Source organism: Perca fluviatilis, chromosome 19 (genome assembly GCF_010015445.1).
Source record: "Perca fluviatilis chromosome 19, GENO_Pfluv_1.0, whole genome shotgun sequence".
Lineage (NCBI taxonomy): Eukaryota > Metazoa > Chordata > Actinopteri > Perciformes > Percidae > Perca > Perca fluviatilis.
Genome location: NC_053130.1, coordinates 7,621,863 through 7,692,541, shown reverse-complemented (window position 1 = coordinate 7,692,541; position 70,679 = coordinate 7,621,863). Strand labels below are relative to the sequence as shown.

The 70,679-nt window shown below is 40.7% G+C and overlaps 1 protein-coding gene across 1 annotated transcript; it reads left to right on the top strand.

Moving 5' to 3' along the window:
• Window positions 1-10,831: 10,831 nt before the first annotated feature.
• On the top strand, window positions 10,832-22,213 carry LOC120548003. The gene is made up of 3 exons (XM_039783879.1): window positions 10,832-10,902; window positions 21,234-21,270; window positions 21,403-22,213. Exon 3 carries the CDS (start codon window positions 21,428-21,430, stop codon window positions 22,178-22,180), a length of 753 nt encoding a protein of 250 aa, XP_039639813.1. The 5' UTR covers window positions 10,832-10,902; window positions 21,234-21,270; window positions 21,403-21,427; the 3' UTR covers window positions 22,181-22,213.
• Window positions 22,214-70,679: the final 48,466 nt, after the last annotated feature.

Below are 70,679 nucleotides of genomic sequence, written 5' to 3'. Positions count from 1 at the left end.
GCCGGCTGCCAGAAAACTGCATTCACCGCATTTAACTGAACTTCCTTCAAATCGGGTCCTCTTTCGAGAACTAGAGCTCAGAAAATGTTACGTTAACGAGGGTAAAAAGAAAATGAGTTGCTGATTATGATTATGAATCGGAGTCTGTCGTTAGTGACAATAGGTGTTTTGACTGGACGTATTTTTTTTGGACAGTTAGCTATTTCAGACTGTCCTCTGAGTAAAACGATAGCATCACTGGTTTCAGCTACTTCCCCAAAACGACTCATGTTAACGTTGAAGTGACCAAGCCCTCTAGTGGCCGTAGTAATTATGACGATCATTTTAGAGTGACCATGATGATAAAGGTTCCCTAACCCTAACAAAGTATTTGTTAGTTGTTGATATTAGGCATTTTCCAAACTATCGGTATCAGCATTCATAATGACCGATAAATGAATATTAAAAAAATTATAACACCCTTCAACCATATTCTGAGTGTTGGCGTTGCATAGTTTGTCCACCAGAGGGCGCTCTACAACTGGTGGTTGGCTGGTGTTTAACCCTTTAAGTTTCATATCTTAAGTTTGTATTCATATACATTTTATTTATCAGAACTTTAACATATTTTGATGTTCCTCTGTACTGTTGTGACAATAACACAAACAATTTTATTTTTAAACTGCATTATCATATTATTTTGAGGACTCATAAATAACTACAAATAACTAATGTTACGGAAGTCTGTTTATGTTTTGTTAAAAAGTATATCCGTCGATATATCGGAATCTCGGATTTTTTAATCACCAAATATTTGTATCGATATCGGCCTTAAAAATCCTTTATCGGTCGGGCTGTAGTTCAAACCCAAACCCCAATGTTTCCAGAAAACTTGAGTACTTCTTTTAACCCCACGCAGGATCCCATCCTAAAACTAACCAAGCCTTAACCATACAGTGGTCACACAATGAAACTCTCGTCCTGCCAATAAGGGCATCAGATCTGACAATGCTTGTATGTGTAGTTCTATAGGGCATGCACATTACAATACATTACATTACATTACATGTCATTTAGCTGACGCTTTTATCCAAAGCGACTTATTGCTGTTTATGTCAGAGGTGGGTTAAGTGTCTTGCTCAGGGACACATTGGTTGATGAAATCTCCCACACCATAGGCGAGTGTCATATCCACTGCCCACCACAAACAACATATTTTTTGTCATTTAATTTGGAGGACTATTTCTTTATAATGAACAGCTGGGGCCAGTTTGGAAACTGTGAACTAAACCCACACTTGGACATTCTGGTGATATACTAGATATAATAGTTTATGAATCATACAGTTTTGCCTCCTATAGAACTCTTGCTGTGGCACAAACTGCAGCTCACTGTACCACACTGAGTAATTTCAGGAAACTTAAGAAAAGAGCATTGTCTGATGTCCATTTTGGATGGCTCAAAGCTCAAGGCAGTCCTTTTTGAAAATGTCTGTATTTTGATAATGGTGGAGGTTTGAAAAGCTGCGCTCATTTGCAAGTGGGACAGCAGGGGCTTTCATTCAATGGGGAATGGTAGATGATAATACACATTTCATTATAGCATTCAGAAGGCTTTTATTACTTTGGATGCAAAATGACATAATTAGATTAAGATAAAGGGCAGGTTGTCAAATGTAATTAAGCGGGTGTTTTTGGCCATAATGAATGCACATGTAAACAACTGCAGCCTCTTTTTGCTCACAGTCACTTCATTTCAGGCTGTCTGGTATGGAGATAGACAAAAAAATTAGTTTCTAAATTAGTCAGTCTTTGCATGTGTTAAAATCCTTAATGCACATTGACTTCTAGTCCACAACCCAATCTCCTCATGTCTTTTTGTTTTATATTATGTGCCGAAGCAAGGGGCAGCGAGGCAATGCTAAGAACTTAAAGTGATGGTTTGGTATTTGCACCCTTACCATGATCTCGAAGCCAAACACCCCCGAAGCTTTTTCACTTCTGTCGAACATTGGGTTAGCAGGTTTAGGTTATGGCGTTATCAGCTGAATATATAGAGGGGCTAAGGACCCATGTTAGGTCTCTCAGTAGTTACCCCACTAATAATGCCTGAAATGATATAAGCGTCCAAACGTTACAGTATACAAATAGGTTATGCTCTCATAAAACGATGGATTGGAAGTTTGTGTACACCAGAAGTTTATGAACACTTGCCTGCTGGCTTCTGCTCTTCGCTGCTGCTGCTGCTACCTGCAGTAGCTTAGGCGTCGTTATTAAACATCGAAAGAGATGCAACAAAAATACTTATTAATTTAATGATTAAATAAGGTAATGTCTCCAAACTTACCTCAATTATTAATTGTCTCCTGCTAGTTATACTACAGCACTTACTTTAAAAAAAAAAGTTAAATTAAAAAATATTTTTGTTGCATCTCTTTTCGGTGTTGTAATTTGTAGACGGCCCTAAGCACTCGTCTCACAGCAGCAACAACAACAGCAGAGAGCAGAAGCCAGCAGGCAAGTGTTATTTACATAAACTTCTGGTGTACTTACAAACTTTCCAATCCATCGTTTTATGAGTGCATAACCTATTTGTACTACTTGTAGACGTTTGGTATCATTTCGGGCATTATTAGTGGGGTAACTTACGAGATACATCACTGGATCCATTAGCCCCTGCGCTAAGCTATTCAGCTGATAACGCTACTCTACGCTAACTCTCCCAATGTTCGACCCAGGTGAAAAAAGCTTCTGGGGGGGTGTTTGGCTCGATGTCATGGTGCAAAGGACCCTAGGGTGAATTACTCCGAACCATCACTTTAAAGAGGAATTCATTTTTGTCCTCCTCTTTAAAGACTGAAGAGTTTCATGTTTTGTTTTTTTAAAGCTTGTATGCATTCTCAACTTTCTTGCTGGTGCTAAATGAGGATGAAACCGTTCCACCAACTTTCACCCCAGAAAACACGAGTCCTTCACTTTTTAAACCTTGATTATTTTTTTTTTTTCTGGGAAGGTGGGGGACAATTTCTTTTTAGATAAAAAGAAAAAAAAAAGAATATATATATATATATATATATATATATATATATATATATATATATATATATATATAAATATATATATATATATATATCTCAAAAACATTGATGAAACTTCTTTCTTCTTTCTTTAAAATTGGAATGGAAAATGGAATGGAAGTAATAATAATTTGGAAGATGATAGCTATACTTTGGGTGCTTAGAGTACATCACAGCAATGCTGAGAACTCCTTTTTGTGCGTAATTACTTACCACTGCAAATTGTGCATCTCCATTGGAGCAGTTTGGGTAAAGAAAATAATCACATCGACTGGACCATAATAGACGGTCAGTTTGGTGTCTCAGCAGGTGGCCCACTATTGGGAGAGGTTGGTAAAGCCCAGTTTAATAGCGGCCCAAATGTCCACCTTGGACACCTTGATTCTAAATAAAAAGGTCGTTTTTTTGATACAGTAAGCTTTATAGTTTTGTCAGTGTGAGCAGTAATACACCAAAATACACCGAGATAATTTGGGGGAATGCTGTCTAGCATGCGTTTACGATTAATTAAGCAGATCATTTTTGCTGTTACTTTGGTGTAGGGTTTTCAATAAGTATATGGTATGACAGATCATTTAATTCATAGATTCATGCAATGTGACTTTAAACTCTTTAACTTCCATGGCTATTTTCATCACAGACCTTATTTTGTATCAGTCAGACTTATAGATTTTGATCAAAATCCTCTAATTTTCAAGACGAGGCTTCTCCCTGTCAAGACAGGTTTATAAAAAAGATGTGGAGTCATTTCTCTCTCATACAGTTTTAATGCTGCCTTCACTGTGGCATTTGTGCCTGTTTGCTCTTTGCTAACTGGCTAGCTGTCAGCCTGTGCTCCAGAGTAAAGCAATGCAAAATATAAAGTGATGGCTGTCATGGCTAAACTGAAAATGAAACACAGGCATGACTTGTTAGAGTATCATTATATGAAAAAAACGGCGGACAATGTTACCAAACCACTACCTATTTCCGTCTCACAGCTGGCACGGCGTTTACATTAACATATGTCATGAAGAGCACTTGAAACTGAAACATTGCACCTTAGGGAGTGTGGTTGCCACAATGAGAGCCTGCAGTCTAATGTTGTAAACATTCAGCTGAGACAGCAGCTCTGAAGTTGAAAGATGATTCTGTTTTTGAACACACTGATCCACAAACCCCCAAACAGTAAGGGAATATTCGACGTGAGCTGGGCCACCCGCAGGATGCACACACACACACACACACACACACACACACACGCACACACAACCCTGTACTTGTACGGACACTCGCACATATTGAAAACAACAGAAACACAAGCTAAAAATCAATTCAAACTTTTGCAAGAGCCTGCAAAACAAATGTTGAGGAAACGGCAGAATGAGAGAGATCTTTTCTCTTCTTTGCCTTCCTGATGTCACTGCGAAGTTATAAAGTATTAACACCTCTAACTGCAGTCACTCAGGCGAGGCTGCATACTGCACTATTCTAGACGACTGCTTGTGTGTCTGTTGGTGTGTGCGTAAGTCTGATTCAGTCATGACTAAGGATATTTAAGCCACAGTTTGGCTGTTACCATCTTATGTTACGGATGATAGGACATGAGTGAAAGAAGCACACACTGCTTACTTACAAAAATATGCTGGACTGACCTGAGTGTTATTTACATTCTGATGCTGTAAATGGTTTGGTTTTCAACCTAATAGCCTCTGTAAACGTACTGAAACAGGCATATATTAGGTTTAAGAACAGGTTCAGTGTCGATCTTTGTAATCTATCAAACTGGAAAATGTTGGTCCCTGATTAGATTCCAATTAACGGATTAGCTACATGCTTTGTTCCCTTTTTTATGTTCTGGGTAAAAATGACATTTCGATACATTGGTTCAGTTTTACTTTCTTGGCATTAAAGCCTCTAGCCAAGAAGGAAAAAGAATAATGTGAAAGGCAATATCTTGCTTGGTGGCTTGTAAAAAGAAACAAAACATTTCTGCAACTTGAGTTTCACTGAAAAAATTATAATTTCATCATAAATTTGAGAAAACTGTTGCACACAAAATGAGTGATGGCAAAACAACACAAAGGTTGTTATTGGTTACAAAAGGCACAGAGGCTTTCCGTTGGAAAATGCAAGACAAACACAATGATCTTTTTTGACAAAGGTTTATTCATTGTTGTAGAAGACATTTGGATGAAAGCTTCCAGATGTAGTTTGATTTGATAAAAAAAAACATAACGAAGAAACCGACAAGAATCTTGTAGCAATGTGATAGCTTCTCAGCAGATAGATTTCTCAGCGGCATCTTTGCATTTTATTGCCGTCATGATCTTCCACCAACATACTGCCAATTCACTTTAAACAAAAAACACACACTATCTCTGTCTTCATTCTCATGTTTTGGTTATGTGTGGCGAGGCTGCCGGAGTGATTACACAGGGATTATGGACTGGGCTTTTAAGGGCAAGGTTATTTGTTTTAGCTTGAGCCTGAAGGATACCAGGGGCTTTAAGGGGATGAAAAGAATGGGGCATATGTTTTTTTTAATTTTTTTTTATTCCTTTAATAAGGAATAAATAAGGTCTTATGCTCCCCTCTTTTCTTTCATTCCTTCCTTTCTTCCTTCTGTTATATTTCACATTTGACCACTCTTACCATTTCTATGTATTAACCCTCTCTCCTCTCGTTTCTTTTTCCCTCTCCCAGCCCCCTTGTCCCCGCTGTGTTCACTTAATGGAGAGCTGCAGTGACCAATCAGTGGCCTGGGATTATCACACAGTCTGCAATAATTGAATTTGGGCTGGTCGGCACGGTAACTGAGCTGGGGAAATTGAGGGAGATGGGACCGTCTTAGAGGGACCGAGAAGTGGAGAAGGATGCAGTGTCCTAGACAGAGAAACGTAGGAAGATAGAGGAATAGGGAACGCTACAAAAATTAGACACGAATCAGTGACAGAGAGAACGAGGGGAGGAAAGAGATCCATCCCTCTGTCCATCCTTCCATTTTCTATATCTGTTTATTTCTATTCAGGTTCATAGCGATGCTGAAGAAATAGTCTGAGCAGATACAAGCGAGGATGGAGAGATGGAAATTAAGCTTTGTTCTTTAGGGTTATTGAGAGGGAAAGCAAATCACAGAGTGACACAGTGTGACAGAGAGAAGAAGAGATTGAGAGATTTAGTGAGGCAAAGATAGAAAAATAAAGAGATCTAGAGATGGAGAGCTGTGGAGAGAGCGAGAGAGAACAGAGAGCGGCCTTGTGTATGAGTTAGCAGTGAGGAGCAGAGCTGCATAGCAATCACTTGTTTGCTATGCTTTAATCAGCCAGACAATGCTAAACATTAGCTCGCCTCCTACATTCTAGACTCATTTAATCAGAGTTGTAACTCTGTGCATTAGCCTCCTCTTTATACATCAGTGTGTGCAGCAGTGCAATGGCAGGAGAAAATAGGCTTTCTATGGAATACATTTGAGAAAGAATGAAAGGGATTGAGCCAGAGAAAGACAGAGAGAAAATTATACTTTTGACCAGCCGACATGTTTATTAAAACGTGTCCACCAATAGAAAATAAAGTTTGGTGGGCGAGGGGGTTGGAAATAAAAATGGTGAGGATATGACATCACCACTCCAATGCAAATTAATTGCTGGTTAAGACATGAAGTAAATCACTTTATTTATAATGCAGATAAAACAGTTGAAAGGCAGCACAAAAGGACAGCATGCAGATACTAAAAAGTGGAAGAAGAAAACACATTACACATTAGAGGACATATAACACTAGGAACTGATGATTATGTCTACTTTTGATCATTTTAAGCTGACATTGAGGCTGCACTAGCAAGCGCACAGCTAGCATACTTTAAGCAAGTTAATCATTTAAACCAACTGGATTTGAATTGGTAAATGCAGAACGTCCTTTGTTGAGGTCACCAGTATGTCTAACATCTTTCTCTCCAACGGAAGCTTTAGAAGGTCGTACTAGTTTGGAGGCGCGGCTCGGCTCACGTGATGCAAACGGCTTGACAGAGTCTGAAAAACACAACTTTGGTTAATATAAATACACGTTAACAGAAACATTGTACATCACCATTTGTTCAGAACTGTGGTGGCCTTTATCAGTATGAAGTAAAGCCCAACTAGAAAGTAGAAAGGAGTGTGCACTCAAAACCTAGTTCAAGTCAGGCCAGGTTCTCAGGAGGTTGGTTCTATACAGCCCTTTGGATCTACACCATGTGTCTAACACTACGTGTAACCAGACTGATCTCATGAAGTGGCGTATGTATGACACGCCAATTCGTGTGCCATTTTGCCGTGTTATCAAGACGCATAATCGCTTTTTTTGCGTGTTTACCAACGCCGGTTGGCCTCCATTGACCTACATTACGTGTGAATTATCGCCCTAGCGAGTAGCATGAAAGGACGGAAGTCCGCGGATGGGTAAAACGCAGGACTTTCACCCAGGAGAGCTGGGATCGCGTCACGCGTGCTACGTTACTAAAGCATTTTTATTTTTTTATTTTATTTATTTTTTTACATGTGTGACGTTCTCGCGATAGCACCACACGTTCTCGCAATAACACGCCATGTGCCGACGCCACGTGGTGTGTATGTTTACGTCCGCCGTACACAGCACAACACGTACACGTGGATAGCTCAAAACGCGTGCAGATAACACGCCGCTTGGCTTTATGAAAGTGGCGTGTATGTTTACGCAAAGTCATGATGCCATGTTGGTGTCACCTACTTGTTTCTGGCTCTTCCCCTGTTGTTTCGCTCCACCCTTTCCATTTCAATCTCCCCTATCTGTTTCTCTTTCCTGTCTTCTTATCTCTGATAGCCCGTTATGGCTGGTTAGACAGTGATGGGAACTAGGCCAATGCTTTCCGATTCAAACAGCAGGAAGCAGCCCTATAATTTACATATGTATTCTAACTCGCACACACACGTACACACAGATCAAAGTATCATACAATGGGAAAGCTTTCAACATTTACCACACATAGCACTTTTGGATGCCCAATTATTCAAAATGACACAATGTTATGCATGTAGAAATAACATTTCTTGCAGGAATGCAAAACTGTTTCACAAGATTTCCTGACCAGCGCCGGCTTTCTTTAAGCTGACATCTGAGAGGGAGAGAAGAGGCATGCACATAATACACACAAACACACACTGCAAGCAGAGCCCACCACGTCATACAAAATGGCATTCTCACACACTCCCCAGACATGGGAGATTAGGCTTCTGCCAAAAATATTGACTATTGGATTTCACAGTATAAGTATCATTCTGTGCATAGCAACTCTTTCTCTGCTTGTCTTATTCTGTCCTTCTCTCAGTCTAACTGTCTTTGGCTTTTCCTTCCCCTCTCACATACACATACACAGCATGCCCTTTACCACTTTCTACTTCAATTCATTCCAATTAGAACATATTGACAGGGGCTTGCTGCTACACACTGCAGTTAAGGAATGCTTTTTTTTTCTTCTTTTTTTTATATAAGTCCCTGCAAAATGATTACTTTTGTTCCTTACTAAAAACCACACTTTACTTTAAGACATCCAAAATGTTTTCATGCTGTTGTGCTTGAGAAAGTGGCAGCCGTGGCCTATTTGCATTTGGTAGTCACAGTCACTGGGGAACCTAAGTATTTGACTCTTTAAACGGCATGCAAGCTGTTCAGTTTACACTTTTCAGTTTCTCCGCAATTGATCCATTACTTTAACAAGGGTTAATTTATTTAAAGGAGACCGGTTTTGTGCAGGTGACTGGCATTTTTCCCAGTGCAAGTCAATAGGGATCCAAAAACACTTTACCAAACTAGATGTAAATGTTTTCCAGATTGATGGAGTCACAGTTGCCTACTCCTAATTCATGCTGAAGTGATCATTCCTGCTGATACTTCTCGTCCTTGGGAAACGACATTAGCCAGTCAACACAAATACCAATCATTTTGTACATTCATTTAACATAACAATGTGTGCATAAAAAATACCTAGATGGAAGCCCCTCAAAAATCTGAAAAGAACGTTTTTAATGGCTGGGGTAGAAAAGTTGGCATGTCAAAAAAGAGAAGATGTGATAAAAGATTTTTTAATAGACCTTGGTGTTGTGCTACTCGCCTCTTTTTCTTCTAGTGCAGACAAAACATTCATGTCACGCTGCCACTTATCGTTACAGGCCTCCACTACACCAGAAAGCCTGATTTGATTCCAGATGGGGAGGGTCACCCCCCCTCCCCCCCCTCCATCACCATAGCAAGGAACAAAAACACCACAGGGTACATGTGGTTCAGGAAGAGACAAATTAATGAATAAAAAAAACCCCACAAATGCCATCTTAGGTGGGAAGCAACAATGAAATGCCATGCTGTATCAGAGTCACTGCTGCTTCATTAATCATGTAAGGTAGTTTATGGAAACACGGATTAGCATTTTTCTTAACTTTACTTTTTTTTTTTTACTTTAACTTAACATGTGTAGTATTTTAATTGAAACATAACTTCTGATTTTGCACTATGCTATGTCACTATCCAGTTGTGTTAACACTGCTTTTAGGGTATCAGTGCTCAGCATGCTGTCCAAGCCAAAACAATGCGATGCTTACTAAGAATGTGCTCTCCTCCAGCCTAAGGTAAGCAAATTTGCTTTTTAAGCATTCAGCTGACACTGTAAATCGCTTCGAGTAAGTGCAAGTCAGTATTTATGAATCCCAGCCATCACAAATAGCCTGAAGACAAAGCGGTTCATGCTTAGACCTAGCCACTCTTTGTGTCTATTTTGACATCATCAATAAATAATAAGGAGCTAAATTCAAACTTCACAGCAGTAGCAGACACTTGTGAGCCAGCTTTGAAATCCAGCAGATGTGCCTTTCAGCCGCCACACACCCTCATGTCTTATATTAAGCTCTCAGTCAATCAATTTAAGGGTGAAAGGTGTGTTTTCGTTTTCAGTAGGGGGGCACACCATTTTGTTTGTGTTGAGATTTCAGATCCCTTTTAAAAACAGCACAGGTAATTAAAGATGTTATCCATTTTCCACCTAAACAATCACATAGGCATCCATGCAACCCTGGTTTGGGGGGATTTAATCACACTCACAATGATGCTGTTATTGTTGCAACGATGAATTGGCAACGCCTAATATTTTTTGAAGTTACTGGGTTGCGTTTAGACTCAAAACGTTTCGGCAGTGCTCTTTCATCTGCACTTTTCTCTTCTTTTTTTATGTGGCAGAATATCCCTTTAAATCAGGTTTTGCTCAGGTTTTCCACTAGGCTGGTTAATGTGTGAAAGCCTTGTGCGTTTTTCTTGTGTTTGTTTGTTTGTGCGTGTTGGTTTGTTGCCTGCTAATGTGTGAAAACCACTTGTTTTCTTTAGCCGTAACCCCTTGCTGAGCACAGGTCAAAAAGGACAAACACCCACACCCACACCCACACTCACACTCTCACACTCATCTGTTTTTCCTGCATCTCTTCTCTCAGCAGGACTCCTCTCTTCATCCATCTCCTGTCATTATCTTATCCCTTACCGATGACTGAGTGGAGCATGCCTGCATGTGTGTGTGAGAGAGTGATAAAGAAAATGAAAGAGTTAACACAGACACTGTGATATCTCTCTCTCTATTCATGTCCATCAGAGCTGTGTGTTCTCCTTTACACCGTCTGCTTCTATTAACATGATAGTCACTTCATCAACACTTAGTTTATAGTATATTTATGCCTTTTCTTCTCATCAAGGCTGTTTGTTTTCCAGGCAGTGGGTAAAGTTGCAATTCTCTATCCTCAGGGCTTCCCAGTGCAACCAAAGCCTTCTCCTGCCAGCCACTAAGCGACTGCACTGGAGCGTTGCCTTGCTCAAAGGTACTTAAAGGGTAATTGTTCACTTTACCCACTCACATTTTCCCAGCCGGGCCCGGGAGTCTAATATTAATGGCCAAGCAGACTAAACTTTTGCTCCTGCTAAAAGTAAAAGATAAGGAATGGAATCTTTCTTTAAATCTGCAATTTGTTTATGGTCTTGGTAAGAAGTGTAGCAGACACTTGTCTCTTTGGTCTAAAGTTCAATTCAAACAGTAGTACACATATTTACACAATTCCTTTACACAAAAAACAATGCAAAAGAACAATTATGAGAATGTTAGAAAGGGTTTCAATACACACAGATTAGTAGCAATGGCATGTCCATCACCATAAGGGCACATTTATCAGTTTACAGAAGGTAAAGTGACCATTTCTTGTACTGTGTAGTGTTAATTTCGTCAGACGAGACGAGACTAAATATGTTGGTCAACGACCTTTTTTTCCATGACTAAGACGAGACGATGACGAGACTGCGCCAATGTCCAAAAACATTAAATACTACACTTGGCAGCAGGTAACGTTAGCCTACCGTTAGCTAGCAGTTGGATTTAACACTGTTACAATGCTGACAGCTAAACGGTGTAAAGGTTTGTCTCTATTTCCAGCACGAGACGTACGACAGTCTGCAGCTGCCGTTGTCTGAAAAACAACACATGTTGCGTTCACTTGAAATACGCCTCGCCAGTTTCGTGCTGCATTTATTTTATTGTAAAATATCCTTTCCTCATGCAGTGGTTGTTTTTGTCGTTTACTGGTGAAATAAGGAAGAGGCTCAATATTTATATAACTTTATAGCATTTATTTATTTTTATAACTATTTGACTGAAATGGTTATCAGAAATAATTTATTTAAAAAAAGACTAAAATGTTTTGACTAAAACTTGACTAAGATACCTTGAGTTCTCTTTTGACTAAAACTAGACTGAAATGACAAGACTTTTAGTCGACTAAAACTTGACTTAACAAATATTTTTGGCACAAGACTAAGACTAAGACCAAATTAAAAATCTGTGACAAAATGAACACTAGTACTGTGGCTGTTCACAATTCTAATGGCTTCTTAAGACTAGACTTCTTTTCATGTGTCTTACATACAGGCGAGCTAAAACACATCCCCCTATGGCAGCAGCTAAAAGTTGTCATACTGTAGAGGGCATGAGTTCTGCTTTAGTGTTTTAGCCAATAATTGTAGAGTCGACATTCCAGAACACCTTGCAGTTACTTTTTGTCCTTTTGACAAGAGGATGTAAACCAGCGTTTGAATGCAAAAGTTAAAAGAAAAGTTTATTTAGTGTGTCTTTTTTAACAGGGCTGGTATAGTATTCTCCAATAACATTAAATGTTCATGACTAAATATGTAATATCAAAGTTAAAAATAATCTTTAGGTATTATTTATTAAGGCGTTAACATTCAAAAACCTTGATTTTGATCAGATTTAATTGACAGATTTAATTCCAAACAAACCATCAACTGTCCGCAAAACGCTCATATTTTGTGGACTAAATTTAACCGTAATGGCCGCCGAAACGACCGGCAGCTCGCTGTGCTTTGTACACGGCTCAAAGTCCCCTATCTTCGAGTAACTGGACCACCAACTACCGCTGATACAACGGAGGTCTGTAGCTGGCGTCACGGACCAGCCGGTGTCATGTGACCAGCCGGCGGTCTCCTAATTTCGTATGATATCATACGTTTTGGTGTGCATACATTTTCGTACAATATCATACGAACCCGTTTACGAGAATGCGTTGTACATTCTAATGCAGATTTTGCTAAAACCTACAGAAATGCAGATATCTATCATGTGGAATGACACAAACTGGGCTAACTTTGGCAGAAAATAGCGTGTTCATGTAGGATCCCGTCACTTCTAGTTGGAAGCTGTTTGAGAACATTGATTTTCAGGGCTTTTAAGCATCTCGGTGTCATACCGAGCTGTGATCCCGTGCTTTATGATTGCAGTCTTGCAGCAGGGGGTAAACCGCTGCCTGTTAGAGATTCCTCCCTCAGCAAATCCATGTTTTGTGCCATGTGTTGTGCACCACAAGCGAGGTCATGCAGGCCACTCTGTCTGTTCGTTTTATTTTCATTGCTGTTCCCACATCATGAGTTCCAATTATGATTACTCACAGCACGGCTCAGTGTGGGCATCCTAACCACTTTACAGGAAGTGTGAAACAGAAGAGAAAGGAAGTGGAAATGGATGTTCTCACGTAGTAGATCATCGCCAGCAGTAAATAATTGCACGATGAAAAAGAAAAGAAAAAGCCAAAAGAAAAAAAGTCGGTGGTGTTGCAGATCTGATCTTCTAAGGAAACTAGAAATTAAACAAACGTGACGTCACGCTAACACAAAAATCACTTCTGGGCAGACAAATGGCCGTTGATGTGATTTGCAGTGATATGTGAAATTCAGCAAATTGTTTATTTCTGTTGTCAGCCCAAACCGTAACGTTGAAAGATATATAGTTAAACACGGTGGTCCTACCTATCTTATGTTTCTGCTGTGCTTATTTCATATACTGTGTTGCTTTGCTAACGTCTTTAATAAACCAAATCTAGCGTTACTGCGAACCGCAGTATCTCACCATTATTCGGACTGACCGCTAGTTTGGGTGGTTTCATCTTCTTTAGTCTGTGGCTCAACAGGTAAATTAGCTCTCCAACCTAACGTTAGTGAAAGTGAGATAGGAAAGCATCAAACATGCATTTTAGATGAATGTGGTGAGAGTAGATCCAGTTGTTCCTTGTCCTCGTTTGCTCAGCGCCGTTAAATTGTTTGTAGTGGACTCAAGGATTTTGACCCTGAAGTAATTATTAACAGACATTGTGATTGGGTCTATACAGTAGATTTGTATTGAGAAGATACTCTATGTATCTACTAGGGCTGCACAATATGTCGTTTTTTTTTGTTTTTTTTAATCGTCCTTGCCATATGAATCTGCGCAGCGAACACATTGTGAAAGGCTGCGACATATCGCGAAAGACACTTTGTTGTATTTAAGCAGAATAATGAAAGCAGCAGAAATGCAGAACTGAGCACACTTTAATATCTGTTTATTTCCAGCAAGTATTATCATTATCGCGATATTCAACGACGTTATTGCAAGTCGCATATTTTCCCCATATCGTGCAGCCCTAGTATCTACTCTAAATACATAACTCGCGATCACTACAAACTTGTGCGTGGGGCAAACTCTGCGTGTGCGTATACAGTAACCCTGTGGATCCGACCCTGTGGTTTAGTTTATTCTTTAATTAGAGAATTGTGTTTTTTTTTTATCCAGAAGGGCTTCTGTGTGGGATGCCATGGCAACACATAAATAATGAGGTGATGAATCAGACGGACACTCTGAGGTTCACAGCTTGAGCAACTAACGGCAAGACACCACCAAATTGACACACACACACACACACGAGCATAAATATAATTATTAAGAACAACAAACAGCAAGACATATCAGGGTCAAAATCAACATTCACTCTCGGAAGGGCAGGAGAGAGACAGAGTGAGGAAGAGAAAAAGACCGAGGCAGAAATATAAGAAAAACAGACTAGGAGGGGTAAAATTAAAGCTGCCCAGTGCTTAAATACATATCGATAATTTTGTTTAAAGGATCGGAATATCATGGATGCGACACTGTTTTTGCATTTGCATATGTGTCTGTGTGTGTGTGTGCACGATTGTGTATGTGCTTGTATGCAATGTGTGTTGTAATTTTAATAGATGTATAATTCAGTGGAGGTAGGTTGTTCGTGTGACTCATGACCATAATCAATCACCACAGCTGCATCCAGGGGAATGATTGCAGGATTAATTTGAATATGTGAATATAACCGAATGTCTTTCAAGTCAGCAAAGAGACAAAGAAGGGGTGGGAGAGGTCTCCTCTAAAAGATTGGTTGCATTTGTTCATGGATCAGAACCCGTATTATGTTAAAGAATAAGAGATGATTGGTGTTGCTCAGATCGTCGACAGCGAATTACATTATTTTTCAGACAGAGAGGTGATTTTTCTCAACGGCTCTTAAACCAGAAAGACTATTTGTAATTGAAGTTTAAAGTCTTTATCATATGCACAACAATTACAGAAAAGCAGTTGCCTGTGATGCAAATCAGAGTTATCTGGCTCCCTCCAACAATCCTTATACATATATGTTAGGGGTGGGGGGAAAAAATCAATACAGCAAGGTAATCACGATATTTTCCGTGGCAATACTGTAATCGATACACAGACGCCAAGTATCGATCTATTATTATATATGTGTCGGTCAGTTTGTCTGCTCGACAATCCCCATTTTGCAGCAATAAAATTGAAGTGAGATGAACCAACAGAGAAATGTATCTTTTTAGATAAAACAGATGTTTACATAGTTTCCTTTTGGGGACATCATTTAAAACTGGGAAAAATTTGAAGTTGGAAAAAAGGTAGTAAATTGCAAATGTTTTAATGTTTAAAATCGCAATGATATCGTATCGTGATGACATCGTATTGTGAGGCCTCTGGTGATTCCCACTCCTAATATATGTGTAAAAAGAATCAAAGTTAAAAATGAGAATCTAATACATAAAATAGTGCAGAAGTTTAATAAATATATATGTAAGGTAGAAAGCTCTTGAGGCAGACAGCTGTACAGCAATTGCAAAATGAATAAAGTGTAATGTAAACAGTAATGTAGATTTATGCATATACCCAGCACATTGAGGGTTATGTTAAGGACAAGATGCTTCTGTTTGCACAGTGTATTTAAGTCAACTGTTCCTAGTTCCAATAAGGCAGCTCCCAATGGAGCACAGTTAATTGCCACTTTAGATGACTCAAATGAGAGTGCAAATTAGATGAAACTGTTCAGCTGACCTCAACTTCAATGAATTTTTGAGGGTCAGTAATCCAAGCTGACGGCATTATGTTAACAGCTTTGAAGAATCTATTAGGTCCCTCGTGGATTCCAGATTTGTCTTCAGGTGATCAGTAACCTATTATGGATTTGCTTTTAATAACAGAGTTTCAACCATGTGCATATTGTTTCTACTCACTTAAGTGGATTGGTGCATTCCCTTTGGGTGACAATTAGCTCACAACAGGCGCTTGTATTCCGAGCTCAGGGGACAATTAGCGAGCAGCGAGTTAGCGATTTGTCATGTTTGCAACACAACAGCACAACACAACCACCCACTGTGGAATTGGTTGAGTTATGAAGCTGCCATGTAGATCCTCATGAGCAGGCACACACTCTATGTCCCTCTCTTTTTCTGACACGCACACAAATAAGTATATGAATAAAAATGGCTAAGTCGGGTGCACGCGCCGGCTACAGGCCACTGATCAGATGACAAGCCAATTCAAAATCATTAGAGCGCTCCTCTGTGCAAAAGTCCAGACCCTCAAGATTGCTTTATTAAATATAAATAGAGAAAGACGTGGGTTGTAGAAATGTGTCAGCTATTTCTATTATTGTATTCCATTAAAATGCATCTTTTTGTCTATTTTCTGTAAGACAGAATATTCCAGCAAAGTGTCAAACTGATTAGCGTTCATTCCTCTCTCTGCAGCCAATGACTGTGAGAAAATGTCAGACTGCCACTGCCGAGGTAAAGTGCCAGAATTGCATGGGTGTCAATTGGAAAATTGAATCCGAAAGTTGATGTCGTTTTCAAGTCTCATGAGGTGTGAGAGAGGTTGTGAAAACATGATGCACATTTACCTAAAGTCAGCGTTTGTCTGATATGCTTTTTTTTTTTTTTTACACGTGTTACTCAAACCACGGCTGTCTGCTTCACAAGCACAGCATGTGTATATGGTGACAGATGGCTAAAGAAATTACCACAGTAAAGTTGTACAATTTACTTTACTAAGGCCCAGTCATCTGGAATGTAGTCTGGATCAACGGAAGTACATTTCCAGGATAAATCCTGACATCTGGAACGTGGATGACGCGCCAGAGGTCCCTCCCCTTCCGCTCTCTGTGAGTTGCTGTTCTCGAAATCCCCTCGCTACGGAAAGCAACAACAAACTTCAAGCTAGCAAGCTACACGCTGAAAATGACATGTTTTGAAGAACATTTTGATCGTGCAGTAAGGCAGACCTGATTGGTTCTTTCAGGGAGTGATTGTAAAGATTTACAAAGAATTTGTTTACGGCATTTCCTCTCTAACCGGGACGTTTTGGAACCGATATGAGAGGATTGCTGTGGACGGAGTACACACGGCGATACACTGGTAAGAGAAAATTACTTTTAACCATGTATCAGCTAAATGAAATAGCTCACATTACTGTATTGTATAAACCGTTAACTTCATTTTTTTAATATTGTATGTGGCGTTTTCTTTTGCGAATGTTCCACCAAAACAAGTTCCTTCCCCAGATTTTTTTGCAGAGCCACCGTCGCTGCGTCCGGAAATGATTGTGACTGGTTTAAGGAAATGCAAACAACCTATTCTATCTTGTCTGGCTACAGCAACATGTATGTGTGGTGTAGCCAGACCTTATTCCACAGCGCTCTGGAGATAGGTCTGGCAATGCGAGACTATCTAGAATTTAACAGTGGGATTCAGTTACCCTTTCAGGCAGGGACGTGCACAGACATTTTGGGCGGCAGGGGCTAAATGCAAATTTAAGCAAAACCTTAAATATATTAACACAACTCTGACTACCTTACCAATTTATCTAAATTCCCTTATGCAATTGTTTAATAGATTTAATAAATACTCAACAAAAATAATCCCTTCACACAGATACTTTTTAGTATTCACCAGGTTAATCACAAACAGCAAAGGAAACTCTGCCACAATGTGCATGTTATCTATGCTACTAGCTTCAAGTATATATTAAAGGGGTGATAGAATGATTATATAGGGTATTTCACATTGTTCCTTATGGTTTCCTAATGGGGTATGTAACATTGGTTGGGCTGAAAATGGCCTGGTTGATATTTTACTGGCCCTTATGCATCCCTGTGTTTTGGCCCTATTTGTAACAAGAGCTTTTCTTCCAAATATGGTATGGTCATGAATATTTAGATGAGCTGCGCTGATGGATTGGGCGACTGCGATTGCACGCGCAGACATTAGAGACGCGCTGATTGGTTGAGCGAATCCCCAATACACATACATTAGAGAAGCGACAGAATCTCATATTCTAGACACTGCAATGTTTCATTACCAAATTCACTTCTGAGACTTTTTTAAGCGAGAAATCAACTATATAAAGCTGAAATATGGGCCGTTTTACAAAAATTGATGGCTAATTGCAAATTTGGTAAGACGTGTCGGACTTTAGGAGCTCCACACAGTCTGATGAGAAAGCGGCAGCCTGCTGGGCTCCATACCCAGCGCAAAGTCACCCTTTGTGGATACTGCATACGGGGCTCCGCGGCCAGCTGCCGGCATAACACAAATATATTTACGGTTTGAATTTCGTCACACCATTTATATAACATCATTCCCCAATGTCTTATAAAGCTAACCGTTGTGTCCGATTTGATTTTAAGGCATTTTTACGGAAGCGAGGCATCTTTGTAGGACGAGCAGCTGCTTGCTATATGTCCCATTCATTACAATGGGGAAATACCGCAGCTAGCTAGCTACACTGTCGCCATAACTAAATTATATTTACAGTTTGAATTTCGTCAAGCCACTTATACAACATCATTCCCCAATGTCTTATAAAGCTAACCGTTGTGTCCGATTTGATTTTAAGGCATTTTTATGAACGCAAGGCGTCTTTGTAGGTGGAGCAGCTGCTTGCTATATGTCCCATTCATTACAATGGGGAAATACCGCAGCTTGCTCACTTTCGCATAACTAAAGTATATTTACAGTTTGAATTTCGTCACGGCATGAATATTACAGGTTACTCAAGGTCTTACAAAGCTTAGCTAACACTTGTCCGATTTCGGATTTCAATTGAATGATGATGACCATATGTAGGCTATTCATTTGAGCCAGAGCAGGCGACAACGTTACGGATGAAGAGAAAGAGAGAGAGAGCGGCAGCGGGCAGAGGAGGGTCTGCTTCAGCCTCCTCTGCCCGCTGCCTCTCGCTCTCCAGCAGCGGCTGAAGGGCCGCGAGGCTCAGGGTATTGGTAGTGCTCCCGTGGGTGCTGTGCTGTGGCTTATCACGGTCGACTGTGCCGGTCATCATCAGACAAACATGCAACTCCACTTCCTCGTCTTTCAAGACAAGCTTTTGTTGTTCGCTTCGGCATGTTTTGGTTTTGCGCTACTAAGGAGAGAAGTAGAAGGAAGGTTCTACGCAGGCGGTGCCTTGGTGGTGTTGTGTGGCAGTGCCACCTAGTCACCTGGAGTGCATACTACTTCGAATTTCACACACTTTTGCGTCACCATATGCACGCAGATTTCTCCTCCATAACGCTCGTCTAAACGCAGAATAAAAAGTGATAACGCAACGCCACTTTTGCGTTTTCTCTTCAGATCGTTTCCGTGTAAACATAGCCTTAGTGTCTTCCTCTGCCGAACAATTAAAGGTACTCTAAGTGATGTCACGCGTTTTTTAGGCTACAATTTTTTGTCACATACAGCAAACATCTCCTCACTATCCGCGAGTTGCCGGTCCCCTAAACACACTGTAAAAAAAAAAAGGCGGTCTCTGTAAACAGCCTAGGGTCCACACACTACAACAAAAACAAAGTGGTCCATGCAAACATACACAAACCATGTTCCAGTGTTCAGCCAATAACGGACAAGAAAGATTTGGGGGGTTAGGTGCGCTGAAGCACAGAAGGGAGGGGACGGGATGAGGAGGAGGGAGGAGCGAGCTAGTCTTCGTTTTGTTTGAAAATACTTTGAACGTCAACAAGAAGTAACGTCACCCAAGATCGCTTAGAGCCCCTTTAAGTAACTTCACTCTCACTGTTTGGCTTTGTGTGTGTGTGTGTGTGTCTGTCTCACTCTCTCTTTCTCTCTCTCTCTCACTCTCTCTCTCTCTCTCTCTCTCTCTCTCTCTCTCTCTCTCTCTCTCCCGTGCCTCCCACTCCCTCCCCGTTTTACTGTCTCCCTCTGTCCAAACATTTAGTAGCCCTTGAATCTCGCTCTTTCTATGTTTGGCTTTATCTCCATCGTTCTCTGGCTGGTGATGGATGGCTCAGGGTGAGGGCCTGCGACTTCAGCTGGATAGAAAACAACTGGCTTCACTCTTTCTCTCAAACACAGACAGACACAGACACACGGACGGATTGGCCCTTGGGTGGTCCTGTGTGTGTGTGTGTGTGTGTGTGTGTGTGTGTGTGTGTGTGTGTGTGTGTGTCTGTGTGTGTGTGTGTGTGGTCAGGCTAGTTATCTGAATGATTGACAGCTGGCATCCAGCTGCCTTACAGTAGATATAAACCACAGACGGAGACAGGGAGCCACACAGACTACTTACTTACTGGCACACCCAACTGTGTTAAGCATCCTGTGTGAGTAACATTAAACATTGTAAGTCGGGACATTGTAGTGCTCCATTTTAAGGAAAATTGAGGGAAGTTGAACTGCAAAATTTATTTTGATAAGATCATTGTGGAACTCTATTCTCTGAAACTTAAAAGGTTCAAATATAAGTAGTGTGACCGTGGTTACTGTCATTTTTAATGAAACCAGCCTTTTTCTGTAATCAATTCCAAAAGGATAAGATTGACTTAATAACAGTTATATTCAGAGTCCTTCTCTTTGTGTGTCTGGCCTCCGTGTGTGTGTGTGTTTGTCTCTGTGTGTGTGTGTGTGTGTGTGTGTGTGTCTGTCTAGGGAGGCGTCAGGTGATTGCAATCAGTGCATACTGTACATTCAGTCAATGCGTTCTATGTCCATGGTCATCATTATGCTGCCTATGTAACCAGGCCATTGGAAGTTCAAGATTGAAGTGTGAAATAGACACGCGCGTGTGCGCGCACACACACACACACACACACACACACACACACACACACACACACACACACACACACACACACACACACACACACACACACACACCTGCTGCAGATACACTCTATGGAATCAATTTAGTCTGACTGCCACTTCTTATAACACATCAGAGCTTTGAGCTGATTGAATCTACAGCAGAACTCTGATCAGCGATTCTTTAAATTCTATTCACATACAAACCCTTCATGCACCCCGATGACTTATGGTACATCTGAAAAAGGCATTATATTTCTGCACAAAGTTAATGTTCTCCATTCTGTATATTGTGTTTGTATTGGCAAGGAAAACCAATATTTTCTTCCACATAGACATACAAGTGTTTTATTATCTGGAGACTAAGTCAAAAAACACTATTTGTTTTATAAAATCTTAAATTATACTGTTAAAATTGGAATTTCACTTTTCTTAGGTCCCCAAAGGCCCATTTTGGACGACAACAATGCCAGGTCATTTAAATACAACTGCACATGCTTTAAAAAACTGTTCCTTTGGATATGGCACATCAATACTCTCCTGAAATCCTTTTTTCAGGAATTGACTTTTAAATTAAAGTTGTTTGCAAATGTGCTCACTATAAGCTTCCTCATCGCCATCGACTGGACAATGAAAATGTCAGTGGATGGTCAAAGGACAGGACTACAGTGGAACCCTTCTGAGCAACTGGAAGATCTCGATCTCGCTGATGACCTGCCTCTGATCTCAGGAACACATACACACATCCAACGCAAGGCCACCAGATCACATGAACACAGTCAACAGATAGGCCTCAGGAGAAACGTTGGGAAGACCAAGGTCATGAGGCTCAACACCAAAACCCACCAACCTATCACAATCGAGGAGCAATCCCTGGAAGATGTGGTCAAGTTTATATATCTGGGAAGCAACATCAGCACAGGTGGAGGAGCTGATAAAGATGTTGAGTTGTGCATCAGCAAAGCAAGACATGCCTTTAAAACACACCGACCTGTATGGCTCTCTTCCCAGCTCTCTAGAAACACCAAAATCAGAATCTTCAATACAAATGTAAAATCTGTCCTTCTATATGGCTGTGAAACCTGGAAAACCACCAAATCAATAATCCATAAACTACAAGTGTTCATAAGCAACTGTCTAAGATACATACTGAGGATTTGGTGGCCCAACAAGATATCAAATGTAGACCTGTGGAGACGCATGAACAAGGAGCAAATCCACATTGAAATCAAATCCAGAAAGTGGGGATGGCTCGGTCACACACTTAGGAGGGATCCGAGGAACATAGCAAGACAAGCTCTGGACTATAATCCCCAAGGCAAGAGGAAGCCACGGAGACCTAAATCCAACTGGAGGCGGTCCACGCTTGATGAACTATCCTAGACGGGGACCTCCTGGCAAGAAGTCAAGACCTTGCAGAGGAGAGTGAGGTGGAGATCCATGGTGGTCGCCCTATGCTCCCAAGGGAGCCAAGAGGACTAAGTAAGTAAGTAATTCACTATAAGCATTCTGTGACATGGCAATGCATTAAAAATGCTTCCTCGTGGATTCTAACAAAAACATAATTCATGTGATGTATGTTTCTCTCCAAATGTATTGGCTGTTCCAAATTTGTAGTATCAACAATGTTTTAAAGCTTTAGTGTGTAACTTTTTCAAATCAACAAAGCATTTATGCCATTTATCTACTATATAGGGCTTTTAAACAGTCATAAAAGCAAACATTAAACATTGCCACATTGAAATACATAAAGCACATAAACATACAAGACGCATCCATCTGTAACACCTCACCTCACCTGAGTGAGATACGGGTTTCTGAATGTCTTCTGCCTTCAGTCTCCGGGTGAGCTGTTAAACATCTGCAGGACTTTTTAAGTCAGTAGCTGAGACGAGGTGGCTAACCGTAGCATGCTGGCTCGTTCTCAATGGGAAAACACTGCTACAACACACACTAGTTCACCATAACCTACAAGAACTACTTACATGTCCCTGTTCTGCAGGTATTCCACGCAAAGTTGGAAGCGCGCTCTCGTTTAGAAGAAGTCTCCCGGCTAATCCTGCCTCGTACTGACTGAAGTTGCAGAAACAAACAGCTAGCTGATGTGATCTTACCTAGCTACTGTGCATGTGCGCCTCCCAACAAAGATGGAACAGAAGTGTGATGCCTCACTCTGTAGCTAAAACAGAGAGCTCAACACACAGGGTGAAAAGAGGAGCTGCAGCAATGTGCAGTACAACAAAAATATGGTGTTTTTTGAAAATGAAACCATGTAAACCTATTCTGGTACAACCTCTAAATACAATTATGAACCTGAAATGAGCATAATATGAGCACTTTAAAAACAGAAAAAGAACCGACTGTAGGAACCCGCCTCAACACAAATCAGGATGGTCCAAGTGACATTTTACAGTAGGTGTTAGAAGCACATTAGTCTGTGACAGATGCAAATTCTGATCTTGCACCAACCCGACCTCCCCACCCTCACTTAGCTTCGCCATATAAATGACACACTAGATCCTGCAGAATCTGCAATGTGAACGTTATTCCTAGGGACACTGGGCTTGAAGGCAACACTGCTCATGTCCAAAAATGACCCGCATGTCATTGCCCATAATTTCCCCTATTACAGTATTATAGTTTCTATGTTAAGCCAGAGTCGTTTGTTCAAGGTGAATTTTACCACTGAGAAATAGTTGTCCTACCAGGTTTCAGAAGGGATTTAGAGCCAAGGAGAAGTTTGGTCTATTCAGTGGTAGCGCTGGATTTACACACATCACTGCGCTGGGAGTAAGGGGCTATTGGGGGATAAGGGGTGAGGAGGAGGGGAGAGGGGTGGAGGTTTTCAAATGTCAAGTCCATGGAGATTAACAAGCTAGTGAGGGAGGACTGAGCTCGATACGACTCTGCTCTCTAACTCTCCTCCCTCTGCCTCCTCCACTCGAACATCCTCTCTTAAGGACACACATGCTGTCTCTTTCCTCCTTTTCACGCTCTAACATCCTCCCTGTCTCTTGCACACGCTCAGAAGCATGCACACATTCTTGTGGCATTCCTTTTCTTTCTTCAACTCACTCTCGCATAGCATATTTTAATATGCATACAGTGCGGGGATTTCGTGAATGAGAAGGGGGGAAAAAAAGTCTGAATACATTTAAGAAAGGGGTTAGTGGTGGGAACAGAAACACGCTGTCTCATTGTTATGCATGAAAAGTCTGGCTGACGAGGGAGGGGTTGGAAAGACAGAAGAGGAATGCACAGCAGAGGCCAGTAGCTGTGGTTTGTTTTATGCAAACTTATAATCGATTGATAGGAATAATCACAAAAACATATGCGAAGGCTCAGGAGAAACAAAGCAGCACCCACGGGAAACTTACGAGCGATGGGAGCAAGAAGTTGGCCTAAAGGATGTTTATTTTTGTCTAAAGCGTTGCTGAGGGAGGAATCAGGAAAGTATAGAGCAGTAGAAGTAATAAAGAAGCTGGATATAATTATTTAATGGAGCAACAATGATAGGTTCCCATCACCCTGAACCTCAATTAGTGCCTCAATGGAGGCTTGATGGGAGTACAGCCGGGAAATAAAATAATTCAGTGTGTGTAGTGTTTAATGATTCTAATCTTCTGATCCAGTCATTGCCTGCATTTGTCATTAAGATTATTTTGAACACGTTTAGTCTTTACAACTGAAATGAGAAAAGTCTGAAAGAAAACCTGTACGAAGACAGAGTGATGTGTCATCCATTTCTGCAATAACTTGTGTCCTTACATGGCTCTTCAATATAGTGTTTTATCATCTGTATTTATTCATTTTGTGCTTTCTGACTGTGAATACTAAAACATATTTGTGTGTCTGTTGAAATTATGTTGAAGTGGTATTTCAGGCCTTTTTTCCCAGCTTTTGCATTAAAATTAGCTTCACAGAAGAACAGGGAGCCAGAAGGGATTATTATAGACAAAGCATGCGTTAGGGCAGCTATATGAGACTAGCAAATGGGAAATACAAGCCAACCTCAGCCAAGAATTCCTTGCCAAAGACTCATCATTCAAAGCCTAAGACATAACCTGGCATTAGGTCCAACATTTGGCAGTCTGTGTACTTAAAAGTTCTCTCTGCCGCTGGGAGAGGCAGCAAATGAGGCTTTTGAAAAGTCGAATGCTCAGATACACTGAGTGAGCAGCCAAGGATGATCAGCGAGGCTGGGAGACACCCTCGCTCCACTCACTCTCGTCGCTGCTTTGTGTCTTAGCTCCTCCCTATGGGAATGCGAGAAAGAGATGGATGGAGTATGGAGGAGAATTTTTGGTGTAAAGCTAGCACCTGGATACTGTCTAGTTGTACTAATAATAACCGTGACTGTGCAGCTGTACAATACAAATCTTTGGATCAACATTTTCCTGAATGAGCCAAGATTCACTTAGAACAGAAACAAAAAAGAAAAGAGAAAAAAAGAAAAAAAAAAAATGAGAAAAAAAGCCTCTTGGCTACTTAAGAAACAGCAGTCCAAGTTGCAAGAGTGTTTTCATGATTCATTCATGATTCAGTTTAAATGCAAATCCAATAAGTATTTTATGAATAAACATGAATAATGTTAGAGCTGTGGAGGGAATTATTATTCCTGTAGTTTCCACAGCAGCTCAGCTGTTCCTTTTGCGGTCCCATCAGATCAGCTGACCAATCAGAAAACCGATTCTGATCAAAGGGGTGTTGCCATCTGGTCAAACTTCCACATTGGATACAGGTTCCTCACTCTACTCACTCCTCGGGAAGCCTCCTCTCTCCTTTCTCATGAACATCCTCGATGATGGCAGAGCTCAATTGATTTCTGGGTCACAGGCTAAAGTGTGGAGGAGAGGAAGCATAATTAGCCGAGCGAAAAGCAGCCCCTGCAGAAGCAGTCAACTAGAAGAAATAAGTTACTTGCGAAGATAACCGTAAAATCCTGTAGAATAGCAAAGAAAAAGACAGCAGTTGCGGATATGCAGCATCCATAACTCATACTGTGGCAGAAGGTAAACTATTTCACATACAGTTCATAGTGATGTAATGTGGCAAGCATTGCTCAAATCATTGCAGAAATTACATGTATATACAACTACTTTGCAACAGTAAATAAGTATTGGAGGAAACATAATGCTGGTCGGTTAAATTTTCTATTCATGAATGTTGTGAATTAACATCTGGTAAGTTGCAAAAATTTTGCTACTGAATGTATTGGTAAAATGTTAATTTACAATATTTATTTTTCTGCCAAAATATCCGATCTTGAAATACATAATCCACTTGTAATGACTGCAGCCTTGTTAAACTTGTGTATAGTTATGTTACCACAAATAACTTAATACTATATACATGTAATTTCTAGGAGACAGGGTTGTCCTGGAATATGAAAACATAAATATGTAGAAACACGTGAGCTTCAGGACTTAGTAACAATTCAGTTTTGCTTCATGTCATTCTAATAAAAGAACATTAATAAAAAAAAAAGTCACCTACTGTGTACAGCCATGATTCCCTAACCTAAAACTGTGATTACATGAAAGCATCTCATTTAAGTGTGAAGATTGATATTGTCGAATTGGGAAGCTACAAAGGGAGTGTGAGCTCATTACTGAATTTCAAGACTGCTTTTAAGTAGTAACATTAGCCAGACAATAAGCCTGACACGTGCTGCATCGCATATCACTCATATAACCAGGACAATTAGTTAATAATTCATACCACGACAATGACTATATGAAAGACGGGAAACGTGTGTGTGTGTGTGTGTGTGTGTGTGTGTGTGTGTGTGTGTGTGTGTGTGTGTGTGTGTGTGTGTGTGTGTGTGTGTGTGTGTGTGTGTGTGTGTGTGTGTGTGTGTGCGCGCGCATTTCAGCAAGAAATATTGTACTTTTTACTGCGCTACATTCATCTGACAGCAGGTAAAAGTTACTTTACAGTTTCAGAGCATTAGTTAGATTATTATTTTTTTAAATTAACCAACATAATAAATGATGTATTACTATAGGTTAAGGTTCCCTGCAGTTCGAACAGTAGTTAAATTTACTCCCACCTTTAGCAGATGCAACATTACATTGATACACATGAATGCATCAGTAGTTGTACTACAGTAATATAATATATATCATTCTGAAATGGGCCATTCTGCATAATGAGATAATAAGTGCTTTTACCTTTGGTTATTTAAGAATTTTTTAATGCAAATACTTCTACCTAAGTAAAGTTTTGAATGCACGACTATTTACTACTTAAGCGAAATAACTGAGATGTTACACTGCTCGGAACAGAATATTGTGTTAACATAAATAAATGTCCTATATTTAGCAATGATGTGTTCACTCATCAGTCTGTTGACAGGTTCAACTTTGGAAAGACGCTGACAATAATCTCAAAAACACAGAGACTAGTCACACACACCAGTCAAACCACATCTGTTATTCCTGTGAATGATTAATCAGTCTTGTTGTACTGTGTGTGTGTGTGTGTGTGTGTGTGTGTGTGTGTGTGTGTGTGTGTGTGTGTGTGTGTGTGTGTGTGTTCCAGCGCTTTTAATTGTGGATTCAGCAGTCCTGCAACATCTGCAGCTGTCTTGCTCTGACTCTGACGCTATATAACTGAGAGACAGACACACGCACACACAGAGACTCTCATTCGTCCAATAAGCATGCACACGCATAAAGGCACGTATGTACACACACACACACACACACACACACACACGTCACTAAGGATGTAAGTGGTGGCTTTTAGAGGCACAAGAGATGTTACACAGATGGGGACATGTAAGGCGGCGTGTGTGAGTGTGTGGCTTTGAAGTAGCCTAGAAATCTAGACGCACCCTAGCGGCAGCAAATGTAATTTGCAGCCAGGGGGTCTAGCAACTCTCCATTGGCTTGTGAGCTGGAAAAACCAAACTCTGGCCGGGCCAATCACATCGTGTATAGAGTCGGTGGGCGGGCTTATGGCTGCTGCTGCTGGGAACAGCTGTCTTTTGAATCGGCTTTGGCCGTGACTCTGGAAGACTTGGAGTTCAGCTTTTCTTTGAGAAAAGAACAAAGAACGGCACTGAAATCATTCTTAAAAAAGGAAGATGTGTTCTGAGATTTTCCGACCGGATACGGCAGAAGTTTAATCTATCAACTAGCTCTGCTACCTTCTTTGTAGCTCTGCCTGGTTGTAGCACTATCCTATTACGTGCAGAGAGAATCTGAAAGACAGCTGTTTATCCCGCCCCTCGGATTGAGCCCTGCCAATGGGGAGTTCCCAGACCCAACATCTTGATGTGGGTCTGGCTTGTCAGGCTAGTTTTGAAGTGAACATTAACTGGAAATTCTAGCTGCTTTGAAGAACACACACACACACACACACACACACACACACAGACACACACACACACACAGACTTCAATGATTCTGGCTATACAAAAACTTGAAGTGCCTCAAGATGCTCACAACCACACCCCGATACAACACACATCGCAGATTTATCTTGTCATTTTTTTTTTTTTTTTTTTTTTTTTTTTTTTTTTTTATCTCACCCACATCTACTCCTGGCACATACTGTACATGTCAGACCTTTATTCTTTTGTGGCCCGCTGTCATGTTAAATGGCTGGTAGCAACAGCGGGTATGTTTAGGCCAAGGCACTGTTTGCCACCAGGCTGCCTGATCGCATTGGAAACCCAGAAATATGACACAAACAGACGTGGTGGCTTTGGAGGTGGAAGAGGAGGTCAGACTGAAACAGACAGCCCTCCTTTCTCTCTCTCTCTCTCTCTCTCTCTCTCTTTTTTTTTTTTTTTTTTCTCTCTCTCTCTCTCTGTGTGTTGTATGAGAGTCATGGTCTCTGTGTATCAATCAAATGGTTAACTAGTACAGAAGGCAGTATGAGTTTATTAGCTCATAAAACTAAAGTGCTGTAAATGTTTGAACTTTCTTTTGTTTTTTTGTCATTAAACCTACTTCACTGGAATGCTTACAGGTATCCTCAGTGTAAATACATGTTCTGCAGTCTAACAGTGCATTTAACCCATTTGTTTGATTGCTGGATACTGTTAGCCCACCTACCCACCTCAGACAATCAGTTTTCACCTATAAGATAAACAAAACCAGTTAAGAGCCGTTACTCTGACTGATTTTTTTTCTTCCAATTCTTCCTTGTGTTTCTTCCTCTTCCTTAAACAACCCAACATACCTTAGACTGCACTACAGCTACAGAATTGTCATTGACAAGATGATTAAGTTATTTATTCATTCATGCATCTCTACACTGATTATCTTATTCAGGTTGCGATTATATCCCAGCATGCACTTGGCAAGAGGTTGAGTACACCCTGAACATGTTGCCAGTTCATCACAGGAACAATGGTTATTTAAAATCTTGCTGCTGTGTTCCATTATTGGCCTAATACTTTTTTTTTCTTTGGTCTCATTAGTTCCTTTTTAGGCCTAATTAATTGAGACTCTACCATAATGTCTGCTGGTAAACATGTGACAATTATACTTCAATTACTAGCCAATGAGGACAATACTCTGCTTTATTTTTGCAAATGAAGCTTGTCTGAATATGGCAGCCTAACTAAAATTCCAACTTTCTTGAATAAAGTAGCACATTTCTGAAGGTTTTCAGGCTTTTCAGTAAAACAACAGCTGTATCTGAGGCAGTATGTTTGTTGTTGGTTGTCTGTGTGAGAACTGGGTTCAACTCTGATCCATTACTTTTTGATTTTACATTTTAAATACAGTTTCTGTTCCCCCACCAACTCCAGCTGATATCTGCGATTTGTTTGGCAGAGGGAGATAGGAAGATTTAAACTTTAGCCTTCAGCGCTTTTTTTTCTTTTCTTCATTGATTCAAATCGAGCATCTAACGAGTACCAAAGTTATCTACTGCACAGGAAGGGATATTAAGCTGACCATCTGCTGATATATTTTACCACTTTCTTACAATATTGTTCATCACTAATAGCCATTATTATAATACGACACACATGATCTTGAAGTTAAAATCCGACTGTATTGTGGGCTGAATTAAGTTCCCACTTTTTTAGTTGGCAGTTTAAAGTTTCTTCCTCTTAAGTATAAATATAGTCTAAATATGTACCTAACAACGTCATTGCAAGTGAAAGTGATGTAAGGAGTCAACTATTTGGTTCAAATCTGAGGCCCAGTGGTTGAGTCATGAGGTTTTACTGTAAAAGCTAGTGGTGTTCACTGGAAGCACAGTCACATTGTGGTGAATGGTTTCATAAGAACATTTTGGTCTTTCGACAACTATTTTGGTGTATCAGCTAAAATGAAATTGAAGTGTCAACTGATGTGTAAGATGTGAAAGGATGTGAATTATAAGCTAAAGTTAAAGTAAAATGGGAAAAATAAGAGGAGACAAAGTCATAAAGAGAGGAGAGGAGGGGAGGTGACAAGTAGAGGGGACAAGTAGGAGAGAAAGCAAAAGAGGAGAAGAGGAGACTCATTGAGATTTCTCTTCTAAAACGTCAGGAGACGTTGCTGAAGATGTAGACATGTTACTTGTGTAGCTACAGTTAAAAATTACAGTTTAAGTCCCCACATTTGTGTTTTGCTCAAATTTGTCGATGCCAAAGTAACATTAAAGGTGCACTATGAGTTCCTGCATGACGTCACTTCTGTTGACGTTCCAAGTAAATACCAAACAAAACAGAGCAAGCTCGCCCCTCCCCTCATGTTTCCGTAAAGCCCGGGACACACAGGACCGATTATCGGCCGTTGGGACAATCTGGCGAGGTCAGTGACTCGAATCTGTTCGGTGTGTCCCGTGCTGTCGTCAGTCTGAGGGGCTGTCGGCGTTCATTTGGGCCGACCTGACATGTTCAGTCGGCGGCAGGGCAGTCGGGACTCACCCGGAAATGGCGAGCGGAATGAGGTGACTAGAGTCTCTCAAAATCTGACGAAAATCATTTAAACTGACCTTTGTTGAGCTGAAATGAAGACAGATTCAGCAACTGCATGGCCTATTTCTCGCTTAAAATGTTTTCAGAAACATGTTTCAGTGAACTATTTTAGTACAATATGAGATCGTATTCTGAACGGCCGCCATGACAGTCTGGCTTTGAATTTCCGGAGAAAACAAACCCATGTGACACGTTTGTCCAATCAGCTGCCGGTTTTCATTTCTTGGGCAACAATACAGAGTAGCGCCGCCTGCTGCTATGGAGACGTATTACGTTTCTCAAGTCGGTGTCGCCTCAGTGTGTCCCGAGGCAGTTTTTTTGGACCTCGGGGACGGGACTGATCATTTCCACTGGCTTTTCTGCCGAGTGTCGGCCGTCTGGTTGGTGTGTAACCACTTTAACTGTCATGACTAACTGCCACTAACCCCCACCCCTTCCCCCAACCATCTTGTCGTTGATTGGCTGGAGTGGTTTGTTGTATTTTGGTGCACAGCCTGTGCCCCTAGTGTTTGTTTGACGTTTACGACCCCTGTGTTGTCTCACGAGACCGGGCTTTTTCACAGGGTATTCAGGGGGCAGGCAGCTAGCAGATCAAGGTGAGATGCCTACGATTTGAGACAAAAATGAAATCGCGCTGAAACAATGCAAGAACTCATAGTGCACCTTTTAAGGTCAATGAGACAGTTAAATGGGCTTTCTTGTTGCTTTGAGGCAGAACATTCAAAACATTGTCATATTTCTTTTATTTATATATCATATTTTTTTTAAATTTCGTGAAAGTGGACAAACTTGTCTACGTTTTGCTGTATGAAATGTATTTGTAAAACACATAAAGCTGCACAATACACACCCATTATAAACTTAGAAAAGGATACACCTGAATACATGTTTATTAATTCAAAGTCCCGTGACCCATTTAAAGTTTAATCAAAGGCTGTAGCTGAAAGTATACAGAGTAGTAGATCTTCAAAGTGGAGTGGGTTTGAAGATTTCTCCAGTTCACTTCCATTATGAAAAAAAACAACTTAATATATTAAAAAGTATAATAGGAAACAATATATAATAGAAGCATAAATATCAATGCTAACATCTTATATTTAGATTTACACTGAATAAACAAATATAAAATAATGCAACTTATATCTCACCATGCCGTACAGGCTTGGGTTCAATTTACTTTTACTTCAGGTTTGTTTTGTAGCAATACATGACATATATATTGATCCCTAATGAAAAAATGCTGTGACCCTGTGCACTTTTTGGAGGAGGAATGTTGTATAATATCGACTTCTCCCTCTCAGCTGAGAATTCATCACATTGTCTCTCCTCAGACATTTGCATCTGCATGATCCAGGCATTACAACTTAAGTTAACCCGTCAGAGAGACTAGGTTGTGTTTCCACTGTTGCGATGACCTGAAATGAGAAGCTGTGGACTACACATAGCATGAACGCTGTACATCTCACAGAGCACATCTGTCACTAACTGCTTACAAATGTGCCCAGGACACAGAAACACCTGTTCACACTGTTCTTGCAAAGTGGCCTACTTATCTCATTACCTGTCTGACTGTGAGGGCTTTACTAACAGCCTGTAGAAGCGTTTTAATTCAGTGCAGCGAACTGACACCAAATTTCAACATCAACATCAAGCTTGTGATGCAACTTTATCTCTCACAGTGTACCAAGGAAAACATTGTTTGCTTTAATAATTAACCACAAATTCTTCTTCAGCCAGAAAGACATCACATACCCTGTTGTTACATTTTCAACTTCATCATTTTATACAATAATGGATTCGTTTTTCTCTCTAAAAGGAATGTGTCGACATTTTCCAAATGTGAATAAATTCAGACCCCCATGAATCATCAGATAAATATCAATTATTTGACCTCACAAAAGCCCTCATTAATGCTCCTTCCCAAAAGCGGTTTATGGCTTTAGGTTGTAAAGAGTTGAGTTTCACTGTATCCCTGATTCTGAATTTGATTTTGTGAAACAAACATACCTCCCAGTGGAGTTATGGTGGATTAGAAATGTTGCATATACTCCATCGACAAGTCAAACTACGGGGGAAAAAATCTTTAAATATACTTAAATATTTATTTGACCAAATACATTCCAGATCAGTGTTTAAAAATGACACAAAAAGGGCAGTAAGGTATACATGCAAATGTATGCCGGCCCACAGGACCACCGCTGGTAGGGAAAGGGGAACATTTTATAGCTTTCTGTTAAGGGAGAGAGATGGTTATTCTACTGCTGCTGCTGAAATCTGCTGAAACATAAAATGATGAAATAAGAAGTGAATACTGAAATATGCTGAGCTAGCCCGGCCAGTGTTTGATCCCTTCCACCACACTGACATCATATTATATCATCAGCAAATCCTTGTATTGGATGAAGTCACGCTAGCTGCAATCATCCCTGGAGTCAATCACTTTCATTTATAATCAATTCAAAATGTAAACAGGAACTCTGCTCGTAGAAAAAACATTTATTCTCGGTCATGTGTTATTAGATTGTGTATAAGTTTATGGTGGAAGTAAGTCCAACTGAAGGAGAATTTCTGGATTTATCATCATGCAATTGCTGCTTAACATCCAAACCAAAAACGACATGCTGTGTTCTTGAGTTTGCACGGCAAATTAAGACACAAGGATATAGTTTTCCACATGTTTTCCATTTGATTATGAGCTATAAATCATCTTTTGCTTTGAGCATAATGGGTTTATTTCTCCAATGTTATTTCTTTGTGTGATTTCGTCCTTAGTAAGTGAACTTCCAGGACGCTACCTGCCCTGCATCCTCGCTGCCCTCTTGTCATGTCAATCAAATGATTTCACATCTTTCTATTTCCCTATTCATAAATCGGAGCAGCTGTTGTGCTTGCCCCGAATAACCCATGCATGACTCCTCCCTAACCAAAACCATACGCACATGCAAACAAAGCCCTCCTAACTGGAAACATAACAGGAGCACCACCAAATGCGCAAGGTTTGCACCCGCAGGGCAAAGAGCAGAGAGGACAATGAGGAACAGACACAGTTATCATCGGTGTGTGTGTGTGTGTGTGTGTGTGTGTGTGTGTGTGTGTGTGTGTGTGCATGACACATCCGCCTCCCTGAGGGCGGCGGTGGCAGAGAGGATAATTTGGCATTCATTAAACCTCCCTCCAGTGACCTCACGACCTCGTTCAAGCTTCCCTGAAAACCGTCCATATCCACCAAATGATGTATGATTACCGTCACCCGTCGTAACCTTGGTCAAAATTTAGTTCACCTGTGCAGAAGGGAAATCAGGCCAGGGATGTGCAGCTGTGGCTGTCTCATTTGGCAGGAGTTACTTGCTCCCTGAAAGCCTGTGATTTCCTAGAAAAGGCCGTCTGAAAAGAGAAAAGAAAGAAAAGAAAAAGTCAGGGGGAAAAAGGAGAGTGAAAGAGAAGGAAGGAAGAAATCCAGACATGAGACAGAGGCTCAGAGGCTGGGTTTACACATGGTGGAGGTTTCTGTTCATAAACCGATAATCTGTGACACTTCCTGTGGCACTGATCCCAGGCATCCAAGGCACTATTATTATTATTATTATTATTATTATTATTATTATTATTATTATACTGTCGAGGTACCAGGCTTTTCTTTGTTTGTCCATAGCAACATAGACGCGTTTTCTGATCTGACGACTCTGTCGGCAGGGCGACATCATTTGTCTGTGCCTTAGGACGTTACAAATCCTACTTTGTTAAAGTGAGGGGACCTTTGTCATCTTAGTTACAATAATAAACCTGTGGTTAAGGTTAGGGAAACATTGTGCTCATGGTTTAAAAAATAAAGTTGACTGTCGGTTTGAAACAGGAAACTTAACCGTGATCTCCTGTGTTAAAGTCCAATATCTTGTCAAAAAATTTCTCAAAACAAAACACTAAAACTGTTTGTTTTGTTAAATTAATAACTTGACGTTTAGCAAACCAGATCTTAATGCACAAGTACATTTTGTGGATAATTACTGAAGTCATTGCAAGTTTCCACTGACTCCATCCAAATAAGGTTGTGCTCTAATTATGAAAAACATGACATTGACATGCTTGTCAACCAGGTTTTCTTCTTCATTTAAAGGGAAACTCAACCATAAAACAGAAAAGCACTGCTCAAATAAGAAAACTGCTGCAGATAGTCTTTTGTTATTCCTGCAACTTAAAGATAGGTCACGGTGAGATTTTTCCAATGCAGCTACTATACCTATCGGAGCTAAAAGATTTTAAATGTCTTTAAAAGTGGCATTCTAATACATTAACTCACAATGTCAAGTTTTGTCAATTATAGGTAACTTCAGTCATAGGCAGCAATGGAAAATGGGCAAAGTGTAGCATATGAAACAGCATTTAAAAAGAGCGTGACTCACGATGGACATATAATCGATGCAACAGAACCATATATTTCCCAAAGCTCCCCCTGAAGCCACAAAATGCCTTACACAACTTTTTTCACATACAGTACAGGCCAAAAGTTTGGACACACCTTCTCATTCAATGTGTTTCTTTATTTTCATGACTATTTACATTGTAGATTCTCACCGAAGGCATCAAAACTATGAATGAACACATATGGAATTATGTACTTAACAAAAAAGTGTGAAATAACTGAAAACATGTCTTATATTTTAGATTCCTCAAAGTAGCCACCCTTTGCTTTTTTGATAGCGCTGCAAACCCTTGGTGTTCTCTCAATGAGCTTCATGAGCTAGTCACCTGAAATGGTTTTCACTTCACAGGTGTGCTTTGTCAGGGTTAATTAGTGGCATTTTTTCCCTTATTAATAAAAAAGCAAAGGGTGGCTACTTTGAAGAATCTAAAATATAAGACATGTTTTCAGTTATTTAACACTTTTTTGTTAAGTACATAATTCCATATGTGTTCATTCATAGTTTTGATACCGTCAGTGAGAATCTACAATGTACATAGTCATGAAACTAAAAGGAAACGCATTTGAATGAGAAGGTGTGTCCAAACTTTTGGCCTGTACTGTATGCATTAGTACTCCTCCACACCTGTTAACACATTTTGATGCGTAAAATCGGTGGAGTTCACCTTTAAAATAACTTTATTCATATCCTCTGGAGAGTGTGGAGAGTCATTAGAGGGGTACTCCAGCAATTTACTATTGCACTTCCATATCCCCACACCTCCAATTTGTAATGCAAAAATATTAACCTTGATAACAGCATCAGGGTTATTTTTTCAAATATTGAACAGCTCCCTTAAGAGCCATGGAAGACATTATACAGCTGTTTTCAGTACTACTACTCATGGCGAATAAACTGAACTTAATGTGTAAAATCAGTGCACTACCCTTTTATGGGTAATGTGAGAGATCACAACGCAGGTTTAGGTTAAGTGTGATTTACAACACAGTGCCAGAGCTTAGACAAGATGTTTGCATACACAGCCTTAAAGTTGTGGTCCGTACGATTTGAGTTAGGTTGTTTCTAGCTGCAGCTTTGGCGGTAAGATGTAATTGCAGGCAGGTGTCGACTATGTGACATCGGTAGATTGGCAGCTCTAGCCTGTGCGATGCTTTCACGTGCTCCAGTCCACACTGATAACAGTTTAGTCTAAGATGAGCTAATACATCCATGAAGATACGGGCTGTGTCGGGACAAGCACAGCCGTGGAGATGATAGCGGCAGGGAGGCAGCGGCTAGCTAAAGTGGCTAATCGTGCTAACACGGTCAACAGTGCTACCGCAGCTAGCGGGATTATTTACCGAGGCTATCGTGGAGGCGCGATGTTTTCCATAGTGAAGCCATCTTGTCTGCATGAGCACTGTTGCCCGTATTAGCATGGTTAGCCACGTAGCGATAGCAATCAATCTAACCAATGTGACACAAACACCCTACTAGCCACTGAGGCAGAATGTGATACAACCTTAGCTGATGAAGTGGAGAGGGAGGAAGAGCGTCCAGCACGCACCACTTTCCCCTTATTCGCCTCACCCGGGGAGGGAAGGGATAAGCATCCCCTCCGACCCGAGTGTGGCGTCTCACTGCTAACCGTATTTGCTGACACAACATGGCTAACGGTGCTAACATCTGAACCAACCTGGGCATCAGAAAGTGCAGGGAAGAAAAACTCTTGAGGCCATACAAAATGTACGCCCTTTATTGATAAAATAAGGGGGTTGTTTGTGTTGCTGCTGCCTTCTCCCGAAGGTTAGCGGCACAAGCCGGCCCGAAGTGGGAGCGGGTGAGCAGGTCTGGGATGGCAAGTTGCAGTTAACCCCGAAGCTGCCGAATCCGCTGGAGGTTGACGTGTGATCTCAGCTGGCATCAGCTCGGTCTTCTTGTGTTTCTTGGTCTTCTGTGGTCTTCTTCCCTATTTACAAATGGTTTATAAATACACTGTCATAACAGATAAAAAAAAATTGCTTAGGCAGGGTTCGGGAAGCACCCAGCCTATCCTTATAGCACTCTAAAGACCAGCATGTATTAGATGTCTCCTCAGAATACATATGACGGGAGTAGACATTTCAGAAATGCTTTTACTAACCTATTTTTCAACCTAAAATTGCAAAAAGAGATGATGTAAAAATATGCGAAACCCTAATTTAGAAGTGACTTATACAGCAGGGAAAGACAATGTCATCCTTTCTTTGACTCCTTAGACTACAGACTAGGTCTACATTTATATTAGTGAGCTTGTTTGGCATAATTCCAACATCCATTTTTCAGTGTCCATGTCCTTCTGGGTAAAGTTTTCTATTCCATGTAATGAAGTTGAAAATGCCCACCATGGGAATGAGGTCAATCTTACATAGCATTCCAGTGTGCACCTTGGATGTGTGATAATTAAATTTTTCACTTAACATACTTAGACACAAGAAAGCCACTGTTTAGATGCACATACATGCAGTACCTTGTATGGCCTGCTACACGTAAACGTCCTGATCTCAGCTGGCATCAGCTCGGTCTTCTTGTGGGTGTGGGAGTTTATTTTTTTGTTTATTTTTATTTGGACTTGAAGTTGAACGGTCTTCTTTCTTTGTCTGTTGGTCCCCCATTGTGAGTCATTAGTAATGAAATGTAGGCGCCCGATAAACGAACCGTTTCTTTGCATCTTTCCTTTTCGGAAGTTCCCAATTTCTGAGTACAGTGGAACGCAACATAATCGGCAGTGACGAGCTCCACCTGGGGCCGAAGGGGGAAACCAACCCATGCTGACTGACGCTCTACTGTGCGCTCTATTTAAATTTAGGGTGGCAAAGTCGCCGCAGACACTCAGATTGTATTGCTTGACAAAGCAGCAAATACAAGCGCTTTCATCAGTGGGTCATATGCTCAATCAACATTGTTTTAACTCACTTATTTAAAGAAAGGCACTTTCTAGACAATCAGCTACATGGAAATCTTACAGACAATAACTTTAACTGCCTGCACAAACAATTTTGTAACGTTTACATTTACACAGCATGTAAAACCGCTAACGTTGCATAGATTGCTGTTTGGATCATCGTTTTCACACAGAGATAGCTGTTAAAATGTTTATTCACAGCAACATGGATAGCCAAACGCAGGGAAAGTGAATGGGACCTTAACCAGAGTGGAAAGTTGCTGCATTGCTTTATACATGCAGTCATAGCCACAAATAGAGTAAAATAATGAGACATAATGAAAACCAGACTCCGATGTAGTTAAAGTCAGACACAGAAAACTCCTTAACCTTTTTGGCTTCATCCAAAATATTTGTACAGTAATGGAGCCTGATTGTGCAGCCCCTCCACTAATTAGACCTGTAACCTTACTGCAGTCATTACAATCAGAAAGCCTCCCACAGAGCAACACACACTCTCTACAGTCTAGACATCCTCTCTCTCAAATACACTTCCTCTGCTTACCTCCATTTCCCTCTTTCTTTCTCTCTCTCTCTCTCTCTCTCTCTCTCTCTCTTTCTGTTTAGCTTCCATGCTTCTTCATTCGCTGTGCATCTCTCACTCCTCTGCCTTCCTTTCTCTCTTTCTCCGGAGCCATCTGTTGTAAATCACCATAATGGTAATGGAGGCTGATGTACACTCCTTAACATACTGAACCCATTGACAATGGCTTTCACTCTTTAATTCACTGGTCCTCATCCAACTGAAATTGCCATTCACTCACTGTTGTGGTGCCACCAGACCAGGTCTCACTGTCTCTGTCACCAAAAAAAGGATTTCACTGCACAACTGTGGTGCTGCGTACAGTGTTTACCTTTGGCTTTACAGTATATTGGCTCTAGACCCAATGACAACTCAAGGGACCACAAGTGGAAGCTGAGAAAAATTACATTTTATGTAAATACAATACAATGTAGGTGGAGCAAGTCACACAAACTAATTAGGGAGCAGTTGTTGTTCAATTCTAAAACTAGTTCCTACACAGTTTTGTTCCCAGAAAAAGTATGTGTCACATAGCTTGGAATATACATGCAGAATTTCAAGTAAATGCAGTATATTTTCAGCTTTAACTAATTGGAAAGTGGTGTAAAGTGGGCGTACAGGCTGGTAAGCTGTGGCTAAGCAATGATTTGAGCAAAAAGCTAAACAACATCGGGCAGTAGCTGACAGCAGTTGAGAGGGTTACCTAGACCCTATTTACAAATGGTTTATAAATACATTGTCTTAATAGATTTAAAAAAAAAAAAATTACATTACTTCAACAATTAAGGCAGGGTTCGGGATGCACCCAGCCTATCCTTATAGCACTCTAAAGACCAGCATGTATTAGATGTCTCCTCAGAATACATATGATGGGAATAGACATTTCAGAAATGCTTTTACTAACCTATTTTTCAACCTAAAATTGCAAAAAGAGAAGATGTAAAAATATGCGAAACCCTAATTCAGAAGTGCCTCATACAGCAGGGAATGACGATGTCATCCTTTCTGGGACTCCTTAGACTACAGACAAGGTCTACATTTATATTAGTGAGCTTGTTTGGCATAATTCCAACATCCATTTTTCAGTGTCCATAGCGTGTACATGTCCTTCTGGGTAAAGTTTTCTATTCCATGTAATGAAGTTGAACATGCCCACCATGGGAATGAGGTCAATCTTACATTGCCTTCCAGTGTGCATCTCGGATGTGTGATAATTCGATTTTTCACTTAACATACTTGGACACAAGAAAGCCACTGTTTAGATGCACATACATGCAGTACCTTGTATGGCCTGCTACATACATACATCTTTAAATAGCTGTGGGACCATAATGACACGATATAAGATCCCCAGGGATATTACGACACATTATGACTACTTGGACCTGTTTATCCACCATGTCACAATGGGGGTAGGTTGATGAAGGTTAAAAACTCCTGCTTCAAAATCATACAAAATATTGAGGGTTTCAGCGAGGCCTGCATTGTCCCCTCCAGTCACTTTCCTAAATCAAAAGTGTTTACCTGAACTGGTTACCTGAGGCATTTGCAGGTGCTTGATGTAACTTGGGACGGTTGTCAAACAATATATTTTTGATGTATTTTGCTTTTGTGTTGCCACTGAAATCTGCAGTATTATACGAAGAGAAGAACTAGATTCATTCCAAGCAAAAGCCCACATTGCAGAAAATACTGTAAATGTATAGGTTTCTCTTCTTGTAATAATTATTAATTTATTGCCCACATCCTGTTGTGGTTTTCGTTAATATTTTACCGTCCCTAAATTGCTTTAATGAATATTAAACAGTGTGTGTTCATTCATATTTAACACTAAATCTAAAAATGATGGTGCGAGCATGAACTGGTTCTTTTAGCTGCCTTTACATATCTGATGAGTTGGCTGGCTGTTGGGTGTCTGATGAGGTCTTCATCCAACCTTTTGTGCAATCTGTGGCAACATTTGGCCAATCTTGGCTTATCCACATGTCTTGTTCAATATCAGCAGAAACAAAAATAAAACAATGATTTAATATAAGTCGGTCTTTAAATTATGGAGCAACATTTTGAGGACGAAGAGTACATGATACAAGCAGTAAAGAGCTTTACATCTGCCAGAAATTTAGTATCTGGGACCATACAAACAGACTAAAACAGAATTAACTTCTATTTTGTATTAAGTTTAAATATTTAAAGTAGAATATAGTGACATTTTTTCAGTCAACATAGGACCTTAAGAACTTTATTAGACAGTATCCTGGTTGAGCGATACAAGGATAATGTGTCTCTAAAATCATCTCTTTAGAACATCACATGACGTATATGATTGACATCTGTCAACAGCCCTGCCAGTAACTCGCACAGTTTTAGCAGGACCAGCTTTAGTGGTGGAGTGCTCTGAAAAGAAAGTGAACTGACCCCAGCTCAGGTGCATGCAAGTCTATATGTGGCCTCCATAATGATCTATATCTCCAGCCTTATTCCAGTGACTAGACACAGGCGATAAATCCTGGTTAAACTTTGTCCTTCCTCTTTTCACAGCGAGACAGTGTGCATGATGAACTGTGTCTCTCTCTGCCATACAGTCCTCTATCCTTTCCCTCCCTCATTTACTTCATCTGCACCTCACTTCATCCATCCCCCTTCTCTTTATCCCTCACCCTTGCCTTTTCCAACCCTCTCTCCGTGCATCACTTGCCCACTCATCTCTCTCTCTTTCCCATTTCCTCCTAAATCGAAAATAGCAAAAGCTGGTATGGTGACAATAAAGGCAATGCTCAACAACCCATCTGTGTATCTTATCTACTATGTACCGTACTCCAGTTTCTCTCCTCTTATTGAGTTTGTAAGAACATCAATACCCAACACTCTTTTTCCAAATTATCTAATTTAAGGCTTTAATAATCACAAGAACTCCAGGAGAGACTGCTAAACATATTTATTTTATCTTGCCTTGGTTCTCTATCTCCCTTCCTCCTCTCTCCACCTCTCTTTCCCACCCCCTCTTTCTTGATATTTTCTCTTCCCCTGTCTCCTTTGCTATTTAGCTAGCAGACACAACAAAACAAACTCTGGCCATGGTCCAGCCGGGCTGGTGAAGGAGAGGAGATGTCTGTGTAACAAATGACAAAGTGTCAACACCAGGAAAATAGCTTTACTGTGTGTGTGTGTGTGTGTGTGTGTGCGTGTGTGTGTGTGTGTGTGCGTGTGCGTGTGTGTCTGGTGGAAATAGTTTGGCACGCTTGATTACGCTTCAGCCAGTCAGCCAGCCGCTACAGTCTGGCAAAGTTCAACCTTTCAGGGCCAACATAGATATAGAGACAGAGAGAGAGGAGGAGGGAGGAAGAGATGGAAGATGAAGGTGATTCAAAACGAATAAACACAGATCCGATACCAGCGTTATCCACAGTTCACTTGTATCTCCAATTTGGGATTTTAGTCTGACAGCTGGCCTTTACTCTCACCTGTACAAAATGCAATCCGTGACCCCTGAACCAGGTCAAGCCATTGAAGGCCGAGGCATCAATCACACCACTCACAGAAGAAGAAAGATTGGGTTTATAGGTCTGAGGTTTCTGCTGAATGTTGATAGTGATGAAGCTCAAGGATTTTTTTTCTTCGCCAAAGCCTAATGACACAAATGGAATTACTATCTTAGAGATTCATAAATCTGCTTTAGTAATTTTTGCTAAAGCCCTGTTAGAACTGCAGACAATTTGATGTAATCTGCAAGATCCTTTTTCTATTTTGGTGACGGCTTTGGTACAAGGTAGTCTTGATTTAGTCAGTTTTGCTCTCTATTTCCCTAACATAAGTTCTTAACAATCATGTAAAATGCATTGATTTGGACTTTTTCATTATACTTGGTTCATCTGTAGAATAATTTTGATTCTCTGCAGGGTCTGTCTTAGCCTGGTTCCTTGAAGGCGGGTTCTCTGTTGAAGTTTAAAACTATTGGATCTGCCCAGAGCCACTCTGGATCTGCCGTAACCAATCGCTAACGTTTGGTCATGACTTCGGCTTAGCATCGCATTTAGCATTTGCCTTAGCCAACCCCTTCACAACTAACGGAGCGAGATGGAAAATCTAACTTTTCCAGCTCGATGTTGAGGAGTGCCACAACATCATGGCCACCAACAAAACTCAGCAAAGATTGTTCTTGCTCGGGCTTTAACTTCTGGATATTCGACAGCGTTGGCACAACGGGACTGAATGGCTTCGCTCGCACCTTTCTCCGCCGCCATTATGGAACTACAACTCAAACTAGCGCACAAACTCAACGTCATCGTTCTCAGCCACTCCATTTCGCTGATTGGACCAGTAAAGATTGGCCGGAGAAAACCTGCGAATATACCTTTAAACCCAGACGAAGTACTGAAGGAAAATGAAAATTGAGCGGAAGGACGTAGGAGGGCGGAGCCAGACTAGGTCCGTATCCTTTAGCATAAATATAATTTAAACAAAACTAGTTGAAACCTATTGCATTGCTGGACCGTGTTTGGGCATTGTGCTAAATCCTGACCAGATTTCTTACAGGGATAGTCGGCGGTAGTGTCTGTAATGTAAATTTCTGGAAATTAAATGTTCATCTGCAATTTTCTGTAGCATATCATATCACATGGATAAGCTACGTTTAAGTCAAATAATGAAGGGCTGCTTTAATTAAATTTAACAATATAATCATGCTGTTTTCATCAATGTGTTGCTGTTGTTAGTTCTTTGTAGGTTGCATCCCCTGACCATTATGTCAGCAGTTGGGAAACATGCCACGGGAACTTCACTTGATTGAGCTGCAGCATTTAATCATGGACAAGCTGAAACATACATGGTACGTTTACTACCACTTGACAACTTTAATGCTAATTTCCTCTGCCCCTGATCTCCAACAGCTCTCTGCTCGGAGCGCATCCACCATCTCTCTCGCTCTCTCTCACTCGACAACACACACACACACACACACACACACACACACGCTACGCCCACACTACACTATTATAATATACCAAACTGTGTCAACACCATACAAATATGAGATTGAAACCTCAAATGTTTAAAAAATTCTACAGAAAAGAGTAGTACCAAAAATGTGCAATATTTTAGAGGACACCCTAAATTTCTCAAATGTGGTTTTCTGGATCAAGCTTTGCGGGTAAAGTAACAAACCCATTTCAACAACAACAACCACGGATGTATTGAGGAAGTGGATCACATGATTGATCGCAGACGTTACCAGCTGAAACACAGGCCTATTCATTTTGAAATGGCCACTGGGGAAACTCCAACTCGACCGACCAATGGTATAAGTTCATCAGTCACTCAGAGGCAGACTTTCCTGTTTATGGGGCTGGCCCCCATTTTGTTGCAGTCCCGCCAAAAATGTATAAATATACCATTTAAACTGCTGTTGCTTCTAGAAATGTACCAGAGTTGCACCAGATTTGAATGGAAGAAGACCTAGCATTTATCATTATTTTTTCAGAACAGCAAATGTACTTATTTGCGTGTTTGATATTAATGTGGTTACCTGGGTAATAAACTACAAGAAATCCTTGTCCTTAAAAAAGAGAGTTAGAGAAGGAGGAACTAGGGCTAGGCAATATATCAACATATATATCCACAATATTGGTGATTATTTATCAAAAAGGTCATTGTGTAAATATTTTTGTGAAAGCACCAATAGTCAACCCTACAATATCGCCACAACATCGAGGTATTTGGTTAAAGATATCGTGCTTTTTTGATTTTCTCCATATCGCCCAGCTCTAGGAGGAACAAAGGACAGATGAAGGAGAGAGTGATTGAAAACGAGAGAGGAGATGAATACACAGAAAAATGAAAGCAAGAGGGAGAGAGAGATGCGGCTTTTGCACCATTAATTGTGTTGAATTATTCAACTGACTCTAAAAGGACCACTGGAGCACTTCTCTCTCCGTGTGTGTGTGTGTGTGTGTGTGTGTGTGTGTGTGTGTGTGTGTGTGTGTGTGTGTGTGTGTGTGTGTGTGTGTGTGCGCATGCATGCGCTTATATCATCTGCATATGCAGATTTGTGTGTGTATCTGTGTGTGTGTGTGGAGGGAATCAGGTGTGCGTTTCCCTTATGGAGTTTGTGGTATCCAGTCAGTGTCCTCCAGAAGAAACTACTCACTCTTTATTAATAAGTGCTGCATGGGTGTGTCGGGTTACATTACACACACACACACACAATCTCACATGAATGCAATGAGACCTCTCTGGAAAGCATCTTGTTCAGTAACACAAACAGACAGCAGCACATAAACACACACTGATATGCTGTGGCGAGTCTTTATTAATCATCTCCCATTGATCAGCTGCCCGCTGCATTTGCCCTTTAATGCCAACTTAACTTAGGTTTCCCATCTGTCTGTGTCTATCCATCTCTCCACCTCTCTGTTTCTTGGACGTTAACATGGTTTCGGTTTCACATCTGTCAGCCAAAATAGCGTGTGCCTCTGCTTCTCTCCAGACACCCCGCTCGCTCGGCTAAAAACTCACTAACTCCACGCAGCTTTTACGGTTTCTCATCCAAGGAATGTGTGAAAAGATTAGCTCAGGTTTGGTTATGCAAAAACTTAATTAGTTGGTATGTTCTCAGATTTAGCTGATGGGCATTGAGTGTCCAGTATAGCTGTAGTCCTGATGTAGTCCCGCTAGCTTTATCAGACCACAACCACTTACAGTATATACACATGTATTTGCAGCCAAGTGTGAAGTGACTGGGATGAGAACCAGACCCTGCAGGTCTAAGGCCACGGCACTCTCCCGGAAGCGCTGGATTGCCTCTGTTGGATGCGGAGTGGGTTGTTGCCCCAAATTAAATGTTGGTCTATCTTGGTGTGTTATTCATGAGTGAGGGTAAGCTGGAGGATCGGTGCACCTTCAACACTGATGGGGTCATCGTACGTGGTTGTTATGGGGAAGAGGGAGCTGAGTCTGAAGGCTAATCTCTCAATTCACCAGTTGATAAAATCTGCCTTCCAGCCCTCACCTGTGATCATATGACATTAAGGAAACAAGGGCGGCTGGACTCTCAGGAACAGGGTGAGGAGCCTGGGCTTCCAGATGGAGGTTAGGGTAAGGTTGTGATCATGTTGAGTACATCTCCGATGAGGCCTTGTTGCCAACACTGCGTGAAAGAGATTCTAGGAGTTTGTATTTCTGTCTTTAGAGATCATCACTGTCTCTGGAACACAGAGCCTCCTTACTAGTTTCCAGGTCTCTACACTTACATTTCACTTTAGGTGCAAAGTCACACTTATTTTAAGAAATAACATGAATGCATCTTTATTTCATCATTAAACTTAAAGTGTGCACATGATGCAGCAGCAGGCTGATTTAACTAAGAGAGTACTCAAGAATTTTTAAAAATATAGGATGTACTCAGGACTGAACAAAGGCCCGGGATGCCTTGTGCATCATTATGCATTTATTTTCAAACAGCACAGAGGCTGCTAATTCTTTTGAGGTGCTGCAGTTATGCATGGGGTTTGCTAGCATTTTATCCAATCTGAATCTGGTATCAAATCCCTTATTAAATCCAATTAGGTTCAGCATTCAGCCTTTGAGAAAACGGTAGTTATGAATAACTACAACTGAAAAGATTCAGCTAAAATATGTAGGGTGAGAGAACAAAAACAGTTTTGAGTGGCAGCCTAATTAACGTTCAAAACCCGCTGCTATAACTTGAAAATGAGATAAGATAACACACAACTCATTGGGATCTAAGCTAATCTATTAATCTATTCTGCCAAACCATGCACGCACCGGTGTGCCCAAATACATTTTCACATACGCAGACAGGGTGCTTGTGTTATACAGTATACACATTGAAGGACCCTGAGAACATCTGGGGCTGACCTACTGCACTGTCTGTCCCAAAAGTTTGAACAAAACACGGTGAAGCAGCATTATGTTAGCATGCAACACCGACCTGGAGTAATCTCCCAAATAATACTAGACGAGCCCCGACTTTGACCTCTCTGAAGACATTTCTTTTTTTTCTTTTAAATGCCCTTCATTTTAACTGGATGATGAGGGTTTTGTCCTATCTTTTATATTGTGTCTGTACTTTTTTTTTTTTTTTTAACTCAGATTTTATTGATTTTTAGTATAACAATAAAGAACAAAGAACACAGCATACCATTTTTCACATTTGTTATCATATTTTGCTTGCTGAAGTCTCAATATATACGTCAGTCTTTCCATGTTGAGTATCTCCTCGACTACGTCCAGCCAGTTCCTCAGAGTGGGAGGGTCCTCTCTACACCATTTTCTGGTGATTGCCTTCTTGGCCGCAGCCAACAGAATTTTAACCAGGTATCCGTCTTCATGTTGTACTTTTTCCCCTGTCAGCTTACCGAAATATAATATCTCACATGTCTTTGGTAGTTCATATCCCAGTATTGCTTTCAATTCCACCCACACACCATTCCAATATCTTCTGATTTTAGTACATTCCCAAAAAACATGAGTGTGACCTACGTTCTGCTCCCCACACCGTCTCCAGCATGTTTGTTGTGTAGATGAAAATGTGCTCTTTGTTTTGGGAGTAATAAAGAACCTGATCATATTTCTCCAGCAAAATTCTTTCCCCATCCTGGAGTTGGTGGTGGTTCGCTGTACGGTATGTTAAACCAGTCCTCCACAGTTAATGGTATTTTACTTTCTTTTACCTATCTGTCTCTTATATACAGTGTAGAAGTTCCTCTGCTCTTCTCTAGACCCTGGTACAGTGCTGAAACCACCTTTCCAGCATTGTTTCTATATGCCTTACATAGTGTTATAGTTACGTTGTTCAGCTCCTGAGGGAGATCTGGTTTTATTTCTTTCTCAAAGAAGTCTCTAATTTGGTAATACCTAAACTGGTCGTAATCCTCCAGACCATATTCCCTCTTCAGTTTTTGAAAGCTTTTAATTTTGCCCCCATCAATTATTGTGCATATTGCTGTAATTCCCTTGTTTATCCATTGTTCACAAATACTATCCATTGCCCCTGGTTTAAATTTAGAATCACGAGTCGGCCATCTCAAAATTTTGATTTCCCTTTCTAAATTGTATTTCCTAATCACTGTAAACCAGATTTCCAGAGTGAATCGAGTAATTGGGTCAAGCATATTCTTATACTTTTTAAACATGTCCCTGTTTGCTATCATACTTTGGATATGATAACCCTCTCTTTTTAACTCAATATCTTTCCACCTTGCAGTATACTCAGGGTCACACCAATACACCAAAGGTCGTATCTGTGCAGCATAGTAATATTCTAAGAGGTTTGGTAAGGCTAACCCGCCCTTGTCCCTAGGGATCTGAAGAGTTGCATACTTTATCCTCGGCCTTTTCCCCCCCCATATGAACCGTGAGATTTTTTTGTTCCATTCTGTGAATTGTGATATGGGGATTTCTATTGGTAATGATTGAAACAGATATAAAATTCTCGGTAACACATTCATCTTTATGATTTCTATTCTAGAGCTAAAATCCAATGTTAGCGCTGACCATCTTTCCATATCTTTTTGAATGTCTTGATTTAGAGCCCCATAGTTAATTTTGTACAGTCTTGTTAAGTTTCTACTAATAATTACACCTAGGTATTTTATTTTTTTTGCTTCCCATTTGAAGTTATATGCTTGTTGAATGGCTTGTGGTGGGGTATAATTTATCGGTAGTACCTGTGTTTTTGTCACATTGAGTTTATAACCTGACAAGTAATAAAATGAATTCAGTCTTTCCATAAGTCTTGGAAGACAAACATCCGGTTGTTTTAGACTGATCATAACATCATCTGCAAATAGCCCGATTTTATGTTCTGTGCCCTTCACCTCTATCCCCGCTATACCTTCATCTTCTCTTATTGCTTGGGCCAAAGGCTCGATGAAAATCGCAAAAAGAGTTGGAGATAAGCAACAGCCCTGTCTGGTAGATCTTTCCAGTTTGAACCAGTTAGTGAGACTGCCATTTATTTTAATTCTAGCCTTTGGGTCTTGGTAAAGTGTTTTAATAATGTTTACTGAGTCTGCATTAAAACCAAATTTTTCTAAAGTAAGGTATAAAAATTTCCAACTAACGCTATCAAAGGCCTTTTCTGCGTCCAAACTGAGCAGCAGTGCACTTTCTCCAGTTTTTTGTACTTCTTCAATTATATGTAAAGTCCTCCTTATATTGTCCTGTGTTTGGCGTCCCTTAATAAAGCCACACTGATCTTCATTAATTAGTTCTATCATAAAAGTTTCTAGTCTCTTAGCTAGGATGGTTGTAAATATATTATAGTCACAATTTAGTATTGATATTGGCCTATAGTTTTCACAGAATTCCTTATCTTTCCCCTCCTTGGGAAGCACCGTGATTATGGCTTCTTTCCAAGAGGAGGGAATCTTACCTTTCTTTAAGGTTTCATTGAATGCCGCTAATAACATTGGACCCAGTTCCTTTTTAAACATTTTATACCACTCAGCCGGGAAGCCATCGCTCCCCGGGGTTTTATTTGTTTTTAACTTATTAATGGCTTCTTCCAATTCCTTTGCTGTAATACATGAATTTATAAATTTGTTTTGTTTCTCTCCTTTTGTTGGTAGATCTAATGAACTTAAAAGTTTATTATTTCCTCATCTGCTGAGTCCAGCTGTGTATACAGCTTTTTGTAATACTTTTTAAATACTTTCTCTATTTTTCCTGGTTCAAATTCTAGTGAATTGGTTGTGGGATCTCTGATTTTATGGATTGTATTCATGAGTTGCTGTTTCCTTATTCGCCTAGCTAGTAATTTTGTTCCTTTGGAGCCTGATTCGTAGTAAGTCTGCCTTAGTAGTCTAGATTTCTTTTCCACTTCGTCTCCTAGTATCTCATTCACTTTTGTCTTCACTTCCTTGATTTGTTGAAGCACACCTGCATCTATTGAGTCTTTATGTTGTTGCTCTAATTTTTTAAGTTCTTCAATCTTCTTCTGATATAGTTTCAATCTATTTTTCTTGTTGTATGCTGCTCGAGATATTAGTTTTCCCCACATAACCGCTTTCATGGCATCCCAAAGTGTAGTAAAATCTACCTCCCCATTGTTGTTCTCTTTCCTGTATGTATTTATTTCTGTTTTGATCTCCTCAACAAATCCTGGATTATTTAGTAGACCAACATTCATTCTCCATGCAGTATTCCTTTTCCTGCTGTTCATATTAAGCATCAGGTGGAGAATACAATGATCTGACATGTCCGCTACGCCAATCTTGCACTCTTCTATTCTAAATCTATCCGCTATATTCATGAAAAAATTATCTATCCTTGTATAGACTGAGTGAGAAGCTGAGTAGAACATGAAGTCCCTCTCGAATGGATATAGTTCCCTCCAAACATCTGAAAATCCTAGCTCTGTTAATACAGTGTTTAAGTATCGGGACACTTGAATTTTGCTACTTTTCTTTGTACTAGTTGTGTCCAAATCCTGACTCAGTGTGATGTTAAAGTCCCCTCCACATATCAGTATCCCTTCTATTTCTTGAACAACAACTTCAAATAAATTCTTGAAAAAACTCTTATCACTGTCCGGGTGTGCATAAACATTGACGAGTGTAACTAATTGATTTTCAATTTTCCCCTTAATCAAAATGTATCTTCCCTCTCTATCTTTCACTTCCTTCAAAGTCTCAAATTTTACTGCATTTGAAATTAAGATCATTACCCCTCTTTTCCTCCCTTCTTTGTATGAAGTATAGTATGTATTTTTAAATCCCAATTTTTTATATTTTTCGTGCTCCTGGTCCGTTAGATGTGTTTCTTGTAGAAAGCTAACCTGTGACCCCTCTTTTTTCAGCTTTGCTATGACCTTCCCTCTTTTCATTGGGTTATTTAACCCGTTCACATTCAGAGACACCACTTTAAGTTGGCTATGTTGCATCTCCTCCCTTCTTTAGGTTTTCCCTTTTCTCCCAATGAAGCTTGCAATTCTAACAACAATATGAACTCGAACTTCAAAACAATGCTTCTGATTACAACAGGTCTCTATAATCATTCCCGTGCCCTTGTTGGAAGGAAAGGGGAAGGTCCCCCAGTAATGGTGGGGCCCCTAACTAGAGGTGAACAGAGGTCCTGTATAGAGTCCCCCTTGCCTTCTAGTAGTGTCCAACATGTCTCTGCATTCCCACTCTACCAGTCTGAATAGAACATATGAAAAGCCTAATAGTGGGAGGCAAGCTAAAGCCTAGTATACAAACTCTACATTTGACACCAAGTAAATGGGTAAGCAAATATTATCTCCTGGGGTATTGCAGTGACTTAGTCTCTTTTTCCATCATTTATCCCCCAACCCTGATATCGTCTTAAGGTTACCTTACCACAAAGCCATTCTCTGTATTTATGAAAAACCGAATATTTAAATGGATATAATAGCTAATAACAAAAATGTCTTTTCCCTACCCCTTTCTGTCTCTTATACGACATGTCGTACTAAACAGTTAGTATATGATCGTGATTCATATTTATTTTAGGATGAAACCTTATTCACGTCTGCATCACCCAATTGAATCAGATGTTATCTCCATCTTCGGCTCTCCGGAACTCCTGCAGCCTTCCTCTCGCGCGTTAAGTTAATTCACCATGCGCCCATGGTCCTCCGACGTGTTGCCACCGCGATGCCACCTGTATCCGCTCCTCCATCTTGCGCCCCTCGTCATCTTCCCTCATCTGAACATCCATTCCCCAGTCAACAGAGCGTCTTTAGCTTCCATGTTGAAGGACTCGAGTTCCTCGATGCGTGTTTGTGCCTCATTGAGACTTTTCTTCTGGTCCTGTAGCTCGTCACTGTTTGCCTTAAGTTTGTTGTTGACGTCTTCTTTAAAATTGGCAAACTCCTGTTTAAAGCTCGTGTCTAGGGCCGTTATGTCATTTTTCATTTCTTCTTTGAGTTCACAGATTTCTTTAGTGATGTCCGTCAAATATTTGTACAATGCTGGCGTATCGTCTTTGGCTAATGCTCCGCCGCCATCCCCCCCCCTGCTTCACCTCTTGCCTCCATCATGAAACTCTGCTTCTTTTCCTGTGTTTTCGGATTTTTTTGGCTTTTCTGACGGGTTCCCCCACTCATCCCTCGTAATATCTATTTGAATTCGGTTTATCGTTAATTGGGGGGTTTATTTGTCTTTGACTGGTAGGAGCTACAGACTACGCCGCCATTCCTCTCATCGCTCCACCGGAAGTCTGTGTCTGTAAATCTTTTATCTTTACTATATTTCTATTATTCTGTAAAGCACTTTGAATTGCCCCGAAATAAAGCTGCCTTCCTGAGAGTCCTGCTTAGGAATTTTTGTAATGCTGATGCTTAATGAGTAATTTCAGGTTCCTTCCAGTACTGTACTGTAATGTTTCGATCGAAAGCAACTCCGATGGGAAATAATGAAGTGTGCTGATAGGCAGCGCGATGCTATAGGCAGGCTTTTATTACTTGCTCATAGACAGACACTCAACCACTTAGCAAAGGCATGGCATAGGTTTCCTTTAGTCAGGAGCTCAAAATGGGATTTTTATGTCTCTGAGGTCTGATCGTTGTTTAAAAAAGATCATTACTACAACCTGTTTCACTGTACTGGTAGTTTGCCCAGACAGCCATGCTATGATCACATCAGTTGCTCTATGTATGCATTTGGTCTTTTTTTATATTTATTGCACTCCCTTTAAGCAACAATAACACGCTTAAAATCCAAAGTAAAGTTTCATAATATATGGCGACTGTGCTTTCTCTTTCCAGGTTTTCCATTACCTAACTCTGCTCAGCAAGCGCCTCACTCTGGACTCTTTTCCTCCATTTCTGTCTTGATCTTGTCTTCAAGGTACAAATGGACCCTTCTCATGAGATGCGGATTGGAGTAAGCACATGAATAATTTGTATCTAATATCCCTTCTCCTCTCAGCAATATAAACATGCTTCTCCTCAGTGTCTCACCTATTCTCGGCCTCTCCTCTCCATTCTTCTCTCACTCAATCTCTCTTTGTCCCCTCTCTCTCGCGCCGTCCTTCCTTTCCTCACAGACTTCACTAAACATGCTTTGAGTGAAAATGGAAGTGGTTTATCACTCAGGTCCATTATGTTAGCATTCAGTAGATAGAGCCAAAGGACACCATGATTAATTGAAAAGGCTTGTGTGTATAAGTTTGTGTGTTGGTATTTAAATATTACAGCATGCATCACTCCTCTAGTTGGCTACTCAGTGTGTGTATATTCATGCTTCAATGCATTATAAACATACAATTTCAGCTCGGCTACAAATGGTAGAGCAGTGTTTCTCAACGGGGGCGGTACCGCCCCCCAGGGGGCGTTCAGAAGATGATGGGGGGCGTTAGAAGCAATATTTTGGAAAGGGGGGCGTTGAGGTGCCCTTGGGGGGCGTTTGTTTGAAAGCTAGTTTAAACCAAAGATTCACAATAACAATACATGTTTACACTTAAACTACTTGCAAAAAACAGTTTTCTGCAACATTAAAAACCTGCCAGTTCACGGCACTGCAACTGGACGTGGATCATTGTTCGGCGCAGCTCCGTGCTGCCTTCATGGAAACGGGAAGTCAGAGCATCGTCTTAAATGAGCTCCGTATTTCAGCGTGAAGCTGCGTTCAGAAAAATAACTCGCCGCGCGGGGTGGTGCGACGCGTCCTGATGTATTCTTTAATCCCCCAATGTAGCACAAGTAGACTTTATATTTCACAGTAACAGTTTTTCGTCAGATCTTTTATAGAACCCAACGTTTCCTACTGTACCTGAAGGCAGCTTAATTTCAACGAAGAAAAAAGACGAAAAGACGAGAGATTTTATTTTTTTTTTACGAGCGAGATATCGACTGTGCTTTGTTGTTTGGCAAACATTTAGCTGTCCCCCAAACTCCCGGGCAATTCAGGGCTTGTGTTTGCTGTTTTAAAACTTTCTTGTTGAAGCGATAGAGGAAGAGATGTCACTGTTTACTGCAGGGACTCCACCTCCTCAAAAGCGCCGCCGATGTGGGGTTGCGCGCTTCTCCAAACGTTTTTTCTGCTATTTACTCGCAAGACAGGCGATAGCAAACCTAGACTTTCAAACCTAGACTCTTCAAACCTAGACTCTTCAAACCTAGACTCTTCAAACCTAGACTCTTCAAACCTAGACTCTTCAATCCTAGACTCTTCAATCCTAGACTCTTCTAACCTAGACTCTTCTAACTTATACTCTTCTAAGCATCAACAAAGGGCTCTCACTAACTTTCAAAGGTTGTAAACTTATTTCCATTCGGCAGTAGGTGTCGTTCTTCAAGTCGTTTGTCATCACCAAAATGAAAACCTTGTTTCTGTGTGTGTGTGTGTGTGTGTGTGTGTGTGTGTGTGTGTGTGTGTGTGTGTGTGTGTGTGTGTGTGTGTGTGTGTGTGTAATCCTGCTTTTACCCCATGATAAGTGCAAGCTTGTTTTCCGTTGGAACAATTTAAATGAAAAATAGATTTGAATGTTAAATTGCTAGCTGTTTCTGATTGGCTACTGTTAGTGTTTGTAATAATAATAATAATAATAATAATAATAATAACATTTTATTTAAAAGCGCTTTCATGACACCCAAGGTCACTTCACAACCAAAAAAGGACATTCAAATTATAGTCATCTTATAAAGGTGCTGAGGTTCACACCATGCAGCAGGCCTTTTGATAATACCTAATTATAGTTTGAATGTTACATATCTAGTAGTTCTGATTGGCTGCTGTTATTTAATTTGAATGTCAAATGGTTGCATTTAAAAAAAAAAAACTGTAAATATTTCTATTCACATGGCTTTTTTGATACCTGGGAAACTAATACATGTGTTGTTTGTCATTCAATGATTTGATTTATTGATTATTTTTAATAACAATAGTAACGACAATAATAGGCCTATATTAGGGCGTAATCATTAATATCCAGGGCAATTAGCCTACATAATATTTGATGGGGGGCGTTAGGGACCTGGATAATGGATAGGGGGGCGCTGGCACAAAAAAGGTTGAGAACCACTGTGGTAGAGTGTGAAGAAACAGGAGAAGTGAAATATAGCACATGTCACAGGTCAAATTTTAACGCCATTGGATGCACATTGAATGTGTCAGAATCCACAGGTCTGCTGAGCCGGAACATATTGTCTTCTAAAGATTAGTTTCCGTAGTGTCCATGAGGAATCCATGTCAAACATGTTGCAGGACTTCTCAGGTTTTTGAAGTGCTCAGGGATGACGCACAAACAGTCACGTTGTATGTACGTATTAGGGCTGTGCAGTTAATCAGAATTTTAATCGCAATTACGATTTTGGCTCCTAGCGATCGCAAAAAAAGATTCATCGGAAAGAAAAAAAAACAATTGTTTTGCACTTTACATTTTGTCTTGTGTTCTGAATGGGGAACATTTTTTTTCAAATGACAAAAGTATCAAGGGAACATCTTTCCAAAAGACAATTCTTTCCATAATCGAGCAGCCCTAATGTGTACGAGGTCTTTGAGACAGAGCTAATTAATTGACGATACATTATGAACTTCTATAAAGTTTTGCTCTCGTTAGGAAAAGAAAAACAAGTCGTGTGATGCAGATCCCTGCAGCAAAGTCCACAGCAAAGCTCTGATTGTTGACAGTATACAAAATCCATCATTTGAAAAACCTGACACCTCATCTTATGAAATTAAAAACAGTATGTAGCCTATATAATGTGATTGAAGTCACTGATCTGAAAGGCTTTGTTGCTGAAAATGCAATCAGCTGTGGGACACCGAACCTCACACCTGCACAATGGATGTGTTCTCTCTCTCTCTCTCTCTCTCTCTCTCTCTCTCTTCTTTTGTAAACACATTACAAATAATGTTTCAGTGTCGAGCCTTCAGCACAAGCTGACATTTAATTGATGAAAGCTTCAGGCTGAGACATCTGTTTGTTCCTTAATGAATTTAAAATCTTAAAAAAAAAAGGTTATCATCTTTTAGTCTATTCAACCTTTTATTTTGTCAAATGCATATTACAGTGCCTTGCGAAAGTATTCGGCCCCCTTGAACGTTTCGACCTTTTGCCACATTTCAGGCCTCAAACATAAAGATATAAAACTGTAATTTTTTGTGAAGAATCAACAACAAGTGGGTCCCAATTATGAAGTGGAACGAAATTCATTGGCTATTTCAAACTTTTTTAACAAATAAAAAACTGAAAAAGTGGGCGTGCAAAATTATTCAGCCCCTTTACTTTCAGTGCAGCAAACTCTCTCCAGAAGTTCAGTGAGGATCTCTGAATGATCCAATGTTGACCTAAATGACTAATGATGATAAATAGAATCCAGCTGTGTGTAATCAAGTCTCCGTATAAATGCACCTGCTGTGATAGTCTCAGAGGTCCTTGTAGCAGCGGCAGAGAGCATCATGAAGAACAAGGAACACACCAGGCAGGTCCGAGATACTTTTGTGGAGAAGTTTAAAGCCGGATTGGATACAAAAAGATTTCCCAAGCTTTAAACATCCCAAGGAGCACTGTGTGCGATAATATTGAAATGGAAGGAGTATCAGACCACTACAAATCTACGAAGACCCGGCCGTCCCTCTAAACTTTCAGCTCATACAATGAGAAGACTGATCAGAGATGCAGCCAAGAGGCCCATGATCACTCTGGATGAACTGCAGAGATCTACAGCTGAGCTGGGAGACTCTGTCCATAGGACAACAATCAGTCGTATACTGCACAAATCTGGCCTTTATGGAAGAGTGGCAAGAAGAAAGCCATTTCTTAAAGATATCCATAAAAAGTGTCGTTTAAAGTTTGCCAAAAGCCACCTGGGAGACACACCAAACATGTGGAAGAAGGTGCTTTGGTCAGATGAAACCAAAATCGAACTTTTGGCAACAATGCAAAAAACGTTATGTTTGGCGTAAAAGCAACACAGCTCATCACCCTGAACACACCATCCCCACTGTCAAACATGGTGGTGGCAGCATTATGGTTTGGGCCCGCTTTTCTTCAGCAGGGACAGGGAAGATGGTTAAAATTGATGGGAAGATGGATGGAGCCAAATACAGGACCATTCTGGAAGAAAACCTGATGGAGTCTGCAAAAGACCTGAGACTGGGACGGAGATTTGTCTTCCAACAAGACAATGATCCAAAACATAAAGCAAAATCTACAATGGAATGGTTCACAAATAAACATATCCAGGTGTTAGAATGGCCAAGTCAAAGTCCAGACCTGAATCCAATCGAGAATCTGTGGAAAGAACTGAAAACTGCTGTTCACAAACGCTCTCCATCCAACCTCACTGAGCTCGAGCTGTTTTGCAAGGAGGAATGGGCAAAAATGTCAGTCTCTCGATGTGCAAAACTGATAGAGACATACCCCAAGCGACTTACAGCTGTAATCGCAGCAAAAGGTGGCGCTACAAAGTATTAACTTAAGGGGGCTGAATAATTTTGCACGCCCAATATTTCAGTTTTTTATTTGTTTAAAAGGTTTGAAATATCCAATAAATTTCTTTCCACTTCATGATTGTGTCCCACTTGTTGTTGATTCTTCACAAAAAATTACAGTTTTATATCTTTATGTTTGAGGCCTGAAATGTGGCAAAAGGTCGAAAAGTTCAAGGGGGCCGAATACTTTCGCAAGGCACTGTATAAGCCTCAAGCATGGTATATATTATAAACATTGCAAAGTGCATCACCTGTCTCAGGAGAGCACAGAAACAAGTATGAGGGAAGGTCAGAAGTGTTAGAGCTTTGAACTAGATTGGAGATACGTTTGTTTTAAATTGGCAACTGGTAAAATATTGATAGTAAGACCAGACATAAATTCATACCTCACCTATCATTAAAACCGGCTAGAAACTAAACGATCTGCATACATGTCCAACACTTGACTTTTAAAAGCAAGCTATTTTATTTTATTGATTTGTTTTTAGGAATGTGTTAGAAGGTCTGCCCACTATTCATTGTGCTCCTAAGTTCTGCTCTGCGTTTCTTGTAGTCTGAACATGAGTAGTGTGGACGCAGCCAAACACAAGGTGCGCTGTGGGTTACTCAGCAGACCCGGACGCTTTTAACCTCCCTGCGTGCGGGTTGAGGTCCGTGCAGGCACGGAAACTCTAAAATGCACTTAAGTGAGAAGTCCTCAGATAAGACAGAATTCTGCATTTTAGAATCATATGCTCCCTAAAAATAAATGTATGCCACCTTAAAAATTGAAAGAGGAGCATGTGTGCAACTTTCAATTCAAAGTCAGGGTGGGTACATTTGGTTATTTTCTGCTCCTCAGTTCTCCAGTTCAGGAGTGTGTCACCATCCAACTCTGCAAGACACACTGGCACAAAAAGTGTGGAGGTGTCCTCATAAGTTATTAGATTTACATTATAAATACTGATAAAGTGGGGACTTTGAATGCCGTTCGGAGTGGATTAGCCTGCTGAGACTTCCACTTTTTTCCAAACTCTCACTATTTTCTTTCTCACTTTGTCAGGGGATTTGTCAGTTGTCTCAGTTTTTTTTTTCTTTTTTCGGTGTCACTGAGGACACGGGGAGGTGAGAATGAGGAAGGGAGGCAAAGGAGACGGGACAGAAGGAGGGAAGGATGGGCTGATGGATGAACAGAGTGGGTACTGTGTCTGGTGGCGCCATTCTTAGAGTGATGTATAAGAAAGAGATGAAGAGACAACATCTGCAATAACGGCAGATAGTGATGTCTTACTTTTTGTGGAAAGACAATCTTTAGGATATATGACTTAAGGTTTCATTGGAATAAACAGTGTTGGCGTATCATCAGAATTTAGACCAAAATACAGCAACATCACTACTGTACGTTTACAGCTACACGATTTTGCCATTGTTTTTATATTTGACATGGACCCCTGAGTACATTTCCCCAAAGGGGTGTTGATGTCCGTTGTTTGTCCATCTTCTCAAAAAGTCCTTCATATTTGGCTCCTGACACTAGTTGGTAAAGTTGGACTGGGATTCAGTTAAAGACACAGTGAGCTGTCAAAATAACTGCAGACATTTTCCAACTGTGTAGACTTATGACGTTTTTCTATTACATGGTAATGGCCGCGGTGCCCATTGCAGATTTAGTACCGCCTCATGCGTGAGGTGAGCACGGCTGGTCGTCATAGCGCCGCCGCAGGAAACTGCCGTGACCTAACGCGACACACACACACAGAACGTCGAAGGTGTGTTGTTGTTGCCACAGGACACCCCCGTCTGTCGCTTTCACGTCACCTTTTGGTATCGCCTCAGCTCGCTTGGAACCTCGACGGAGGTGGTACTAAAAAAAAAAAGTACCTGTTAGCAGGTACCAGGGACTTTTGGAAAAACGTCTTTATTGTCTCAATTTCATGCTACATACTAACTGTATACAGTAGCCCATACTTACTCTTCTATTACTATTATTCTATTCTATTCTATTATTACTTTTTCCAACATCATTTGCAAGCTGTCTTACATCCATCTGCAATTTCTTAGCCTTTTTTTGCAACTGCTTTGTAGCTCCTCCAGGTGTTTTGTGCATTGCATTGTGGGACAATAGTGTCCCTTAATAGCCAACTTAAAAACAAATACACATCTAATATGTACCGAGTTTCTTTTGAGTATTCTTAATTTAGTCACTTTTCCAGTGTGAACACACTACATTCTTACTGTAAAACCTTCTTTGGATTAGCATGTATGGAGTTGGGACACAGCTTTATACTCTGCCAGCTCTATTTCAAATCTTTTTCTCCTCTTACTTCCTCTCCCTCTTTTTCTCGCCCTTCTTCTCTTTCCCTCTCTATTTTCCTTCTCACCACTCTCACACTCTTCTAATTTAAACTCCATTTAAGCTTGCAGAACACTCTTGGTAGAAGTCCTGGATGTTTATAATATCAAATATTCATTTCAATCTTGCCCCCCCCCAAAAAAAAGCATCTGTATTAGAGTTATTTTGACAATGCTTATAGATATTTAGATGGAAGGAGGAGGGCTAAATGGATGCAAACGCCGATAAAAGGACAATATGGAGATGTGTATAGGATGGATAGATGGATGGATGGATGGTATGTACTGCAGCAGAGAAAAAGGGGTTAAGGAGTTAGGAAGGCCTCAAAAGAGAGGGAGGGTGAGACAGAGGCGGAGAGAAAGCTTTTTGCAACCTGCCACCAGAGACATCACAGTTTTTCTGCTCAGAGGGTTTTCACTAGTTAAGAACAACAGCTTTGTGTGTGTTTGTTTGTGTGTGTGTGTGTTTGTGTGTGTGTGTGTGTGTGTGTGTGTGTGCGTGTGTGCCCAACTAAGCCTCAACATGTTAGCACTGCCGGGACTGCCTTACGCTCCCCTGTCCTCTCCTGCACTCCTCCCTGACTTTTGTCTTTGTCTTTCTTCTTTTGATGTCACTTCTTGGTGTTGCTTCTGACTTTCCCTTCTTTCCTTTCTCCTTTCCTTATTTCTTCCATAAATCCCTTCTCTTTCTCTCCATGTTTTCTTGCAGTGTGCTCTTCTTTTAAAAGGGTTCTGGGTTGTCTGTTGTTCTTTTTTTGTGTAGCAATGCCATTAGGTCCATATCCTCTCCCATTGCACCTGAGGATCACTGACAGGCCGTGAACACTCACAGAAAAGCTTTACTGTCAATAATGGATTAACCAACTTGCAAAAAGGAGTAAGATATATATATAAAGTAGAGGATGGAGTAAAGAACAAAGGTGTATCTTTTATTAAAAACTGTGACTGTGTTTGCCACAGTGAAGAAAAAAAGCTTGCTCATGAACTTAATAATAAGTGAGGTGGAAGAGAATAAGTTAGTTTGTGTTTGACGTCCCCCTAAAGAAAATAACGCCCGGTAACCGTGCCACTCAGTCTGGACTATTTATCAAACATCCAAAACGCAAAGAATGAGAGAGGATACCTCGTCTCGGAGGGTCATGGCGCTTCAAGAGACGGGAGTGAGATGCAGTGTGACAGGCAGACAGATAGATAGACGTGCAGGCAGGCATGGCACAAAATTGGTTGGTGGGCGGTAAAATCTACTCCGACGCGGGTCAGGTCAAACAGCGCATTGCAATGACAAATTGCAATTTTCCAACCACCTCAGCCAAAATTGGGCAGGTTTAGGGCGCCGAGCAGCCTGGTTTTATGAGAGCTGAAACTTTATACGAGAGATGAATGTCCGCTCTCCTTCCGTTGCCTTTGCTCCCTTTACACTGGGTCAAAGCCCTCAGGTTATGGTTGAAGTGATCAATAGTGGAAAAAAAGTTGGTAAAAATATAAATAAAGAAAACACTGTGCACCGCTGTTGTGTTCCAAATAATTGATTCTTTTTTTATACTGGGGTGTTCGTCAGGGAACACTTTAGTGATGCCTCAGTGATGAAATGAGACATTAGATCCATCGTCAAATGCTAAACAGTGATCCCAAAACTTCTCCCATGCACAAAAACATATCAGTAAATATAAGCGATTGCAATAACACTTTTTTTACTTCTGTAGTAGGGATTTTACAAACGCAGCAGAAGGTCTGAAATGCATGATACATTCAAAAATCCATCTGCTATACTATCAAGCATGCACCTATTTCATTAAGACAGCAGCTATAACAATTACCAATCATGTTACTTTTAGTTAAAGTTAATAAGTTATAGATATATATAGTATGTAGTACTAATACACTCTCAGTAGTGATTAACAGTGGACTAGTCTCACTTCGCCAGACCTTCCACACGCTGCGGACGAGGGTCTGGCTAGTCCACCCAGCATTCCGGGATGGGAGAAAAACGTGCTCTTGTTTATTGGCATTTCTTTAAACCAATCACAATCGTCGTGGGTGGCGCTAAGCTCCTCACGGAGCCGCTGCAAAATGGCCTCGGGGAGGAACTTGTTTTAGTGGAACGTGTGTACGTTCAAAGGTTGTTTTAGTCGTGAAACAGAAAACTCAGATTTAAGATTAAGATTTATGTATTTGATTGGGACAACGCACATTGATCACCATTTCTGTAAATGCGCCAGTGGTAGCCAGACGGTTAGTTTTCAACTGTAGTCCTAGTTACCTAGCATGCATGTCTTTATGGTGAGGAAACTGGAGCACCTGGAAGAAACTCACGCAAACACACTTTTTTTCCTCTCCGCTCTCCTGCAGTATATCTTCAGCATATCTTACATATTGTAATGATCTCATTCTCTCCTCCTTTCTCACTCCTCTCACCCTCTATCTCTACGAGTTCCGATCTTCTGTCATTACCATGTGTCTGTTTTCTATTGCCATTTCTGCTCACCCTGAACTCCCCAACCCCCCCACCCATGCGTGTGCGCACGCACGCACGCACACACACACTACAATTGTTGTATACTTTGACATGCCTTTGACTCTTAATGTGCAGTATGTATGATTCATGAGTCTTTTCTGTCCCGAGAACCACATGATTTGAAAAAGGCATCCTCTCTATCTCTCCCCACATTGGTAGAGAGCCACCCGTTCTCACTCTTAACTCGTCAAATAGGGCAGCTCGGTCAGAGGCCCTCAGCATCTGATACCGACGCACGCAAGGCACCCTTTAGCACCTGTATGAGACGCCCCAGGCTTTCAACTAACCCCAACGTAAAACATCTGCAGCAATATTAGATGCTCAGAGCGACAAAGGCCGCGTAGGGAGGAGGTTGGGATGGAAGGATGGTTAAATCAAACACAGGACTGTTACCCAGGAGGCCGCTGTTTGTGTCCCGTGGGAAACCAGAAGTCAACTTATTTTAACTTGAAACCACATTCTTTTCCTGAACCTAACTAAGTAGACTGCAAGTTAAAAAAAATTATGCCAAAGAGTCCTGACCAAGCGTTCGTATGTGGCGAGTGAGAATGTGTTGTAGAGACATTAATAATTGGCGCATTAATAAAGAGTGCAAGACAAAGTGGCTTCCATTTCAGATCTGTATTTTTCTCTACACATTTTTACAATGTAAAATCAGTTCAGTTCTGTACACACTCATGCAATTTGGGTCAGCACAGTGAAGATGAGTTTAATGTGAGTGACGGTAGCAATTCCTTTCATTCTCTCTTAATATTGAACACATTTCTTTTTTTCAAATGCTGTGTAATGGTGCGTGAGAATAATATTTAGACAGAAGAGTTAATATTGCCTATGAGAGGAATGTCTACTATGATGACAATGTAAGAAATCGTACTATTGAGGCCCTAAAACCATGTACTGCTTGTTTCTCAGCAGGATTGAAACACCTCTGTAACAGCAAAGATGGTGTGTGTGTGTGTGTGTGTGTGTGTGTGTGTGTGTGTGTGTGTGTGTGTGTGTGTGTGTGTGTGTGTGTGTGTGTGTGTGTGTGTGTGTGTGTGTGTGTGTGTGTGTGTGTTGCTCTTTTTTGTATTTGACTGTTTATGTCACAGGTTTCATCTCTGAGGTGTCTTATCCCTTGGCCTAGATACATAATTACCCAAATTCAGTTTCTATATGCTGTCTGTGTGTTACAGTATGTGGTTTACCAATAATTGGATGCCTACTTTGGTTTATGCAGCCTACTACAGTCAACCCAGAATGACCTGTCTCTACAACTTCCAAATGTTGTTTTTTTTTTACAGCTGTAACACACAGAGAATAACATTTGAAACTGCTGCCAATATTCCCCCATCTCTACTGCCTAAAATAATGTTGCATATCAAAGACTGAATACCCCATTGCTTTTGGTAATTTAACCTTCTCTTATGACTTCAAATGTGTGAAACATTTTCTGCACAGTGCCTTTACTAGCAATAAAACAGTTTAATGAGAAAGCATTTTAATGAGAAAGGTCAACTACGTAAAACATTCTCTGACAGTTATGTTTACGCAGTGGATGTACATTATTTATGAATGCTTATTTTCATGTTCATTTTGTGAAAAAAAGAAAAACATTCATACATTCTGTCCCGGCTGAAATGTAAGAGAAAATAAATGGAAGACAGTTGATGTTTCCAGAGAATCTAAAGTGCCACAGCCACACTGTGTATGGCAACATGTCGATTCTATTTTCTCATGATAATACAAGACAGGGGTGCTAAAATCTGGGAAGGGTGATGGCTCAGAAGAAGAAAAATAAATGGGTATTAAAGTAGTGAGTTCAGCCCTTTCTCACATTCTCACAGAGAGCCGGATTGGCTCAATAGGTAGAGCAGACGCACATATACTGAGAGGTTTATGGCTCGACGCAGAGGTCCATAGAATTTTAATTGCTGCAAAATGAATTAGCAGAGTTACAGTAAAATATTTCAAATGATGTAATTGATAAACTAAAAGAAAGATTTGATCATTTTAGTAAGCAAAGGTGAATGAGGTGACAGACTGGGCTGCAAGGGTTAAGGGGGGAGATGACGGCAATGAGTGAGGGATGAAAGAAGAAGACGATGAGGAGGAGAAGTAAGGGGACTTGTGTGTTTTAACAAATTTAAAAGACATGTCTGGATTCTGGAACAGAGCAAAAGGGTGTGAAATGGAAAGAGTGGAAAAAGTGCCAGAAGCGACAGCGGTTACACCAGCGAGGCACCCAGCTGGACTCCTGTATAAAGTAGATGGAAATGCTGGGTCACGCATCATAAGCCTCTTCTCAAACTGTTATGTGCAGTGACAAAATGGATAACACGGTACATTGGACATTGAGCTGATTTTTAAACAAACAAATGGTTAGTTTAGTTGGTTTTCACCACTGAAATAATGTTGATGGTCATCAAATTTACAAAAAAAAGTAAACAGGCCGGTTTTGAGGGTTCCACTCCCTGTGTAGGGCCCTATAAAATCTGTTTAATTCTTTTTCAAATTCCGTGGTATTTTTTTTTTCAAATTCTGTGTTTTCGGATTTATTTTTAGCCGTTTCGGATTTTTCGGATTTGCTTGTTTTATTTTCTCTACTAAGCAGTATTGACCTTTAAAAACGAAGAACGTCATGACTTATGGTTACTAGGCAACAGGCTGTGCCATTTGGCCACGGTTTAGGTAGAGACCTGTCTCCGCTTGTTGTTTTAAACTGAAAAATGAGAAAAATAAATCGTTTATTTAATATGTCAAGAAAATATTATATTATATATTCCGCATCGCGGAAATCATAGGGCCCTACCTGTGTAAGTAATAGGTAGTAGGGGAGCTCAACAGGTAGATGTGGTTCTATGTAAGCCCACACATTGGCAGGGACTCGATACACCACTCTTTTTATTTCCCTGGGTCGTAGCCTCAGATCTTGTCACGGTCACATGGTGGTCGTTTGTATGGGTGCCCTGAGAGTTCAACACCCTAAACAATCATACAGATAGCCATGGCACAACACACTCAGTATATGTTGTCGACTGAAGGTTTTGCACTAATATATTCCCTTTGACATAACAGCAAATCATTTCTCCAGTACTACTTGTGCCGTGACAAGATGAATAGCAATTGTAACACATTCGCTCCTCAGATTAGCACATCTCGGCTACTGTACTTTGGCTTCCTGCTCTGTATGTGCAGCATATATATGTGATACAGGCACCAAATGAAATGCTTTATATGGCAGGCGAGTTTCATCCTTAGCGGTGCGAAGGTCGGGATGGTGGAGTGGCGTGTAACACGTTCATCTTATTAATTTATCATTTCAGACTAACAAATAATGTAGGCTTCATTTAAATAGTTTTAGTAACCAACCCTAACCATATGATAATGTAAGACCAAAATTAAACATTTAAAGTGAACTCTTTCAAATATTGTCATGTCATTTTGCAGAATGGTTCCATTTGTTGTTGTTTTTTTTCATATGGAAGAACTGTCGCTTTAATTCAGTTACAATATCTGCAGGTATTTTCTTTTTCCAGGTATTTGGTGTAAATCAATTGGTATGACTGTCAGCGAAAGGATTTTCTAACATCTTCTTTTCTGGATATGATAAAGCAGTGGAGTAAAACCCAGACCTCCAGGCCTTTAGCACCTCAGGGCCAGAGCATCATATTTCTCCCCAGGCAGAAGTGTTCTTTCCTGGGGGACAGAGAGCCTAATGAAGGGTCATCCATCCGGAGCCTCGGGTGCAATCTGGCTGATCAATAGGGAACGAACACACACACACACACACACACACACACACACACACACACACACACACACACACACACACACACACACACACACACATATCTACCTCATTCCTATAAATTAAGTTCAACTTATTATTACACGGACACATAGCTGTGCAGGCGAGCGTAACCATTAGCACACTTTCAAGTATAGATGCAAAGATGCCCGTACATGTTGCACATACACCCACATTCACAAACAAAACAAATATGAGAAGACATGCACTCAAGAAAGAGACATGCATTCAGAGACACATACACATTCCCTGTACACCCCCCAGCTCCTGGAGGACATGTTGAGCCCTCAGTGATCTGTCTTCATAGCTGCAGCATCTGCTCTTGTCCCTGTCTGTCTGTACGATGTATGAGTGGGAGGTAATTGCAGCGCACAAGACCATCACAGTGACATTAACACATGATGGGGATTAAGTGAATACCAATACTGCCGTACCAATATTATCATTCTCTTTTTTTCCCCCCTCTCATTCCCTCTCTTTTTTTTGAGGCATATTTGCTATTGTTCCTGTCATTCTTATGCTATTGTGTTGTCTTTCGATTTGTTTGCTGGCAGATAAGTGCAGTCAGTAGGATTGCTACTTTCATGGACCACTTGCATGATAACTAGCACTATTATAGAGGCTGTCAACAGCTTTTTCAATATGGGTTTTATGGCTTCTCTGCAGTGTGAAAGTGTATGCCGAACTTGTATAATGTCAATAATGTTTGTGGCTCTGGTCTCACTCAGGCCCATGATCTCCCAGGACATTGAGTCCAAAGACGCCGATTAGCCAGACCTGTTGTTTTGAGGATAGTGTGATTATACAGAAAGAGAAAGTAAAACTAAATACCTGCTGGAACAGGAATAATAGCTTAGAGGGGTGTAGAATCATCAGATTTATATTTTGAATGTAAGTATTGTCTTAACACAGGACATACACTCATCCACTTCACTAGATTTCTTTTTAAAGTACAAGCTAATTTAAAGTACAAATATTGCCAACAAAAAGGAAAAAAATTACAAATTTAAGATTAATGAACCCTGTGGAAGTACTTGCTAAATTATCGTAGCGATTAGCACTTACACTTCTATTAAATACACATTAGCTGGTATTAACAAATGAAGCACCTCTGCAGTCAGACTGCCACACAATTGTAACATGGGTTTGTTACTCATCAAACCATGTCAGTCAGCCTGTGTCTATATAGCTGTTTTTGTCAGATTATTTAAAATCCTGTCACATATACTGTAATCTGTTGCTCACCCAATGCTGATGTGTCATTATTTCCACTAAATAGTATCAAACAAAGGTCACAACAAATAATTAGAATCTAATAGCTGTGCTTATTTCAGTAACCCTAAAAGGTTGTGTTTTTTTTTAAAACTCAGATTCATATAATCCTGTAACATGTAATCCCTCGCCCCCCCCAGCCCTGATGAGTCATCACTTCTATTAAGAAACAGTCACACATATTACACAGCTGTTATCTTCCATAGCCTTTTATCTTGCTTTGCTCTCAGCTAGTTTCCTTATCTTCATAAAAGCACGCCTTTATCCAGCTCATAGCACTGTCTTGGGGGTAGGGTGAAGTGTGTGTGTGTGTGTGTCTGTCTGTCTGTCTGTACGTGTGTGTGTGTGTGTGTGTGTGTGTGTGTGTGTGTGTGTGTGTGTGTGTGTGTGTGTGTGTGTGTGTGTGTGTGTGTGTCTGTCTGTGTGTCCGTCTGTGTGTGTGTGTGTGTGTGTGTGTGTGTGTGTCCGTGTGGGTATTCCTCTTACATCTATAACAGGTTTCATCATTAGCGTCCAGCTTATAAAGATCAGCATGTTTCTGCAGTGTGCAGTGGTTTGTGCCGTTATGTGATTTTACAATTAGTTTCTCTTATTTTTAAGGGAACAACCTTTTATCTCATTTCTTGTTCATAGCATTGTCTTGTTGGCCTCTGTAATCGTATTCCTTGTTCTTATCACAGCCCTCTTGTTGCGAGTTGCACTATTTTCTTTCAAAGCTATTTGTTTTTACTGGGAGATAAAAATGCTGACTTATTGTAGTGCCTGCTCCTATTCTAAATGCTATTCTTTTCATTTTTTTCAGCAGCGTATTGTAGTCCCTTGAACATCTTTATTACAGTGCTGCTAAAAGTGACAGCTAGGCACAGGAAACTTTGCACAGGCCGTTTGGTTGCCCTCATCCAGTGTTCCTAACTGAATATCACAGGAGCATCTAAACCCCAGAGTTAGTGCCATATTCTTAATGTGGGGGCCCACAGTGACAAAGCTGACTTATACAAATGCCGGCACTTCACGTAATTCAACAATGTCGGCTGAAAATCTGAAATGTAAATGGTGGAAATGAGAAATGTATGACTGTGGATGTGGATAACACAGTGGGCTACACAGGGTAAAAACTCGCCTCAGGCACAGAGAAGCAGAATGAACAGTGCAGCCTTTCCTGTCGAAACCATTATTCCTGAATGGTCATTTGGCCAATGCACTGAATGTAGGTGATTCAGCAGAAAGTTGATAAAACCTACCTATTCACTCTTTACTTTGTCAAAAAACCTTTATCGAAATAGCGTCTGCACATTGTTGTCATTTTTCTGAAAAAAAAAAAATAATGTGTCAGCCTTATCAGTGCTCTGTTTATTCGTTCTTGACCCAGCAGCATATCTGCCTAGCATATGGATTCCCACCTTTTATACTGAGGGCAAAGCCTATAAAATGTTTTGACAAAAGGGCCATGGAGACAAGTATTAAAAAGTAAAATAAACTGAAAAAGTCAATAAAGGCCCTAGCATCATTCGGGTCAAAACTCCATGCAGCAATACCGATCCAAACTTTTATGGTAAAATATCAGAACAACCTAGGAAGAATTGGCAGGTATGTGGGATGAGAGACTCAGCGCCTAATGGTGAGATTCCCCTTAACAAGGCACTTAACCTTCAGCTGCCCATTTGCCAACAGTAAAACACTGGCCCAATCCCAAAGTCCGGACTCACAGACTCACAGACTTTGGTGCGCGTTCTCGCGAAATTCGTATGGGTTGTCCCAATGTGGAATTTCAAAGGGCGTGAGGGTTTGAGTACACACTTACCGAGCCCTTTCCGTGAGTCTGCATCGATGCAGACTTCACCAAAGGTAATTACCCACAGTTCAAAGCATTGTGACGTTTACCGCGGAGACCATAGGGAAATCCGGAAATTACAAACGTAAACAAGAGCACGACACACGGCCACGGAACGGACCGACCTGTTGTCCAGCTCGTAAAACAAGAGCTTGAAATAATGTGGAGTCACGCAGCCGTCTCCTGTGCCTTGGCCGTGTGGAAAGCAACAAACTTAAAATGAAAATTCCCAAACCGGCAAGTGTCAGCAACATCTTTGTTATTAAACGTCGCCAAGGTAACGTGATCTCGTGAAGTGCTGTCCCCATCCCATTTCTACCTATCTGAGCCCATGTGGCCTCACACACTCACTCACTTAGCACCTGAGATCAATTAAGTCTGTGATTCTTTAGTCCTTAGTCCTCAGGGCTCACTTTGGGATTGGGCCACTGTATCTACCAGAGTACTGCAGTATGAATATGGACAAGTGTGAAACAGGGTGTTGCTGAAAACGATGTACGAATGTACACTCAGTTAACCCGTGGATAGATAAAGATGAATTCAGTCCAATGCCTTGAGCTGAATTTCAGCCTCTGATGTCTGACAAATTGGATTGTGCATTTTGTTTTTGTGAACTCGGTGTAGTTACTTTTGTGTGCATACTTAGGGGCGTAGCACAAAATGTTGGGCCCTGTAGAAAGGCATTCTCTATGGGCCCCCACCCCGCATCAACAGCTATTCATTCTAGCATCTTTTTGGGCCCTGCTCACATGAGGGCCCTGGGTACTCAGTCCTATTTCCACCCCCAGCCCGACCACCCCGGTGCATACTCATCGTGAAATTGCCATTTACTACACAGCTAATCAGATCACATTTGGAGCAGATCAATTTCACCTTGTTTCTAATTTTTCCCAACTGAAGCGGTGACACGGTTTGTGAATATCTGTTTTGTTAACAAGGGAGTCTGTAAACCTCCTGTAAACATATTTACCAGTGATTTTATCTCCCACTGTACAGACACATAGACATAGTGTGTAGGGGTGTGAATCTTCACTGGTCTTACGATTCAATTTGATCACGATTATCCTGTCTACGATTCAAATCGATTCGATATCAAGATGCGTCACCTCCTCAATATTATTATATATTGCTACACACCCGATCTGCCGGAGATTTGATTTCACCCTGCAGCTCAGGCTGGAAACCTGTACATTTTTCTATCCTGCTTCCGTTTCAAATCTGCGGGGACCAATCACAAACTGGCTTATCCACCTGCCGCACTATTGGCGGGTAAAAACACGATGACGATAGAGAAGCGACCAAGCAGCTTTTAGTGTACATTCGACATGGCGACCACCGAAGCGCAGCAACCCGTTGATGGCGCTGTCACCGCTACATCACCCGGATCGTTGCTCTGATTGGTTGAAGGACTATCCAATTGCGTACATGAGTCATTTGAAATATGCTCGTTGATCGCGCCTCTCGTGCAGTAGAAAATACAGAGCACACTCCCCAGACTAATGTTCATTCTTAAAAGATTGAGCTTGGTCTGGTGATAGCCAGGCTAGCCACACATGGCTTTCATCGACAAATTCAAGCAGTCAGATGTATATGACCTCCCCTTTTTATTGTATCTGCTCTTAAAAAAGACACTTCCTGAATGTAGCGCAGTCTGAACACAGCAGACAACAGACAAAAGGCAAAAAAAGCAGTGAGCGGAAAATCAACAAGTAACATCAGTAGGCAATAAGTGGTTATGGTCTGTCGACGCATCTATGCAGAATCAGCCACCTCCGCATCAATGCAGTGATTAAATTCAACACCCCTAATAATGTGGTAGTTTGATGTTACTGGTGATCCAAATGTCCTGTGTATTACCAACATGCTATGAACATCAAGCGTTTTTATGTCCCC

Coding starts and splice junctions, on each gene's coding strand:
- LOC120548003 (XM_039783879.1), top strand. CDS start 21,428: ATGAAAATGTCAGTGGATGGTCAAAGGACAGGACTACAGTGGAACCCT.